This window comes from Callospermophilus lateralis, unplaced genomic scaffold, assembly GCF_048772815.1.
Source record: "Callospermophilus lateralis isolate mCalLat2 unplaced genomic scaffold, mCalLat2.hap1 Scaffold_107, whole genome shotgun sequence".
Taxonomy (NCBI): Eukaryota; Metazoa; Chordata; class Mammalia; order Rodentia; family Sciuridae; genus Callospermophilus; species Callospermophilus lateralis.
In genome coordinates, this window is record NW_027510917.1 from 3,788,760 (window position 1) to 3,860,848 (window position 72,089).

At 36.5% G+C, this 72,089-nt stretch overlaps 1 protein-coding gene and 1 non-coding gene across 2 annotated transcripts; one reads left to right on the forward strand and one right to left on the reverse strand.

Annotated features, from left to right (window-relative positions):
- Positions 1 to 7,058: 7,058 nt before the first annotated feature.
- Positions 7,059 to 47,268, reverse strand: LOC143390000 (transport and Golgi organization protein 1 homolog). Its single transcript, XM_077108000.1, has 29 exons — positions 47,136 to 47,268; positions 44,192 to 44,325; positions 41,232 to 41,318; positions 36,567 to 39,378; positions 34,785 to 34,988; positions 32,304 to 32,452; positions 26,302 to 26,433; positions 24,054 to 24,075; positions 23,055 to 23,143; positions 22,740 to 22,817; positions 22,543 to 22,653; positions 21,247 to 21,318; positions 20,945 to 21,049; positions 20,180 to 20,302; positions 19,973 to 20,081; positions 18,887 to 18,942; positions 18,708 to 18,798; positions 18,398 to 18,536; positions 13,592 to 13,693; positions 12,675 to 12,735; positions 12,525 to 12,560; positions 12,382 to 12,449; positions 12,170 to 12,270; positions 11,849 to 11,986; positions 11,012 to 11,080; positions 10,832 to 10,908; positions 10,635 to 10,706; positions 9,069 to 9,231; positions 7,059 to 8,059 (listed from the first exon to the last, which is right to left on the reverse strand). The coding sequence occupies exons 1-29, from the start codon at positions 47,266 to 47,268 to the stop codon at positions 7,746 to 7,748; spliced, it is 5,847 nt and encodes a 1,948-aa protein (XP_076964115.1). The 3' UTR covers positions 7,059 to 7,745.
- Positions 29,155 to 29,261, forward strand: LOC143390036 (U6 spliceosomal RNA). The gene has a single exon (XR_013090201.1). It is a non-coding gene; the product is annotated as a U6 spliceosomal RNA (small nuclear RNA).
- Positions 47,269 to 72,089: the final 24,821 nt, after the last annotated feature.

Below are 72,089 nucleotides of genomic sequence, written 5' to 3' on the forward strand. Positions count from 1 at the left end.
AGAAGTACATATGGAATATAAATATTATGTGAGCATATTATACTATTATGTATAATTGGGCTTCCTCAAGTGATGTTTTTAACAAACTTTTATTATACATACTATACACTATTATTATAGAAATTATTATTTCTGCTTAAAGGTGATTGTATGGTTGGGAAATGCAGATATATTATGTGTAAAATTAAATATTTTTCTAAAAAAGTATAAATCAGATGTTCATGAATTTTGGAAATAAAAATACATAATGCCTAGCTAGTTCTTAAGAGGTAGGCTATATCTTCTGTTTGTCAAAGTATTTACTCTGAATTATTGGTGGAGCTAACTTTTATTGAGGTTTCTCTGTTGCCAGGTACTTTATTACCAAGGTTGCCATCAGAACCGGGAATGACATTACTCACTATCAGGATTGAGAAAATTGGTCTGAAAGACGCTGGACAGTGCATTGATCCCTATATTACAGTTAGTGTAAAGGGTAAATAACTGGCAAATTGCATTATGCTTTTTCTTATATGGGACAAAGTTTTTGACAGGGGATGGTGTTTTATATGTGACAACTTACTTTAATGCATTCTATAATGAGGCAAAATCCTAGAAGAGATCATAACAGAACACAGTTCTGAAAGACTTACAAAATATATTTCCTACTTGCTTTTGAGTTTGTATAGATTTTTGCTCTTCAGATTCCAGCTAATGTGCAGACTAAACATACACATTGTCCTTAACAGCAGCTACAGCCTTCAGGATGTAGATTAACAATAGCACTTCTCACCTTCCATGGGTGTGTAGTTTTCTACACAAAGCCTCATGTCCTGTTTTCCCATCTCTCCTGCTTCAGCCCCTCTTCTTCCTGTGCTACTGAGGTATCTACATAGGTGAGTCCTACAGAGGCAGATGAAAATCAGGGGACAGGGAAGTAGGGTGCATCCATAACATCCATGCCCTGAAAGCAATCCCGTGGGATGATGATATGATTAAGGAATAAATTATACCATTTTACAGAAATAACTATAATTAGTACAAATGGCTTATTTTAATCTGTAGTTTTGCACCAAAGGAACAGATCGGTGCTGAAATTAAATGGAGGAACTTTTATCAATTGCAGAAATAAAGTCAGATCCATGGGTTAATTAGTGCAAATTAAAAGAAAAATGTGACCACAAAGAAAAAGATTTATTTAAAGAACATAATCCACAGCACTAATACTGGTACACTTTTAAATTCCGATGTTACCACTTATCAAATATATAGTATACTGGAAAATATTTACATTGTTTGATAGACCATTTGTAAAACTGCATACTCATTCAGAAAGTATACTTAAAACACAAAAATATTTAATGATGTTGTAAATGTTAAGTTACCTTTGCATATGTTAAACTGAAATATTTTTATGTAAATATTTTTTAACTATTAAATGTACTAAATTGTTTTTGAGCTTTTTGAGACACATAAATGAATAACACATAAACACTGAGAAGTTATTAAATGAGTCCATGTTGAGTTTCATTAAACTGAGATTTTAAAACACAGAAAATTAAAACTATATATAACGTACCATCTGGTTGTTGTAAATTCAGGGTATGTTGTAAACAGTATAACCAGAATTTAGATAATATATATGAAAAATTATTCATTAACAAAAGGGTTTTTGTTGGCTGTTCTCATCCATTTTTGGTTCTTAACAGGGAAATTATGATAAGGTTAGGTTTAAAGGCTTTTCTAAATAAGCCATATACTTGATCAAAGTTAGAAATTGGTGGCAGAGCTCCATTGTGGCAAATTATATTCCCTAAGGAAAACATGTTTGTTCTTTTTACCACTTCATTATGAAGATCAAGTTTTGTCCACTTGGCCATGTAAAGGCTTCCTTGTCCCCTTCATGAGGACTCCTATCCAGTCTATATTCATTTCTCTCCACATACCCCATGAACTTCAACAACTCTCACATACTTGCTCACACCAAATAGGAATTTCTTAGCCTGAGAATCTCCTCTCAGCTCTTTCCATGCCTCTTTAGGAACTGTAACCTTTGCAGTTTCTAGATTTTCCGTCTGTATATGTGAATGCTCATAAGCAGAAACTTATTTGTTTCTCCAGATCTGAATGGCATAGATTTAACTCCTGTGCAAGATACTCCTGTGGCTTCAAGAAGATAAGATAAATATGGTCATTTTAATGTAGACATTGAGCTCCAGAAGCATATTAAAAAATTAACCAAAGGTTTGTAATTATCAGTTACTGACTTCTTAAGGACTTCTTAAGGAAAGTACTTATCTGGGTTTGTGTTGATAGTGTACTTAAAACAAGATCTTATTTCACATAGTTATGAATATTGACTTAAAGTCAAATCAACAATTTTTTTTTTTAAAATATGAGAATTAGCAGTTGCATTATCTAGTTGTGTAATAATGTGGTTAAATATTATTTGACAGGGAAGTATTTCTCATAATACAGAGTTAAGGAAAGCAGGTTCTCTAATAATTACCTTAAGTCCTTTTAGGAACCTAATGATTACTTTCTAACAGTTAAGAAATTATTTTTTTTCTTTCAATAAGATGCATTGGGTAAAAAGATACTATAACTGGCAGTTAGTTTGTAAGAATATGGAAAGGACAATCTGGGCATGGTGGTTTCAGGAGGGAGAGAAATAAAATATCAAAGGAACTCTTTTAAATTTCTATTGTAATATAGGTGCTTATTGAAACCATTTCTATAGGTACTGCTGATACTTAAGTAACTTCTGTTTTTCTTGTGGTATTTAATATTTTATATTCTTTGGTAGTTTATGATTCTACCTGTGTACATAACTTACATTCTTGCTATACAATTTTGTTGTACTTTGTAGAATTAAATGATATGGAGAAATGTCACTCAGACATGGTAGAAGAGCTTGGAGTGACAGCCACAGTGAGTTATCAACAGTTGTGTCATCTGACTGTTTGACACATGTTACTTTGTAAAATCATAGGCTTCTGGTGACACATAAGAAATGTGTAGTCTCTGGCTTATGTGGTTTGTTTTAATTCCTTAGGTGCAGCTATCTTCTTTGAATTCAAATACTACAAGCCTAAAAAAAGGTTTACCAGCACCAAGTGTTTTGCTTTCATGGAGATGGATGAGATTAAACCTGGGCCAATTGTAATAGAACTGTAAGTGACATACATATAGGATTCATACTGTACTAATGGTTACTAGTTCATGTTTCTTCTTAGTCCCTCTTATCTAGAATGTAACATTGGAGTAAATCAATCATCAAAGTATTTTAAACAATCATCTTTCTATTGTGGTTACAGATACAAGAAACCCACTGACTTTAAAAGAAAGAAATTGCAGTTATTGACCAAGAAACCACTTTATCTTCATCTACATCAAACTTTGCACAAGGAATGATTCTGACATGAGTAATGTGGAATTTCTGTGAATTATACCACTCAGTAGAAACCATCATAGCTCTGGGTAGCATATTCATCCTTCAGGAGGCAGGAAGTGAGCCGTACCTATAGGCCAGTGAGTCCACTGCAAAGCTGTACCACAGAACTAAAGTCCTGCACCTCATTGTTATGACTCCTTTGGATACAAGGTTTATTGTAGATTTTGAAACATGTTTTTACTTTTCTATTAATTCTGCAATTAATAGTCTTTTTCCTAATTTACCACTGTTCCTACCCTGCTTCCTGGAACAATACTGATGTAGTAGGTATGCTCATCTTCAAACTTTAAAATACAGCAATAAGAATGTGCTAGAGTTTACACATTTGCTCACTTTTGCTCCAATATGGTCTTTTGATTTGAATTAACTTCAAACTTTTGAATTGAATTGGGTAGGATAGTTCCAGATTGCTTTGAAAGGAAATTGGATCAGTTATGGTCTGTCTTATAGGCTGTTCCTTAGAGCTGGACTAAATTCACCCTTATCTGATAGTTCTACTTAGAAATAGTGTGCCTTGACCAGATCAATATCTTATAGGGGAGTGCCCCCCAGATTGTAGCTGTGATTTTTTTCCAGATGACCAGATTGTTTTTCTGAAAGTAAGCATATTTTTAGTCATGTTGATTAGTTGTTCTACATCACATTGCTATTGTTTCTAGGGTTAACATTAATGATTCTAGGGTTAACATTAAAACCATCTCTCTCAGAATAATTACAAATTTTTGGGTGGGTTTAAATCATGTCATCTAAATATAATTGAGTCAGATGCTAATGAGATACTGCAGGAACAACTGCTGTTTTTCTGACAACTGATAGTGAAACCTTAAAACCTGCATACCTTGTCTTTATAAAGTGATGGGTATGCAAAATCTGGAAAGATATTCTATTTTTTTTAAATATAGGTAGATACAACTGCCATTTATTTCCTATTTAGATATATTGACATTCATATGAAAATATGCAGATCATTAGCCTATTGTAATTTCACCATTTACATTACTTTTAACTTAATGATGAGACATAAATAAATCTTTCATAGTACACAAGGTGGATATTTGATACACAGAACATAAAAGTTTTGTGAGGAGCTTTTTTGTGGGTTACATGTAGAACCCATGTATTTTAATATTCACTATTTTAAATGAACAATGCATGAAGGGAATGCAATACTTGGCCTATTTTTAAACTAGTGTAAACCCTAATCATACCATCTGTTTGCTTTTTAAAACGAATAACAGTTATTTTAGCCCTTGCACTTCAAGAGATCTAGTCTTTAATTTTTCAGTTGTCTGTTAGGTCAATTTTGTTTACTAGATGAATGTTAATAAAACTATATGAGGCTGAAAAAATTCTCAACCAAATTTAGTCTTTTCTTTCATCTGGATTGGGTTAATTTCACAAGTGCAAAAATAGTTCAGTTTACAGTAGTTCTAGGAAATGAAGAATTTGCCTTAATAAAATGTTCACTCAACTGAAACTCTGAGTAGTCAAAATTTCCAGACTGTAAACTTCTCAAGAGAAGGGCCTCATCTTCTCCATGTCATGCTTTCCAAGGTGCTTGGCAGCAATCTGTACCCTGTGGAGTACTCAGTACCTTTTTGTTTGATGTTACTGATGTTGAAGTTGCTCCCTTAAAATCTACTATTAAAATGTAGCAAAACTGATACATTGTTCTTTCTGTTTTTTCATAGACTATAAAACATGTATATCAAAGTGATAATTAAAAAAAAAACACCTTTTTTTGTAGATGGACACAGTACCTTTATATTTATATGTGGTGCTGAGGATCAAACCCAGTGCCTCACAGGCAACCCCAGCCCCTCAAAGTGATAATTTATATGAAGAAACATTTAGCATCCTTCACATAAGAATGCTTTTTTTAACCTCTATTTATTTATGTGATGCTGAGGATTAAACCCAGGGCCTTGCCTGTGCTAGGCAAGTACTCTACCACTGAGCCACAACCCCAGCTGCCACTAAAGAATGGGGTTATATGAAAAAAAAAAAAAGAGGATGCTTTGTAGGAATGTCTTTCATCAGCATTAAACAAACTTAAATTGAACATTGTCATTAGCTTAGCTTTAATTCAGACCTGAATGATCAAACCTCCCCCGCCAAAAAAGGTGGTTTTATCTTGAAGCAATTAACACAAAACAATCTGTATCTCACAAATTAGTTGTTTAAATTTACTTTCTAGTGTGGAAGGGGATGAGTCACTGGACAATAATTACAAATATAGCAGTAATACTTTCAGGTTGAAACACTACTGCTTCACAAATGAAATGATTTTAGTAACTAAACTCAAACACAATTTGCTGGAGAGGACTTCTAAAACTTTTGAGATACAAAAGTATAATTGAATCAAGGGACAGTATTCTCTCACAACTGGTATATGGGCAGCTACCTTGGGCTTTGCTACAGAAGTGGTACAATCAGATGGATGTAAGGAGAGGCAACTATGGGTGGGTTCAGAACTGCTCAGATAAACTACGTAGAATGCATTATAGCTTACTAATAGAATAAGTACAAAAAAGGCTTTAGAGGGAAAACTACTGTTGCTTTGAATAAAAAAATAAATCTGGCTTTCCTTGAAAATCTATCTTCCTAGCTGACATCACCTTTATTTAAATGCTATTTTAAAATTAGAAGTTATAGTAACTTCAGCATTGCCTTGTGTCCTGTAGAGGTTGAAAGATACATTCAAAATTGGTGTTTGTGACTTAAATTTTATTTTACATGGTTAAAAATGGCATAAGCTATTATATGGTTTTCCTCTTACACACAGCTGCTGCTTCTGATATTAAATGGAGGCTATGTAGATTGAATTCTTCCTAATGGACTCATTCTTTTTGATTCTGAGTCATCTTCAGAAGTTTAGAGATTTTGTTTCACACTGAAGCTTTTTCCCCTATTTTGAGAATACTTAGGGGACATAAAAAGAACAATGATATATTCTAGGTTTCAACAATCCTATTACTTTCTAGTAAAGAATAGAAGAATATGGTCTAGCAGTAAACAGAAGTACCAGGCTTTTATAATTTTATTTAAATCTTAAACCTCTTAAAATGTACTGTTAAAATTGCTGTAATTAAAATTACAGCTCTGGAGAGCTAGTTGTTAGGAACATTGTTTTAAAGACAGTAGTTACAGATTCAGGACTTGCTTTAATTGATTTTTAAATAAAATATATTTGAGTATCTGTTAAAAAAAAAGAATTTAATTCAGCCCATAGTTGCTGATTAAAGACATTATAAGCCTTAGAGTTTCATTCATTCTCTCTCAGAGGATTATACTTTTCTAATTTTTTTATCATATTCCTTGAAAATCAGTGGCAAGGTATGGGAAAGAGAAGAGTGTGTGTGTACATTTTTTTTAAAGAAATTTCCTTATTAATTTTTTTTAAATTAATTTTTATTGTTGGTTAATTTCCTTACTTTTTATAGACACAACATACCACCCTATATTTTACTGTTATAATGCAATAATGGCAAAAGCAGTAGAACTTCAGGCCAAACAACTCTTGGTACTAATGTAAACTCATTTTCAGAAAACCATTCTCACATGAACAGTGGTTAGAAAAAAGTACATGAATGTGCTACAAAAATAGAGCCACAAGACTTCTCACAAGTAAAAGAAATTCCTCTGTATAAGTCCACAGTTGACCAAGGTCCAGCCTCCTTAACAGTGAGCAACAGGAAATATGCTGCCAAGTCACCATCTTCAGTTCTGAGAGTGAGTTTACATGCTTCCCCAATGGCACAAAGTCTCATGACGATCCAATGAATCAACAGACACTTGGGAAATATTAATAAACAATTTTTTATGAACTATTACAACAAAGAACTTCAGCAAGAAGGAAAATGAAGTTTATGATCTTTGAGTAAACATTTTTAGCGTAACAGTCTCTGTGACCAGATATTTAAAGAGAAAAATCAAGGTTATAAAACACCATTTCTCTGTTATCAACTGGAATACACTAAAAATAGGATAATGGAAATACATGTTCTTAAAGCATTTCCACAGGAAATGTCCATAATTATGACATTCTAAATCATTTAGCAATTGTATATGCTACATTAACTAAAACAAAGGTATTCCTTATTGCACGTTTTAAAGTTGGAAGGATACTCTAGTTTAAGTGGGGGATATTTAGGGGGAAAATATTTTGGCTCCAAATGTATACTGCACCAAGGCAGCTTCATTCTAAAAACATAAGGCATTTAAAATAAACTTTTATATATTCAAGCCAATAATCCTTCAACACAATGAATAGTTCATAGTCCACTTTCTGACTAAGTGTCAGAGGTTAATTTTATGGGCCCTGTTTTAAGGCCTGTGAACAGCCCTCACTACTCTGAGAATCGGGTGTAGGTGGAGGTTCATCTTTAAAGCCTGAAGACATTAAGTCTTTTGCAGCAGGTGGTGGCCCATAGTCTTGGGGACCATGAGTTGGAGGTGGTAATGGGGCACCAGGAATGAAGTACTCTCTTGGGCCAAATGAGCCTAAAGGTCTAAATGGTGCAGGTCCTGGAAAAAAATCACGAGGGTCAAAAGGCAAATCCCATTGTCCAGGTGGAACACCTGGTGCATATTCTCTGAAGCCTATTGGTGGACGCATACAAGGACCTGGAAAATAAAAAGGAAGTGATGTAAATACCCAGAAATTTCTGAACTTGGGTGATTTCAAGTATGTTAATATAGTCTTTAATTTCTCCCAAGCCTAGAACATCAACTGGTGAACATCCTGACTTGCCAGATGAGGCAAACTGAAATAGAACAAGTTTAGGTTATAGCCTGGCCAACCAGCCATGAAGCAACATATTAAGGATTTAAACATGGCTCTACCTAGCTCCAGGCTTATCTTTTTTCTTTCCCTACTATATAATTGCAGAATTATTTCTATCTCAAAAGAGCTCCATTTATATTTGGAAGTACTATATTACCATGACAAGATGATAGATTATGAAATAAGAACTTTACTACATCAAAGAAATTTTGATAAAAGGAAATCCCACTATTTATTATTGTATCCATTAAAAATTCATGAAGTATTTCAGCATGGACTTTACACATGCCATCAGAATCAAGGTGCATGCCCCCTGGAAAAGGCCTTCCACAGCCACCTAATTAAATCAGCAACATTTATTAGGTCACTGTTAAATCCTCCTCTTTAACACTTCCCTCTGACTTTTCTCAAGGTAAGGAGGGTTTGACTTTTCCTTTTATATATTCTATAACCTACTTCTTATGCTTCCATTATGGGTGATTACAAACTTTATGTTATAGGATTTTCATATCTGTGACAAAATTTTAAGTTATGGCATGTGTCTCATCCACCTTTCCATCTATTGCAGTGCATATCAACATATTTTCAACAAACATCTGCAGAAGTAATATTTGTGGCTTTTCGCTATATAGCCCCTTATCCTTGTCTATGAGATAGCTATTGCCTATCTCAGTATAAGATTATGTAGTGTCCCATATATCCCAGAAAACTGGAGGAAAAGTTAAAATGTACTCAGTTGTATCCTTTCATTGTTAAGACCTGAGATAGCAACCAACTGTTTTAGCAAGCAATAGAAATGAAAGATGAATGTGATTTATAAGTCAATCACTACTGTTCAGATCATCATACCAAATGGTGGAGGAATTGGCCGAGGCCCAAAAGGCCTACCGAGCTGAAATGGCGGTCCATACCAAAAGGGAGGTGGTGGAGGCCGTCCCATTGGGGGTTCCATAGGGGGGCCCATGAAGGGTACCCCTGAGAAAGGAGGGGGCCCTTTCATAGCCATATTAACCTGCAATTTAAGATTTGAAAGCAGTTAAAAGTTTTAAAATTCCTATGTATTAAGACAAAGTACCAACACCGATAAAAGCTAAAACCCAAAACAGGCACCTGTCCAGAGAATACCATCAGTGCAACAAAACTCTACCCACCCCTCCTGTGTATTCCCACTGACAGCTTACAGAAGTTAGAAGGATTCCACAAGAGGGAGCAGTTTGTTAGTGATTATATCTGCACAGGAAAGGGAAAGGCAAGAGGACTGGCAGAGGTTATTAACAGAGGTGATTTCTGACCAGTATGTCATGCTGTATTCACTACAACCTATTTCAAAGGGAGTCCCCCCCTCCCCATCACTTCCCTTTCATCACAGTAGCTCATTACTTCCATATTAAGAATGAACAGAATAAAATGAAAAATACATTCTGTACCCATGTAATAATAGCTACTATTCAGAGTATCTTCAGTAAGTCTTTCATAATTATTCAACCTCTGAGATCTTTAAGTAGACTGTCTTGTTTTAAATAAGAGGGAACAAAAGCAAATGGATTATCATAATTTGTTGAAGGCCACACTGCATATTAAAGGGTCTCAATCCCAGGTTTGCCTCCAAGCCATGCTTTTCCCACCTCTACTCCTCTATAACAACGGGTCTTTGCTCTCTTTTAAATCTTCTACTACAAAGGGGTTTGGGGGTCTTATCTAAGCTGCCCTTAGATTGCTCCAGAGATGTATATTCCTGGAATATGTATACACTGGAACTTGAGAAGTATTTTCCAACACAATGCTATATACACAAATTAGGAAGACAAGGCTTTAATATTTACTTTCATTTACTGTACACCATTTGAGATATTGATTTATCATTTCCTATGAGTAGTGAGTTTGAAACTAAACAATTAAAAATTTATTTTATTATAGAGCTGCAGAAGACCTACCAGATATAATAGCAACACAGTTACAAGAAAATGCACTTATGTGAACAAATGAGACCATTGCTTGGGACTGGCTCAAGAGGTCATTTCAGATTATCATTGTTGCACTGATACAGTATTTCACTTTCAGAAAATCTGATACCAATCTAATTCAAATCACTCAAAATAGGGTTTGCACAAATGGAGGAATTCTTAAATAGCATTCTTCCAAACAAAAATAAAAATGATGAATTATATAATTTATAATGAATTTACTTTGCCTTAGAACATTCAAAACAAAACACCATATAAAGTTAGAGTGATAACTTTTCACATTCTGTAGTTCATTATAGTTGTACACACTTAAGCCACATTTCCAAGGAGAAAAGTAAGCTCAATATTGCATGCAGTTTAAAGCAAACAAGATCAGTGTCATGCTCTGAATATCCTTCCCAGAAATGCACAGAATAAAACCCAATTCAGTTCTCAACCTCTAAGTACTTACTCCAACTGGATGCTCAGTTAAAGAAGTAATGGTAGAAACTGAGGGGGTCTCAGGTTCTTGGGGAACAGTTTGCTTTTTAAAAAACAAATGGGATGGTACAAATAGAACACAAAGAAGGATAAAGCAAAGAGCAAGTACTGTAGGAAAGCAACATGTTCCTGCACCACCACGTGATTCACAGTAACTACAGAACTTACCTTGCCCTCATCCGTCACCTTAGCTGGAGAAGAACTTTTGGAGCTGCTGTTCATGTGAGCTGGACCACATCCTGGGTCTGTTAGAGATCAAAGAATGGATTCAGACTTATTCTAACATGAAGAGAATAAAAATCCTGCATCCACAATTACAGATTCTTTGAAATTACTTGGTCTCTTTACCAGAGGCAACGGGTTTCCCAGATGCCTCAGAAGACCATTGAGTACGAGGTAAAGGTCCATCCATTGACCCTTGGGAAAAAAGATCAGAGCCCTTATATGTATTTTTCAGAAGAAATAAACCACTGGTGGACAGGTCAGGGTTCAACAATAACTAGAAAGCAACATTAAAATGGGTTGCTCAGGGGCTGGGGTTGTAGCTCAGTTGCAGAGTGTTTGCCTAGCATGTGTGAGGCACTGGGTTTGATTCTCAGCACCACACCATCTACAATTAAAAATATTTTAAAAAAATGGGTTGCCCAATACATAAATCACAATTTATGAAGAGACTTAAGTAAAATAAAGAACTGCCTTGGGTTGATAGAACAGCAAATTAATACGTACTGGTCCTAAACTTTAAGCTACAGACTTGAAGTATGTGTAAGTTGGCTTTTCTTTAGTCTGTATAACCTGACTTCCAATCTTACCAAGACTACAGTCCTATTTAGAATTGGAAATAAGACTAAGTATTTCATATTGGAAATATGTATGCTACATAAAGTTTAAGGCTACTTTTATAATATGTGGAAAAGGAACACCATAGAGATTTAATTTAAAGATAAAGGTTTACACTTCACAGTGTAAAATTTAAAAGAAAAAACAATACAGGGACCTCCAGGGGAAAAAAAATGTTTTCTATTCTAGAACAGATTTTACAGAAAACATTCACTAAGATAAAGTAAGAAATTATCTTCTATATATTGTACAGGCCCAAATTCTATGTTTTCATTAGAATATTCAAAAGGGAAAAAAATCAAAACCTTGAAGCAGTTTACTATAAAGCAACATGTGAATGCTCACCAAATCCATTTCTAGGCATATCTCTTTGATTAAGAGTAGCAGAAGGAGGTCTCCCAGCTGGCTCTGCTGTCAGTGAAGGGGAACAGTCTCCACCACTCACGGGGGATGGACCAAAAGAGCCATTATGGCTCAGTGGACCTAAAGACAACAATGCCGTGTTACTACTTTAAGGCAGCCTTCTCCCTGACACCAACCCCCACACCTCCCGCTTTAGCAAATCATTCAGATTATTTCATAACCATTACACACAGAAATAAAAAGTAATTTACATACATTCTGCACCAAGAAATAAAATAGCTCCTTTTACAAAGTGCCCCCTACCTCTCCGAGGAGGATTTTGTAAATTTGGTCTCTCCGGCATTGGTTTTACAATCACAGGTTCATCTTGCCGCATTGCCATCTTTTGGGTCATTTCCAGTAGTCTTGAATATTGAGAAAGAATGGGCTGAATTATGAAACAGCAATCATAGATAATATCTAGCATAACCTTAAAACACTATAAAACATACAGTAAGATACCAAAAATCACATACTTCTGTCTCAAATTAGCAGCTTCCCTTTTCTCTTCAGCTATAGCTCTTTCTGCAGAACGAGCTTTGAGCTATTAAAGAGAAAATATTCAAATTCAGTTGCGGTAGGCTATGCAAAAATAAAGAAAAGGGGAAAAAAATCTTACCCAATTATCATGAGCTTTCTTCTCATGCATAGCAATCTGAAAAAGGCAACACATTAAAAAAATGTTTTTAGGGATTCATTATTATAGCCTATAATTGTCTGTATTAGATATCAAAGAATTCTGCAACTACAGGACAGTATTAATTACTACCTGGTTTTTAAATGAGCGCTCGGTTTTCTGTAATTCTTCTTCCATCTCTTCAATTCTCCGCCTAAGAATTACAACAATTGAATAAAATTTGAAACATTCTGACCATTTTCTCTTTATTCCATCAGCTATACTTTTAAAGACTTTTATCATACATAAGAAAAACATTTCTAAAGTTATATGAATCCAGTGTGTTCAAAACTAATACTACAGACCAGGTGCAATGCCACATGCCAGTAATCCCAATGATTGGGAAGCTGAGGCTGGAGGATCACAAGTTCGAGGTCAGTCTCAGCAATTAAGTGGGAACCTATGCAACTGAGACGCTGTCTCAAAGTGAAAAAAAGGTCTAAGGATGTAGCTTAGTAGTAAAGCACCAAAAATAAATAAATAAATAAATAAATAAAATAAAAACCTAATACTAATAACTTCTTTATCATTTAATTGCTAGAGATTCTGAATTGATAAATTATAATTTCCTTAACTGTTCATCAGTGTGTTCTCAAGTAATTCTGCTAGAAATATCTTCCTCCTTAAAACTTTTTCTTTTTTTCAAATTATATCCATAGAAGATTTCCAAGGTCTATCAAATGCCACACTTTTGTGGGTCTTGATATAACACACAGCAAACTGATTTCTTAAAGAATTACTACAACATACAAAACCCCCAGAACTGTTTGCATTGACCAAGTTCCCTATGGTCTTGCCCATTGGGTACAAGTAAATTTTTGTTAACATTTTTCATTTGTTAAGTTGAAATTTATTTTTTCTCCTGTGTGAATTGAATGTGTTCATATCCTCTCGTTATTTATACTTCCATGCTATTTTCTTCTATCTACATAATGTAAAAAAAAAAATTAAAAAGAAAGCTAACACTAATTCATGAGACATTAACACCCTCCTTTAGAAACTGAACTCACTTGTAATTTTTAACTTCCTGTACAGCGGAAACCACCTTTTCATCTGCAGCTGACAGCTGCTGCTCTTTTTCTAGTCTCTCACATTCTTCTTGACTCTGTTTCCTAAAAGAAAACCAGTTATCAAATCAAAAGTTTCTCTTTGTGAATATCACTTCCCACAATTCTATAAAATGCTTAGGCACATAAAATAGGAATTCAAACCTGCAATTTCATAAATCAAACTCTGGCAAATCACTTACATTTTCTAACTTATCCTCTTAATTCTCTACTTACCAGTAAATAAAATAAATGTGAAAACAACATGTGCCCCAAGGGCAAGTCTCCTGTGTGTAAGATAATAAAAACTCACTTTACTTCAATGTGGAAGATCAGGACTGATCAACCTAACATAATTAAACATATTAGGATAAAGCAGGGGATAATTCTTTTCTCGTTTCTGCCATGGGTAGGACACTAAGTATATCTTTGTCATGGAGGAACTCTTTTCTCAATCCAAGACTGGTACCATATAGTCAGTCAAAGAAAAAATCTTCTAGAATATATCTTTTAGCTATGCAATTAACCACAGAACATTTTTCACAATTTAGATATTTATTTCAAAAGAATTGTAAATTAAGCAAAAAGACAAATCTGAGTTTTGATAATGTCTATCAACCAGAAAAAGAAGCCAAAGTGACCCACTATCAGAGTATTATCTACTGACAAGTTTTAACTCTGATCATGAAACTCAAGATGTTCATCTACTGACACAAAGGTAGCCACATTTAATGATTTAAAAAATACTATTTTCTGCTATCTTTGTACTACTTTAGCCATATTTCCAATTCAAAAGATAATTAACTTGAAACTTAATTTTCCATAAATCAGAAGAACTATAGTAAAAAAGGATTACTGGTACCAAATAGAAAAAGGGGATAATATATTCTTATATAGCTTCTCATTTAATTCTTCAGCAAGTATTTTATGAGTGGCTATAATATACTAGTTACCTTGTAAGATGCTAAAGAATAAAAGAGCTCACTGTTTCAGGTATAAATGATGCCTAAAGGAATATAATAATTTTCCCCACTGGCTTAAGAAAGAATATGGAGAAAACTGAATCTTGAAGGACAGAGAGAATTTTGTTTCCAATTATCAAAGAGTTAGTCTGAGAGCACTAAGAACAATCAAAACATCTAAGAATATAAAATTGTGTTTGAAGGGATCCAAGCTAAAAAGTCAGTGAAGATATATGTATGTGGCCAAGATCCATTAGAAAAAGGAATCTCAGAATTACAAGTAAGGCTGGCACTTTAAGATACTTTTCTCCTATTGAAGATAACACAAAGATATGAGTCTGAACCAAGCCTTCATTAAATTCCTGGGCTTAGAGAAAAAATGAGGCTACCAATAAAGGGACCCTTAATAAAAGCCCTAGCCTTTGAGTTTAGATTAGAAAGTACTGCACACTTAAGTGATGAACAGGCAAAAAAATCCAAAAGGAACAATACTGAAAAACATTGAAAAGACAAGTCATTTTTTAATTATCTTAATTGCTGACTAAGTTTAAAGTGACAATCTTACTCAAGTAACCTCAACACTTTTCTATAAGAAGATAACTTCGTCTTAGTCCTCAAATTTCATCTATAATTAACACAACAATGTTGGCCAATCAAAACTGACCAGGCACTCCATAAGACAAAATTCTGTGAGAAAAAATCCCACAGAAAAGAAAACCAGCTAATGGGGTTATCCGCACATGTTTTAAAATCACTGTGCTTTATATAGTCAAAAAAGTAAAGTCAAGATTATGAATTTCAGGGCTGGGAATATAGTTTAGTTGGTAGAGTGCTGCCTTGCATGCACAAGGCTCTGGGGTTCAAACCCCAGCACCACAAAAGAGGAAAAAAAAGATTATGAATTTTGTCAAAGGATTAGAAACTATAAAACAAAGAAATAGTTGGGTGTGGTGACCTACCTACAGTCGAAGATACTCAGGAGGCAGAGGCAGAATTATGAGATTAAAGACAGCTTGGAAAGCAGTAAGACCCTAGTCCCTTATGAGAAAGAGCAAGGAGTCTGGGGAGGTAGCTCAATAGTAGAGCACATGGCTCAAGGTCCTGGGTTTGAGCTGTAGTACTGAAATAGGACTGGGGTTGTGGCTCAGTGGTGAAGCACAGGCCCCACATGTGTGGGGCACTGGGATCAGTCCTCAACACCACATAAAATAAATAAAATATTGTGTCGGGCTGGGGATGTGGCTCAAGCGGTAGCGTGCTTGCCTGGCATGCGTGCGGCCCCGGGTTCAATCCTCAGCACCCCATGCAAACAAAGATGTTGTGTCTGCCAAAAACTAAAAAATAAATATTAAAATTCTTTCTCTCTCTCTTAAAAAATCCTATAAACAATAAAATATTGTGTCCATCTACAACTAAAATAATATTTTAAACCCTGAATTTTTTAAAATCCTAAACTCAATGAATGATTTTAACAGCAGATTTGGGAAGTGAAATAAATCCTAGAGCTTTTAACATAGGTCAGAAGAAAATATCCAGAAGAAGTAAATCCAGAATGTAGGAGGCAGGGGAAATCAAATTCTAATATACATTATTAAAATCAGAAGAGAGAATGAGGTAAAATCAACATTTAGAAAAAGACTCGAAAATTCAAGAAGTGTTTAATGGTCCCAAGCAACATAACTGCAAGAGGAAAAGTGGGTGGGGTGGGGAAAACTACACCTAGGCACTTCCCAATACAACTGTTAAAAAAAGAGAAAGGACTACAGAAACTAGAAGAGGGATAAGACCAAAAAACAATGATAATGGACTCCTTAAAAAAAAATTTAAAACAGATGGTAATTAATTGGATATTTTTAAATTGCTAAAACTAAGTAACAGTCAAAATTCAGTAGCCAAAAGAAAGATCCTTTAAAAATGGAAACTGGTTTTAACTCTAATCATGAAGTTCATGTCAACCTAATACAGATTATAAAGGTAGCAATATTTAGTGAATAAAATACTATTCTCTGTTTATCCTTGTATTACCTTTGATACACTAATCAAATCTATCATTAAAGGACAATGTTCAAATAGAATGAAAATAATTTCAAATAAGAAACCAACAGTGTAGAATGCAGAACTACAGAAACTTTAAATATGTGTATAAATTGAATGAATGTCTTGTGGAGTTCACAGTATATGAAGTACTAACATACAATGCCACAACAGTTATCTGATTCAGGAGCTACTTAAAGCCCATAAAAAAAAAATAATAAACCTATTAATCTATGTCAGGTTTTTATTAAATCCAGAATATATACCATGGCCTTTAAATTATGAGAAGATGAATAAAATTATAATTATATAATTATAATTCCATTATAATTTATGATTACATCAAGCTTATACAGGGGATGAGGAAAATAATTAAAAATATTTAAACTATTAAAAAGATACAAGGAAGAAAAAAAGAACAGGTCATCAAATAGAAAGCAAATTCTTCATAAACCACACGCACATATTGACATGGACAGACTTATATTTTAGAAAGTCCACTCAAGCGGCTATAGAGAAAACTACTAAGAATTTGAAATAAGTTATATACAAATATAAAAAATGTAGAATGAAGACAGATGATCTAGGTTAGAAACAGAAAAGATGACACAGGCATGAACTAACATAGTACCTGGGGATCAGTAAAAAGAGTAAAAACCACAGATGATGACTGAATGAATTTTGGAGGAGTTGAGAAAAATAGTGCTACAATTTAACTGCATTACAAAAAAATTAATTGCCATTTAGGTCATTCAGATTACTAGTAGGGACAGAGAAAACAAGTGTTCTTTTAAAAAAAAAAAGTGATAAAATGAGAAATGTTTCTTTGAAACAGGCCAGGAATTTAGAACTGGCCTGAACAAAAATTTGAGATTCTAAAAAGGTCGATTGGAGATCACAGAATTTTAGAAAAGTTAATGGAAAGGTTTCAATATTTAATGCATTAATTAGGCAACAGAAGTCAAAATACCTAAAAATAGTTAGGTCTGTAAGAAGGTCTGTCTTTGCTTTACAAGATATATATATATATATATATATATATATATATATATATATGAGTAAAATCAGGTGCAAACAAATAAATTCTGACACAACCTATTTTTAGAGAATCCAAGTATTTTTGTGGATTAAAAACTTCAAATGAACTTTCAAAAAATAACTAGCTCCACACTAAGAAGATTAATATATAAATATATTCTACAAACAAGTACTTCTGTAATCATAACTCCTAAGGTCCTTGCCACTGTTCAATTTTGTGTGAACATCTGAGATATTCAAGTCCAAAACTTGTATCATCAATAAGTAAATATTATCCCTTTTTGAAGTTTTTATTCTACTAAAACATGTCATTCCAAATCACTCAGTATTTTTAAAGGTCCAGAGTTAGAGATACAAGTTCAAAACATTAGAATTACATAACTGATCACAATGAAAGGTAATTAAAATAAATAGGGAGATCATAGAAAGGGTCTAGAACTTTGAGAGGTATTTCCACATCAGTGACTGTTAATACCATTTTACCACTTCCTGCCTTCATATGAATTTGACAATTGATTACGATGTCCTCACAGCCTTAGTTTATGGTTCCAACTACCTCAGGACTCTTAAGACTGACAATGGAAAGAAAAATGCAACTTATAGGAAACAAACACAAAGGAAAAAAGACAAATCTCTACTTATTACAACTAGAAGAAATTGTAAATAATCTTAAGAATACATAAAATTATCTATTAGTTCACACAGTGATAACAATAACAAACAATGAAAATCTTACTTTTGTAGTGCCATCTCATTTTTCTGGTAGAGTTCATTTAAAATCTCCACTTTCTGCCTTAGAGTTTTGCATTCCTCTTCCAGTCCAACTTTAGAAGACTGTAGTGAATTGCAGTCACCTTCTAATTTCTTTATTTGGTCTGTAAAGGATAAAACAGCTTATCTCTATATGTGTACAAGGACTTAAGAACTTGTTTGAGGGAGTAGTGCCAAGAAAAGTAAGAAGCATGAAAGCAAGAAGCCATTCTTTATCTTTCCAATAAAATTTTAAGTCTTTCCAACATGGCAATTTCTTCTCAAAAAGAACCCACCTTTTAGATTACATTTTGTGGGCATCGAGGCTCTTAGCATAAGTTGTAAAAGTTTTAGATCCTCTTCAACTACTGATATTGTAGTTTGTGTCTAAAAATTGCAGAAAAGAGAGGTATTCTTAAAAGTGAGGCACAGGAAGAATTCACAGGCACTATGGGACTCTTACAAAGAACTATACCCGAGAGACATCCATCATCTGCTTAATTTGATCTTTGATCTTCTCGTTCCGATCACCTAAAAAACAAAAGACTTTTGCTTTTTCTTTCCTTACTTTTAACTCTATATTCTCCTAACTTCCCCAAACTAAATAATGATTGTGTTCAAACACCAGAAGAAAAAAAAATCAATTAAATAACTAAACTGATTAGACTAATGACTTTTAAGAGAATTGCAAGCTTAGATTTAAAAAAAGAGAGAGAGAGGTGAATTTCAGGCTGGGGTTGTGGCTCAGTGGTAGAGTGCTCACCTAGCATGTGTGAGGCACTGAGTTTGATCCTCAGCATAAAAATAAATAAAAGTACTGTCTGTCTTAAAAACAAAACAAAAAAAGGTGAATTTCTAGTTTGCACAACTAAACTGTTATCTATGCTATTCTTGTAAGATAAAAGCTTTTCTTCTCTCTCAGATCTATCTTCACCTGGGCAAGTAAGTGTCTTATTTAGAAAGATTCAATCCTCTATTTTCTCCCTGAATCTACTACCAGGTGTGGTTTGAAATACTTGCTATGTAAGCAATATCCAACTTGGGAGAAAACATCTGGAAATATTTTCCTCATCAGTAAACACTGTTACACTCCCTCTCTCTAGCTTTCTGATAGTCTCTAGACTCTGTTCTCACAGCCTTAGTTTATGGTTCCAACTACCTCTGGACTCTTAAGACTGACTGTGGACCTTAAAACCACAGAGCCATAGAGATGATGAGTATCAAAATCAACTATCATCTGCATAAGAAATAAATTTCTCTTACTGTACAATGTTCAATTCTCTAAGTATTGTACAGGATGTGACTATTGTAGCTGCAGTGTACTTACTAGTTTTCAATGGGATAGAAAAGGTCAGTGTTCTTCACATGCCTATTGCTACATTATACCCCAGCAACCCACCTCTGCCAATGCAACAGACATATCTATAGATCCAGTGATATGTGTCTACAACCCTGAAGCTTAAGAAGAAAATCAGCTAGCTGAAAAGTGGCATCTGTATAAATACTTAATTAAAGACAGGAAAGCAAAAAAAGGATTCAACCTCCCTGAGACTGATCTTACCTGCTACCTCTCCGTTGGTTAATTCATCTGACTCATCTTCTCTATTTTGATCCTCAGATTCAGATTCACATTGTAACCGATTCAACTGTGTGATATAATTAGTCAAAGTCTAGAAAAGAAGCAAAAGGTTGGAAGACTCTCGATTTTAATTCAGAAAATTTCAGGAGAAATCATGAGATGAAACATGTATTTGGAGTATAAACTTACATTAATAGTATCATCTTTGTGATTAAGAAATACAAGTAAATCTTTCTGGGACTTCTCAAATGATTTGATGTGTTCACTGAGCTCAGCGTGTGATGTACACCAGTCTTTGACTTCCTGCTGCAACTGAAAAGTCAAAACACATGAATTCCTGTGGGTTAGGGAGGGGTTTCTGCACTGGATACATCAGGACTACAAGACTTAGACAAAGAAATAGAGAACCATACTCCTCGGTGGCCTGCCTCAATGGAGGGGGTTGAGACCTTGGTTAAGGAAGAGGGCAGAGTGGCCCCAACTCTCACAGCTGCAGTAAGAACATCAGAGTTCTCAGGAAGTTGACCCTGTTTATTGCATTCCCCAGAAAATTGCTGCCAATTCAAATAATTTACCTCCAGCAGGAATGGCTGGGCATATATGACTGTCTCCTAAATTTAGACTCCTTATCATGTAATCTTCCCTTGGCCAGTAAATCAGTAACTACTCAAAAGAGGATCATAAAATACTTAATTTTCTGGTTTAAAAAGTTTCTTTGAGGCTATGCAAGTTAATAACTGATTGACATTTGATAAGAAAAGCAATAATCCAAAAATCCAAAACAGATGGAGAACATATACATGCACTCAATTTAGGGAGCATGTTTAAACTTTGCATATCTAGAAAAGGTCCTACATGAATATTCCTTACCTCAGAAACAGATCCAAGAAAGATACAAGATAATGATATTCACTTCTCTAGTTTACATTATGTATGACATCAAATTTTCTTTACCTGCTCTTTCGTCGTCTTAAGTATGGTATTTTCTTTCTGAAGCTGACAGCATTCCAACTTCACCTTCTCTTCACGAAGCTTAGCTTCATTAAAGACAATTTGAAGCTAATGCAAAACACTAGAGTTAGTGAATTAATTCCAAAGAAAAAACAAAGTTATACTTTCCCAAACCAGACATCATATAGTTCTCATTTTTTGCACATTTTAGCACACTTCAAATTTTTGGTCCGCAACAAAACTAAGATATAGTATTAATATCCCATTATGCCAACTATCCCATTAACAAGAGTTGGCAGCTTTACCTCTGAAAATTCAGAAGTATTCACTGAAATGACATCTTCAAGCTTCTCTATAGATTTCTTATTTTCAATTATCTGCCAGGTGAAAACAGAACACAAAATATGCATTAGGATTTCAGTAGAAATAGTGATATGTGTGTGTGTGTGTGTGTGTGCGTGTGTGCGTGTGTGTACACACATATATATACTAAAAAAGATAAACACAACAAAATATTTGTCAAGCCATCCCATTACATTTCAGTAATGCAGGGGATCCAGCTTTGGACTAAGCAAAAAATCAAGAACTGAAAGAGATGAGGGAAAATGAAGTCATAAATATTTCATGGCATCCACAACCTTACTGTTTATGAGATAACCAGAAAAAGAGGTCAAAGTATAGAAAATCATAATGCAATAATAAAATGTTTTAAAGCATAGAAAATTAATTAATTACTGTTTTAAATAAATCAGTTCAAATTAGTAATTTTTTTTTCTAGTGATAGAGAAAAAAAATTTCCCAAGATCATTTTTAAAATTTTCTTATCTGAAGTAAAAAATGATAAAATTTAAGGGAGAATAGACTAATCTCACATACAGAAGAATTCCCAAAAATTTATAAAGATATTCGCTCCTTAAGGAAGTGGACATAACTCCCCAATCTTTGTTTGCAATGCCTGGGATTGAATCCTGGGCCTCATGCATGCTAGGCAAGTGCTCTACCATGAGTTGCATCCTGAGCTCGTAACTCTTCATACTTTAACTGTGGGCTGTGCATGGTAACTTCCAAAGAATATAATATGAAAAGGATTGGAAAGAATTTTTACAGTGACGAAATCTGATAAATACTACCTCAGCTAGGTGATCAAGCTTACTTGGGGGTAGGATATTTCAGAACATACTCTCTACTATCTTTTGCAACTTTTATGTAATTACAGAAACTTATAGAAATTGAAAATGAAATATGTAAGTAAAATTTTTTTAAGTACAGAAAATTGATTAATTCATTACTCTTTCAAGTAAAAAGTAAACAAATACTGTTCAATTGGACAATAATTTTTTAGTTGATCTGCATGTTTCCAAGGGCAGAGCAAAGCAATATGAAAATTATCCAAGGTTGAGAATAAAAATATTTCCTAGGCCCATAAAAATAATTTGTTGTATCAGTACTTAAAAGTTCCACAAAATGGGCACAGATGTGGGTTCAACTTCCTTGACTCCTAATCTTACTTTAGTTAACAGCTAGACTAAGTTCAACTTAACCAATTTTACAAAATATTTCAAAAGCCAAATTAAAGCAACACTTAGCAGCAAAACTCTTACCAAGTCGTGATTCTTAGCATTCTCTTCTCTTTCAGATTCTAACATAACATGAAGACTTTTAGCTCTCTCATCCAGAAATTCTTTAGCTTTTTCAAGAAGCTTTATTTTATCCTGGGAAAAAAGGTGTCAAGATTACTCACTCATTACATTTACTTTTGAGTTTAGAATGTAATTCCCCCCAAAGAAGGGATTTTTACCTTATATTTAGTTGCTTCATCAGAAAGAATCATATTTTGTTTCATGGTTTCTTGGATCTGTTTCTCTGATTCCTTTATCTATGTAAATAAAGCATTCAGAATTAAGATACACAAATTATAGTGCTACTATACAAGTTACTTCCAGACAAGTGACCCTTTCCAGAAGAAAGCAGTACTTAATACATATGACTGCTTAGAATTTGGATGATTTGTAGGAAATGAAATAAAAACTTTAAAATATGATTTTTAAATTAAAACAGGTAGAAATGATTCAAGCTAGAACCAAGGGAGAAAGAAACAAAAAAATAATTATACCTTCTGTTCATACTTTGAAAATTTCTGTATCAGTTCTTCATCTTTTTTCATAAAATTGATTATCTTTTGGGCAATTTGCTGTTCAGTGACTAAAAGGGGGAAATACACAAGATTATTACAATCACTAAATGAAATCCAATTACTCAATCTACTAAAAGCAAAGACATGTTATATGGTACTATGAGGAAATACTTCTTAGCATAACTATTATGCTTTTAAAAAGCAATCTATGCTTATTAGCAATAAGAGTATAAAATTATTAAAATTTAAGAAAAATATAAGAACAATGATATTTTGCTGGGCGCGGTGGTGCACACCTGTAATCCCAGTGGCTCAGGAGGCTGAGCTAGAAGGATCCCAAGTTCAAAGCCAGCCTCAGCAAGAGCGAGACACTAAGCAACTAAGTGAGACATGGTCCCTAAATATAGGGGGTTTGGGATGTGGCTCAGTAGAGTGCCCCAGAGTTCAATCCCAGGTACCCTTCCCATCCAAAATGATATTTCAATTTAAGCTTATTTCACAGATGGGAAATACAGTAAAGTGTTGTAGCTCGATATTCCTCCCTTCTCAAAACACTTTCTTTTCAGAAAATGGAATCATTTAATTCTTTGCAAAGAAAAACAGAAATGAAAGCATACTGATTCACATTACCATTCTTTAAATTATCCACTCAATTACTTAATGCATGATTAAATCATTAGCATAGAAATACTCTTCAAATGTAATACATCTGCATTACATCAATATTCAAAGTTAATCTGCCCCAAATTAAAACTTAAATTAAATCTCCCTATCCACAATTTGTTCCTCCTCTTTATCTCCTATCTCAGAGTTGGAACCATCATCATCTACTCAGTTATCCATGCTAGCAACCTAGGAATAGTAAAATTTTCAGGAGGTAAAAAAAGTAATAGACATTAAAAGTCACTGTATCTACTTCTAACATACATAAAACACACATCAAACACCAATACAAGTTTAAGAAACCTAAAAATTTACCTTGATATACTCTATCTTTTACCTAGAAGAGAGAAAAAAGATTAAATTTGATGTCAAACATCTGCTCAATAGAAACAGCATTCCTAAAACAACAGTCAGAATCATAACCAAGTGAGAATTTAATAACATTCTGGTTCAGAATAATAAATTTATAGGATTAAAAATAAGTAAAGGTTAACAAGCATTTTAAATTTAATTGGTAGTTATATTTCATAAATAGGCTCTGACATAAAAACACTAAGATATGTACCTTATTTCACAGTAAAGATGTGTGTGTGTATGTGTGTGTGTGTATGTGTGTGTGTACTCAAAATCATTTACTTGAGAATTCTAAATAACCAGGATAAAGTCTAGAAACAATGACTATTCAAAAGGAATCTGAGGAAACGATATTAAGGCATAATCTTTGTACTAAGATATGCCACTTTCACTCACCAGAAAACATCTTAGAATTCCAATTTAAATTTGGCTATTGGTTGAATTTAGAAACTAATAGGCTACATCATCTTATTTCTACAAACCACTAAATATATAGCAAGAAATCTGAAAGGGAAGACTGCTAGAAGAAAATGCACAAGCAACAAGAGAAATGACAATTAACATATTCTGGAAAGGACAAAAACAATCATTTCCTAAAGACAGCAATAAACTGCCTGATAATAAAACCTAAGCAGAAATTTTTTAAAAGACATCACTAAATTTCTTTGTAACTTAGCATATACTTGTCCTTTCAAATGTTATAAATGGTGATGGAATACTCAGATGTGTCCATGGATCATCCATGGGATCTTCGTAATAGGAAATTGCATTCAGAAAACTCCAACACAGAAAGAAATGGCATTTCTTTAATGTCATAGCCTTGCTAACCTTTTACTCAAAATGACAACAGAAGAAAATGGGAAGTAGCATAAAAGCGGTCATCTAAGGAAGAGACTAAAGCTCCAAAGTCAAATGCTGAAACTGAGGAGCAACAGCTAGGAACCAGATCCCACATAACCTAGTGAAAGAGAAACAGGTATTGTTTCTTTCTTGAAATGAAAGAAATAAGAGAGAAATATAAAGTGTTTTCATGTTTTTCCCTTCTCTTTATCCTTCTATTTCCTTTTTCCTTTTAGCTGAGAAAAAGTTCAATGAGATTGAACTGTGAAAATTCCTCACAGGAATCCAGGCAAACAATTCTTCTATTTAAGAAGGGAATGCTTTTTAAGAGATTTTACACTCAATTGTACAAGGAGAGGAAACTTATCTTAACAATGACATGTCTGATATAATTAAGAAATTAGAAAAAGAACACTCAGATTTGAAAAGATTTGTATTCAATGCTTTTGGCCTCTTTAACTGTTAGGCTTTTCATATGCAAAGTTCATTTACCTAAAATAATTTTCTTCCAATTATGTTAAATAACTATGAAACAGAATGACCTACAGTACAAACATATGTATGTATAAGCTTATATATATACGCTTATACATATGTGTACACACATACACAGAGATAGACTAATTCTGCTCAGAAAAAAAAGACTTAATGAACAAAACATTTAATGGATTTTTGGACAACACATAATCTATACTTCCAAATAAAAAGGTATTTTCTGAACATAAGATCAAATCATAAAATCTGGGAAAAATATATATAAAAGACTGGAAAAATTATCTTATCTCCTTTTTCTCATATTACTGTATTTCTTTGTAGCATTTCCCCCTGTTTATATGTGTTTATATTAACATACAGTTCATCAACATTTAAATCTTAGTTTCTGCTTTTTTTCCACTTCACATTTAATTGTGAGCATTTTCTGTACCTCAAAGCTTTGAAATAGATAAATCTGCCTACTATTCCATTAAGCGAACATACAGTATCCCCTAAATGAATTATGTTGTGCTAAGTCTTCAATCTAATACACTGTTCCACTGAAAAACATTACCAAAATCTTCAAAGCATAGTTATTTCTTTAATATAGATTACTAGACATATATGCTACATAAAAGGATATTTATCTAACCTATCCCATCTTTTATTCCACTTTTAAGACTTCGGATACGTATGAAACTACTGGTCAGGATGGCTGTAAGAATTACCAGTTCTACCAACTGCACCCACACTAAATTATTTTATAAGGTTAGTTTGACTTAAACCACTAATTTGTGTTTTAGCAACTGAAAAGGAAAAAAAGTGTGGGGGCAGTGACTATATAAAATAATCCTTGTGCTTATGTGCTAAGGTATAAGTAAGTTAATTTACTCACAACAAGAACAGTTCTCCAAAAGAAAATGACAAAGGATACCAATCCAAAGAAAACAGTGAAAACTACAGGCTCCCATGGTAGTCCATAAAAATCAGGCCCAGGTTGATACTCATCAGGCAATGTAGTAAACAGCTGAAACAGACAAATTAGAAAAAATGGGAAACCTTAAATTTATAACAAAACAGTCACAAAGAATCATGGCAATTCTAAACCAACCTCCTCGTCAGAAATCCACCTCCTCAATATTTTCCAATAGTTTCTTCAAGAGAAAGGATACTGACAGTCTCATATTTTTTGTTCACTTGCAGTGTTTTCAAGTATAATGAATCTAAATACTTTTTTAAAAAATTTATTTATGTATCTTTAGTTTCAGGTGGACACATTATTTTGTTTTTATATGGTGCTAAGGATCGAACCCCTAACCCTAACCATCTAACCCTAACCCTAACCCTAACCCTGTGCCTCATGCATGCTAGGCAAGAGCTCTACCACTGAACCACAACCCCAGCCTGAATCTAAATACTTTAAATTGAGCATACTTTAAATTTTCCAGTTTGTAACAGGCCCTATATCATCACATTGTCTAACACCTGGCTAGAATCCCTCTGGATCATTCTTTTCTCTTAGATAACCTGGTTTTTATAATTTAAAAAAATCATTTAAGACAAAAACTTAAATATATGAAAGAACTAATTAATTTTATGGCAACAAATAAAAACAATGAAACAATAAAAAGATTTCAAGCCCCTTTGGGTATCATTTGATAAGCTAGAAGAATACCTTACTATTCTGAAAAGTGTTTAAATAAAGAAAAGGAATCAAATATTTATCTCCTGCCTTAACTATACAAACCAAATATCTGTGTAAAGAATAATCAATCATAGCCAGGCGCCATGGCACACACTTGTAATCCCAGTAGCTAGGGAGGCTGAGGAGTAAGGATAGCAAGTTCAAAGTCAGCCTCAGCAAAAGGGAATTGCTAAGCAACTCAGTGAAACACTGTATATAAATAAAATACAAAATAGGGCTGGGGATATGGCTCACTAGCCAAATGCCCCTGAGTTTAATTCCCAATACCCCCCCCCAAAAAAAAAGAATAATCAAATTTTTATTTGTGTAGGCATCCCATCCTTTAAATGAAGAAAGAAAAATCCAGCAACTCAGACCATTGCTATTTTGCAACCTATAATATATTAGCAAATCTCACCAATGTCACTGTTGACTAGTAGTCAACATCAAAGGAGAGGATATGCATATGTCAATGCAATATTTCCTATTAAGTTTTCATAAGAAAAAGAATTGAACCTAAACCTGACTATGAATTTCCAAGAAATATAAAGCAACAGAGAGAAGCTGAGGTTGTTAGCTCAGCACTTGCCTAGAATGCATGGAGCCCGAGGTTCAATCCCAGCACCACCAAAAAAAAAAAAAAAAAAAGGCAATAGAGAAAACAGGTTAAATTGTTGTACCAGGGGGATGTCATTTATTTACCAAAACTGCAATATATCCTAGAAGTCCCACAAACATATTTTTTTCAATTATTGCAAAAAGTTACAAGAAAAGGAGAAATCAATTAACTTATATGAGACTTGTTCTCCCACTGAAAGCAACCAGAAAGTTGGAATATATATATATATATTTTTGGTACCAGGGATTGAACTCAGGAGCACTTGATCACTGAGCCACATCCCCAGTCTCAGCCCCATTTTGTATTTTATTTAGAGACAGGGTCTCACTGAGTTACTTAGAACCTCACTTTTGCTAAGGCTGGCTTTGAACTCATGATTCTCTCTCAGCTTCCCGAGCCACTAGGATATTAAGGCATGTGCCACCATGCACAGTCAAAATATATTTTTAAAGAGCTATTTTTCAGATAGAAAGCCACAAGGGACATGCAACTGTCACCCCTAAGAGAAGGAGAACAAATAGGTGAGCATTCTACCTTGAGGCACCCTCTAGACCTCAGTTTGGGAAGGGGAACCCAAATGTGGCCTAACAGTCTCACTGAGGAGAAAGAGACCAGAGTTCCAGGAGATTAAGCAGCCAAAAACATGTAGAGAAAACTACCAGAAAGATGGGAGCCACAAAGAAAAAGAGTTCCAGAAATCTGCATGGAGGTGGTCTTCAGTTTGGGGCTACATTCTAAGCAGTACCTGCGAGGGTCAAGAACAACTATAAGCTAACCAATCCCACAGTTGGCACTGAGCTGGGAGAAGTCTGGATTCCAGCTAACCAGAGAGAGTTGACATACAAAAACAGTATGGTCAACAAGCTCATGAAGAAGTATTTGATCCAGGCATGATAGCACATGTCTGTAATCCCAGCAGCTCAGAAGGTTGAGGTAGGAGGATCCCAAGTTTGAGGCTGGCAACTTATCAAGAGCCTAAGCAAGTTAGTAAGACCCTATCTCAAAAAAATAGTTCACTCAATATCATTATAGTTATCAGGAAATAAACTCACAAAGACATACCCACTAGAATGGCCCAAGTGCTAGTGAAGATGAAGTCAAGTGGAAGTCTCCTAAATTGCTGGTGGAAGTATAAAATGATTATGGTCATTTATTAGCATGGCTTGACAGTATCACATAAGATAAAAACATACATTAAACATAGGAGGCAATTGCACTCCTAGATATGAGTCCACTTATAGGGGCATATATATGAAATAGTACTGTAGGAAAAATGAATCTATAGTTTAAAAAAAAAAAAAGTTATCAGTGGTTGCCTGGAACAGGTGGTGAAGGAACTCACTGGGAAGGATCCCAAGGAAACCCCTTTTCTAGTGAAAAAACTGTTCTATATCTTGATTATGGTAGTTTTTACATGGGTATCTACATTTGTTAAAACTCAGAGTGTGATTGCTTTGGCAGCACATATACTAAAATTGGGACAATACAGAAAAAATTAGCATGGTCCCAGAGCAAGGATGACACCCACATTTGTGATGCATTCCATAGTTTTGTGGAAACAACCCTTCAACAGATGAATGGATAAAGAAACTGTGGTACATATACAAAATGAAATGTTACTTATAGCATTAAAAGAGACAAAACTTATGGCATCTGCGGTGAATGGGAATATCAGGCTAAGAGAAGTAAGCCAATCCCCAAAACCAAAAGCTGTATGTTCTCTCTGAAAGTGGATGCTGACCCAAAATGGGGGTGAGGTGGGTGGCAAGGGGCATGGAAAGAATGGAGGAACTGTGATTGGGCAAAGGGGAGGTAGGACAGGCGAGAGGGCATAGGGATAGGAAAGATGGTGGAATGAGATGAACCTCATTACCCGAGGTACATGTAGGACTACTACACATGTTGTGTACAACTAGGAAAAGTTTTGTTCCATTTATGTACAATGAATCAAAATGCATTCTGCTATCATGTATAACCAATTAGAACAAATTAAAAAAAAAACTCACTGATATTGGCTATCAAGGAATTACTGTTAAGTTGGGTGATGGCCCATGGGTTCATTATACTATTCTCTATGCTTTTCTTTAAAGCTTTTCTAATTAAATTTATTTTTTAATTAGTACATAGAAATAAACATTATAATTATTGAAGTAGGTAACATGACATTTTGACGCATGTATACACTATGTAACGTTTAAATCAGGTTAAATATATCTACCTCCTCAAACATCATTTATGGTAAAACTTTCACAATATTTTCTTCTAGTATTCTGAAATGTACAGTATGTTATGATTACCTATAGTCACCTACTATTCTCTCTGCTCTTATTTGAAAGTTTCCATGATAAAAATACTAAAAATAATTTTTAAATTAAGATATAACTTCAAATATTTAAAGGATTTCTATGTAGAAAAGAATTCAATTTTATAGAGGAAATCATGTGGAGGAAAATTTGGAGTCAATACAAGGATGAACTAGACAACAGAAGAACATATAGCCTTGTAAGAGAGTGACTCCTGCTAGGAAATACTGGTGTACAGGCCTCATAACGACTCGTCAGGGCCACAGTAAAGAAAATTACACCAATGAGTGAGAAACTAGACTAAGAGCCTTCCAAGGTTTCTTCTAACACTAAGATTCTACTAAGATTCCATTGATCAATGAATCTGATTGGTGCACATCTCCCAAACACATCAGAGCCTATTACTCTCCAGTCCTATCAGATATCATACTACTTGTTTAAGATTTTACATTGACTTGTTCATAATTTTTGCATATATTTGTTAAGTCCTTTTCTTAAGGCTTTCAAAAATCACAATCATGCCTTACACCTGTTAGACTCTTTTAGTCCTCACACAATGTCCTGTACATACTGGGCCATCAAAATGCCTTTTTGAAGGCTCCTTTCAAATCAGTCTCATAACATTGTGCCTCTTCTTTGCCACTCACGTCAATGTCTTACCTATCACCGCAAAATCACTGACCATACCTGCACCACATTCGTGTACCCCGACCTAGACCTAGAGGAGGGCTCTGTGCATATGTAAAAATATGAATAAAGAAATCCTTCCCATATCATGAGGCTGTAAACTTTCCAAGTGATGTTGATTCATTCTGATAATCAAATTATGACTGTAGAAGACTGGGCTTTAATCACTGGAAATATCATTATTGTTACTGCCTGGCTTGTACATACTCCTTACCCAGGTGGCTGCCACCACCATGAACAAACATGGAGCCAACTGAAAAATGATTCATTTCTCCCCATCACATCTTTTCCACCCTGGTGGTCTCTCCTCCCCAGGTATTCATTGTCTTTATACCACCTCTGACTGCCTACATGAGAATTAGGGTGTGCGTGGGGGTAAAACCCTACAAAATGCCAGACACCTCACCAGACACTTTACCTTGTCAAATCATTTAATTCTTATGATTGGAGTAAGCATTATCTACATTTTTCAGATGGGGAATCTGATATTCAAAAGTTTAGTTATTTGCCCAAACTTCTAAATGATAACCTTGGGATTTGAAACCAGATCTACCTGGCTTCAAAGTCTATACATTTTACAAGGAAAACAACAACATCACTTTTCTTACACAAGTCTTAAAATAACACAACTTAGAGGAAACAACTTCAGTTGAGAAGGATTACTGTCACAATGGCCCTAGGACCATCTTATCCTCCAAGCTCTAAAAGCTTTCTCATTCCTATAATTAAACTCTAAAAGTCCAACATCAACAAATACCATGAGGGGGAGGTAAGTCCTAAAATGCTTAGATAAGCTTCTAGACAGATTAAATGTCTTGTTTGGATCATGATTTTCTTTAGAAAGGTCAGTCTTAAGTGACTCTTTCTAAGAAACATATCTAACCTAATTCCTTTCATTCTTAAAACTTTCTAAGGATCCCCACTATTAATGGTCTAATGCTACTTTGGCTCATGACTTCCTTTAAGATTTGCTGGCCTCTCCAACAGACCATCCCCCTCCAACTTCACACGTTATACAACACCAAATATTTACATTCTCCTGGCCTCCCCAAATATACTTTTCTTCATGTTTCCATTTCTCTGAACACATTTCTTCTGACTGCCAGCTTCCCCCAACATCCTCCACCCCAGCCTGTCTAATCAACAACAAACCACATGCCACACTCCTGTTTGCCCTTTGCCTGTGCTTCAAACACATCTCAACTACTTTCTGACCTTATTGATCACCCTTCCAACCATAATAAATGCATTTATGGACAATAATGTTCTACCATCAAATAAATACCTCTCTTTCTGCCATTATCTTACTGTGTTTCAAGTGAATGCTATTATCTCCCTGCCAGAATGAAAGGTTCTGAGGGGAAGAACCAAGTTTTTACAGGTGTTCAAATGTCCAGCCTTGGTAGACAGCAAATCTTCCTCATATGCTAAACTAAGTAGCCATTAAGCCACACCCCTATGGCTTTTGTTTTAGGAGCTATCTACTCAAAGGGTCAGGAGTCATTTTCATAAAGACATTTTAAGTTCTTCACTTCATGACCAGAAGCCACTTAAAAACTAATAAATAATCAACATTCTAATTGAAGAAACTATGTCAAACTTACCATCTTAGTGAAATAAAGCAAGTATGAATATAACAAGGAAAGCATGTTGTCCAAAAGGGTGGCATCTGCTGGCTCTTCCACCTTTATGTCCTTTAGTTGTTTTTCTGTATCAGCATCATCAACAGGAGTACCTTCTGTTATAAGTAGCTCTAAAATTGAAAGGGGAAATGGCTATTTTATTTTATGCTATAGAATAAGAATTGTCTCTCTTCCGTTTCAATATTCATCAGTGTTTCACTAAATATATGAATCACAGTGCCTGGAATATGTGGCTCTCCTAAAGACAATTAACACAGAGAAGAAAACTTCAAAATCCTAATTAGAGCTGTCAGACCCTTCAATTATAAAATGAACAATCTCCAGTCTACTCTCCACTACTTCCATGGCCATAAAACTGCTATCAGAACAATATTTATTAAAGGAAAATTTTTAAAACCAGAGATATATAGACAGGGTCACATTCAACAAACATGGATTTAGTGCTGGTGAAACTTTGTGTTAAAAATTTTAGGAAAGCTGAAAGAGAGGGAGTCTTGGTTTGCAGATTTACAGGTGGAATGAGCCAAGGCTTAACACAGCATCTGGCACCTGGCAGAGATACTCAACAACTATTTATTGAGTGGACAGATGACAGCTATTTAAAAAGAACACAGTAATACCAAGAGAGACTAAAGGTAATTGGGTACAGACCTGCACTGAGGCTCTGTGAATGAGGTAGAATTCCAGTTAGACCTGAGAGCTTGTAGGGGTGGAATTTCAGTATGAGTTACATGAGCCTGGGGTACGTTTGATTAAACAGCTAGGGGTCCAACATGCAGTTATTAAGAAGTTGGACCAGTTGGGCTGGGGATGTGGCTCAAGCGGTAGTGCGCTCGTCTGGCCGTGCGGCCAGGGTTCGATCTTCAGCACCACATAAAAAAAAAAAAAAAAAAAAGATTTTGTGTCCGCAGATAACTAAAAAATAAATATTAAAACTAACTCTCTCTCTCTCTCTCTCCCTCTCTCTAAAAAAAAAGGTCTTTCTCAACCCTGAGATTCCATTCACTACTATTTTTTTAAGCTTTTGCCTAATTTTTAATTTTTTTTTAGTTTTTGATGGGCCTTTATTTTATTTATTTGTATGCAGTGCTGAGAATCAAACCCAGTGCCTCACATGTTAGACAAGCACTCTACCACTGAGCTACAACCCCAGACCCTCCATTCACTATTGGTCTATGAATTTGACTGCTGGTGAAGTCTGCCCATTGGCTCAGCATCTCAGCACCTGAGACACATTAAATGACATTTGGGAAGATTTTACATATAAAGGTGATTGACATCATTTTGTGGTGGAACCTAAAAGGCCAGGGAAATAATTCATGCTTAATTTTGTAAGCCAAGTTTTCCCTAATCTTGAAAGTTTTGGAGCATGAAAATAACAAATCTTAATGGTGCGTGATTCATTTTCAGAACCTTATGGAGTTAAACACAGTTCAGAAGTCAGTAGTGTTCATATATGAATGCAATGTCTTCTGGAAAATGGGAGAACTGATATGTTATTCCTTCTCAAATTAACTGAATCCCCCCTGCTATGAGTTCTCCTACACTCTGTGTGTGCAGATGGGGGCGGGGTCAGGATCAGTGCTGCTAAGCCCTGCACTGGTGCAGGATAATGCTATAGCTATGCTTACAGACCAGAACCTTTAAAAACACAAAATACAGTAATTATGGCTTCATAGCACCATACTGGATGGATAAAATAAAACAATTAGTCATCATCTAATTTACTGATAAAATTAGAGTGAGCAACACAAAAGTAGAATGCTATTGATGCCATTATTGGGGATTTTTTTGAAAAATTGTTTCTCATCTCCCACTGGATACTGTGCACTATGATGAAGTATTCATAAGTGTCAGTCTAAAATGGATTGCAGTTCTGTACTGCTTCCTGTAAGTATATAGTATAAAGATCTGGACGATTGACTGCAATTGAAAAAGTTTAATTACCATGTCCAGGAAGCAAGTCAAAACAGGACTTGAGGTATATTACATTCCATTTAGAAGAAAAGGGAAAAAACACAGAATTTAAGAGACTATGAACAGTGATTCTCAAGCTAACTTGTACCAGGCCAGACTTTCCTGGAAGGCCTGCTAAACACAGATTGTGGGTCCCACCCCCAGAGTTTCTGGTGCTGTTGGTCTGGTTGAAAATTACAGTTTTAGAGCATTAGGCCTTTGAAGAATAATATTTTAGTTGTAAATGGTTTACACAAGCTAGTCATAGCTAAACATTTGCTTTTAGGTGAGTTACAGTCTCTGGCCTATTTTTGATTTCTAGTCATCTTTATTCTTGATTTTCTCTCACTTAAGAGATTTTTTTTTGAACTCACATGTACCTATATTACTCTCTGCTCTATTTTGTACCTTTGGCAAACAAATATCCTTGAAAGCCTTCATTATGATAATGCCTCTACTTTGTAGAGAAAAATTGGCAAGCTTTACCTGGGTCTACTTTCTCAGTATTTGGGATCTGAGACACTTCTAAGACACCCATGTCCTCAGTCACAGGTTGACTCAAGAGGCTGGGCTCTTCAGGATGGTTCATATTTAAATGATGACTCAGGAGGCGAGGCTCTTCATGAAGATTTCTATTAAGATGATTTGTGTTCTCTTTAGGAAAATCATCTTCATGGGGTGGCTGCATCTCTACAGGGGAGAAGAATGCATTGAGCCAGCTGGATGACAGTATCTACCCCCACTTAAGCCCAATGATCAGCACTCCCCCTCAGCACACAGCTCCAGATACCTCAACACTGCCCTCCTTGTCCTGGCATGCGCCCATGAGAACAACTGGGCAAGGATACGGGAGGGTTAATTGTTTTCATCCCATTTAAAGGATGACTGAACTATACAGTCAAATTTATAAAGAAGCCTTTAATCCAAAGTATTTCATAAACAAATACATTTATGATAGAGGCTTCAATAACTTAACTTCCCTTGGCAAACCAACATATACCCACATGAATAAATGTGCAGAAGAGAATTCTGGTCCAGAACAAAAATGTGAAGTGTCTATTCTGCTCAGAAATAACAGGAACTCTTTCATCTACAAGTGTGCTGGTCTCACCGAGCCAGTATAGAGAAGGGAATTCCGTAAGTCTAGCTTGCTAATGTGACTTTCAAATATGTTCCAAGTAACCTAGGAGCCAAATGGTGAACCTATCTCCTTCCTGAGCTCAGGACATAGACCAATAGGATCCAGAGCAAAGATTATCTCTTTACAGCTTCATATTTACCCTGAACATTCACTTGTACTTTGCATTCTTATCCAAAATATATCTGCTTTGATTAAATGTACAACTGTTTTCTTCCCCAAATTATCAGGTAAAATTAGCATTCTTGGGATGTAAATTTTCCAATGGCTTTATGTCCTTCTGGAATTCTTATCATATACTCTCAGTTGAAATATTTCATTTTGAAAAACAATGAATAGAGATGATCAAATATGAAACCAGGAAACAGAAAGCTTTTATCAGGATATTGGCTCATTGTCAGTTTGACGAATATTTAATTGAAAGGCTTCTATGTGTCAAGCACTACATTATAAGGCTTGTCATTCTGGTTCCATCCTAGATTAATATGAATGCAAGGACCTTAGAACCCAGAGGAGTAAAACCAGAATAAGTGACCTCTCCCCCAAGAGACTGGAAAGAGCATGGTATCCACAAAAGATAAATGCTGGGGAGGGGAATTCAGGCAAGCTATCCATTAAAAGTTATTCTAGGGCTAGGCTTGAGTGACAGAGCACTTGCCTAGTGCAGGTGAGGCACTGGTTAGATCCTCAGCACCACATAATAAGAGATTAAATTCTAAAAAAAAAAAGTTATGTTAGTCACTCCACACCCACATGATCTAGTAGAGATATTTTATGATTAAGAAATTATGTTTAATAAAGCCCTTTTATAATTTTAACATAAAATCTGTACTGTTAACAGGTCTACTTTTGTGCATTAGTTTCTCATTTATATCTTTCTCTTTAACTTTTTATAAAATTTCTCTTTGAACATGCTAACCAATCCCAACTGTCCTAAAGGAAAAAAGAATAAGCAATGTCCTTTCATGCTCTAGCCCAAAAGAATGCATAAAGGAATATATGGTGCTCCTGAGTCAGCCTTCTTTCTCCTTTAGGCACATGGAAACTGAACAGAATTTTACAATAATACAAAAAAACACCTGGATGGAACAACTCCTTTTCTCCAGCTCAAGCCGCAAGCAGGTATTTACCTTCAGCTTTAGTCCAGATTTCCTGTAGAGGAGGCGCTGTTATCAATGGAGCAGTCTCCTCCACTGTGAAGTGCTTGTACCTCACAAAATAGATCAAGTATTGGATATCATCAAGCACTGCAGCCTCTTCAAATATGTTACTTTCCTTTATTCCTATGTCTCTAATATCATTCACACGATTATCAAGCATTTGCTCTGCTACGCTCAAAATGTGTGACTCAGAGGCACGAAAGACCTTATCTAGAACTTTTTCCACGTTATAGGGCAGGCTCTCCTGCTGTGCCGATTTCAGCTTTAATGACATTTCCTGCAACATGGCTTCCAGTTCTTGGACATCAAAGTACTTCAGGAAGCGTTGCAAGGACTTTTGTTCTGTAAAGAAGCTGCGGATTATGGGCAAGTCTTCCTCCTGATCGCTAAGCTCTGGCTTTAGGGCTATATGTGGACTCTGTGGGAGTATATCATCCTCAAGATCTGCATAAGCAGGACCCTGGCTTTCTGCATCCGTGATATGCCCTATGTCCTCAAGGTCCTCTTTTGAGATTTCTTTTCCAGTAGCCTTTTCTGTAGACCCTGAAGTGTTCAGATGTTCCTTAGGGTTGTCTTTTTCAAGATCATCAGAATTTTTATCCTGAAATACTTCACTTATCCCTGAAGTCTGAGTGTTTTCCTCATCACTTCCATCAAAGAGTCCCTGGGCTTCCTCATCTGCCAGAGGACTTTCCTCCTTTCCCATTTCCATATCACCTCGTTCCTTGTCCATCATGTCTACCCTTTTGGCTGTGGTTTCACTTTTCTTAAAAATCTCCCAAATTATACTCATTTCTTGTTTGTTTTCTTTGGTTCCTAGATCAGGATTGATAGTCTCTAAAATTGCTTTCTCAAGAACGTGCTGGTTAACATTCTGAATCCCAGAATGTTTTTCTTTTGACTGTTTTGCACTTACAGCATTTTCATCCTCCAGTAGCTCTTCAGGGGGATAATAATCCTCCTCTACTGATGCTGGCCTTTCGGTATGGAGACCCGGTACTTCTACCTCGTCAGTTTGCTCTGTTTTTTTAATTTCCTGTGTCCCCTGTGTTGCCTTATGCTGAATCAATTCTTCAGCCAAGGACTGCTCTTTACCCTTGTCCTTGGAAAGCCCTATCTTCTCATTTACATGACTAACTGTAACAATCACATCTCTTTCTTGTTGCCAAGAAAGATTTTTTCTGAGACTGTGGACCTCTTCTTCCGGTTCTCTTAACAAACCAATTCCATCTGGAGAGGAGAATCCAGATTGATTTTCAGTTTTCAGAACTAGTCCCTCTTTAATTTCCTGAGGTTGATGCTCCACTGAGTCTATGTGCAGGGTTGGTGTATTTACTGAACCTGGCTCCTCCATTCCATCTTTGGATGCATCATTTTGATTATCTCCCAGGAATGTTGCAATACCCAAGGATTCTGGTGGTTTACTCTGTTCTTGGGTCATCAGACTCCCTACAACTTTATGTAGAGATTTATTCTCAAAGCTATCTTCCAAAATCTTCTCTCCAGGTGAAGAGAGTTCTTCATTCACTTCTTTTGAGTCTTTTGAGATATGGATAACTGCTTCTTTTAGGTCATTCTCTTTGTTTTCAAAGGCTGATTTTAATGTGTCCTTGCCCTTTTCAACAGCTGGCAATGAGCTGAGCTTATTGCTTTGGGGAGAAGTATATGCAATTATCCCTTCTATCTTCTCATCCTCTAATTCTGAAACATCTTGCATCAGGTGCTTCTTAGGCTCCTGAACATCTGTCTCTTTTCCTTTAATATGAAGTTCGATGTCCACTTTTGGCTCTTCATCATTATCTGTCTTAGAGGTTTCCACAAAAAGACCATATTCTGCACTTTCAGGATAAATATAATCTGTTGCTCCTTGTGGTTTCTTCTGTTTTCTATCTGGAACTAAAGCTTCCTCATCTTCTTTTTCTTCTTCTGAATAAGAATTCCCCAAATCCATCATATCTGTTTTCTCGTCACCACCTGTGTCAATAAATAAAGTATCCTCCAAGGTTGTCAGTATATTTTTGTCATCATCCTTGATGCCTGGGGGCAGAGTTACCTCAACCTTATCTTCTTCATTTGAATTCTGCTCTTCACCTATTGAATATTTCTCCACTCCAAACTCCACTGGGAATTTCATGCCTTCTTCACTTATAAAGGTTAGTAATGGAAGCTCCCCAAAGCTTTCCTCATTCTCCTCTTCTTCCTTATCAAATGCATAATGATCAGCATCCAATTCCTCATCATCAAAATCTTCATCTAATGAAGTCACCAGTCTGGTCGTCTCATAATCAGACACAAGTGCATCAGCAGTATAGCCAAATTTGGTTTTCAAGTCTAATGTCATTTCTTTTTTCAAAAGTGTATAAGCATTAGTCTTCTGTTCATTTGAGACCTGAGAACTGTTGTTGGTTTTGTTGTTTTCACTTTCTGGCACTTTCAATTCATCTTGTAGTATTTCTTCAAAGGGTTCAAATGAAGTTTGTTCACCTTGAGCATTATCTGTTTCACTATCTGCATGAGGATGGTTCTTCTGAGCCAGAAATTGTTCCTCAAGATCCATAGTGTTTTCTGAGAATGCACTTTCAATTTGCTCTGAGTTTGCTAGTACTGGTTTAGGTTCAGGTTCAACATCCTGGGAGACTTCAGGAAATTGTTCCACTTTTTCTATAGCTTTCTCAGAATCTTCATTTGCAGAATCATACAATTCCAAAAATCCTAGAAGTTCTTCTACACTATAATTATCAAAATCATCTCTTCCACCATCAAAACAGACAAAATCTGTCTCCTGTAAGGAAAAGGAAAACATTAGTGTGTCAATAACAAAGTGTCACAAAAGCAAACTCATCCATGCTCCCAAATTCAGGATTGGTTCTAAAGAATCTTTGGGGTCAACCAGATTACCTTCCTCCAACCCCCATTGGCTAACTCCTTCTATGGCTGAGTAAATCTGTCTTTTTCTAGACTACAGTGTTAAAAAGTCTATTCTTTCTTTCTTTCTTTTTTTAACATGGGTCATATTCTTTAAAAAGCATAATGAGTAAAAATGGTGACAATTTGGTCTCCAACAGCCTGACTCTTGGGTCTCTCTCAATTTGCTCTGAGAATAAGTAGGGAAAGGCAAGGTATCACTTGTAGGATCCTCCAGCTCTAAAATCTACACCTATGTTTCAGGAATTTAATTCTTAATCATTTGCTCAGGAGAAGCTGGAAGATCCTGCAGCATTGAGAAAGATGAATCAGTTTTAAAGTATCTTACTGAGATACAAGTACATTTGATGGAATAAAGAATGATATTAAGGAGGCTCCTCACATTATTATTACCACAAGAACAAACTGAAAACAAGATTCGACAAGTTATACACCTTCCTCTTCATCAGGGTTTCACAGTCACTAAGACCTCTCTCAGGACTATCTATATATTTATTTAGTCTTCCTTCTTGCCACTAGTAAGCAAATTGACATATAAAAGGAGCCATAGTATGAATGGAAATTTTTTAAAAAATTTCCATCTCCTAATTAAATGTTCATAATATTCTGTGGGGGTTCTGGGGGTCGGGGAGGCAGTTCAATGTAGTAGGGATGAGTGATTTCCTCTCCCCATCACATGCATTTCTAAGCCATGAGGGATGCATGTAATGGGAAACATAATGAAAAGGCAGAGTTCAAAACAAATGAGTTCTCTGTAATCAGTGAACTGCTGTCACAGCTTAAATCCCAAGAACTAACTCTCTTTACCAACAATGAAGTCCAACAAGCAACAGAAGTGATTTTATGGCCCCTGAGATTATGAAGAAATTTTAGGAACAGCAACAACAAACAGGATGACTTTATCCATTCACCCCATCTAATCTAAGAACTATCCTAGCCTAGCAGCTTGCATATTCTACAGCCAATACAAAGAGCTGCCCAAAGATGTTTCAATGTTGGTGGGCATAAATTACTACACAATTTAAAACTCTAGAAAATAATCAGCTGAAGTGAGAATTCTAGAACACGAAATCCTTTCAGTCACAAAATCAATTTAAGTCAGAGCACAATACAGGAATGCTGTATAAAGGAAGCAGTTGGGGCCTTAAAAGATCTGAGACTGAACATCACCTGAAACGCTCAGGTCCCCTTTTCCAAATCTATAACATGACTACGATAACATATATGACTAAGAATAAGAAAACCTTTGTAAGTACGTATTTCTAGCCTAGTATAAAAGTTAGAGTTTATTAATTTAACCTAAATATACTTAAAATGTCTAATAACTATCCAATGAGTAGTTTTCAAGTTGGAATACCTCCTTTTGCCTGTAAAATGAAATTATTTACCTCTTAAATTTAATAGCCAAGTACAAATATATTACATTATTTATTTTTCACATATAAAACAGAAGAGAAAAGCCCTATAGTTGAGTAAACAGCCTTCTATAAGAATATCTGTTTCAATATATTAGAAAACTCTCAGATTATAATATAATCACCCTTGAATGCCTTTCAAACTTTTTTTATAGGTAGTCTGATTTCAAATGAAAATCTGATACACAAATGTTATAAACACATTATAAAACTTTCAGAAGCAGTTAACTGAATATAATGGGTGGATTTATAAGCCAGTTTACAATTGAGAACAAAAAAGAAATCCATAACTTACAACTGTTGAAATTTGTAGCTCTTCTTTAGTATATTCACGAACTACCTTGATGAAATCTTTCGGAAAATATCGAAAAATATGGCCAACCTATAGTGCAAAGGAGACAAATATAAAATAAATTCTGTACAAGGAATATAAATAAGAGATTCTCAGAAGTGGCAGGAAATATACACATAATAGATAGGTATATGGTATAACCAAGAAAGAAAGTTGCTATAACAATTACACTGAGATTATTATTCCAAATAAAAAGTAAGTACAGAAGTGTTAAAACAACATTTCCAACCACTGAAGTTTTCTTTTTTACATTTAGCTTAATTCTCAACACAGAGCATATAAAGTTAAGACTTCTGAAGTAAATAAAAGATCTGCATAGGAGATTATTGTATATTATATGGTTAAAACTATATAAATCAAAGCTGGTTATAAATGCAATTCCAAATAACCTCTAGCAAGAATTTACCTGTACATTTTGTAGCATTGCTCATAAACCAATATTTATGTCTTTCTTAACCAATACACAACAGTCATGAAAATTAATAAGTAAAAACAATACAAAATCGCTAAAATGTATTACCACTATAGCAAATGTATTGATAGTATATGCTTTCCTAGCTTTTTCCAAATCTACTTTTACAAGTACTTGGGGAGAAAATAAAATTACAATATAATGCACACTAAACCACATATCAAGCTTCAGTTTCACCCAAAATAAATCCTCTGCAGAAAAGAACCCCATTTATTTTCAGCACCAACAGCTAAATTATATGAAGTTACATAAAGTGTACAAAAGGTATATAAAGTTCCCCTTGAGAAAGACACTCTTATTACTAACTACTGACTAAAAGGAACAGAAGATTCTTGCCAATAATTAAAGGAAACTGATAGGCAAATCAAACGCCCAAAAAAGAAAATTAAAAAAGGCATCTTATCACTAACTCTAAAATATCCCCATTCATGAATGTTCTTGTTATATCTAGAAACCATCTGAGAGCCAGTATTAGTGGTAGAATACTGCCATGAAGATTAGATAAGACGGAGCAATTAAAAGCTTCATCACTGGCAGATAAAGTCTTGAGACTCTAGAAAATCAACAACATTGCAGAATGAAAACTAAAAACCCAAAAGGAGAATCATTTTGAAAACTAAAGAGTTTTTAATTTCCTAAGTATAACATTCATGACATGAGAGGCGAGTCTGAGGGGAAATACACTTTTCCCTTCTGATGAAAATTCTATTAAGGTTAAATTTGGAAAAGGAAAAAAACTAGAGATGTATGGAGAAAGGAAACACATTTATCTCTTCTTAATCTGTGTCAATTGAGACCATAGATTATATAAAGCTCCATAATTACACACTGGGTGGTATCCCATTTCTTGTGACATGAAAAAAAAATGATGCAGAATCAAGGAGGCTCATGACTGGAAATAATTTTTATACCTAATTTTGCTTCCATACATCATCCCTGCCAAGGTGCTGCTGATTTGATTTGTGGGTGGGGAGCAAAGAACTGCCACAAGAGAACAAATTCTGCATAAGCTACTATCAGAACAAATGTACTTAAGTGCCACTGCCCTGAAAGGAAATATTCAAAAGGAAGATGGATTAGACAGGGGTCCTTTCCTAACGGAGTTTTTCACTTTATAGGGAGCTAAGATAAAACACAACCTGACTGAAGGCAAAGAAGACAAATGAATGCCACAGGAGTAATGCAAACAAAGTGCCACCCAAACACTCATCAGTCGGCAAAGATCCTTTCTGGTCAGGTGCTGAAAGCAGGGCTCCTCAGGAAGGCAGGATGAGTGCTGCCACCCAGAATGGCAAGAGTCCTAGGGATGAACATAGTTAACAGGCTACAATGTGACAGGAGAAAATGTAAATCAAGCCCATTTATCCAAAAGTTCAAAGAAGGGGAGAAAGACGACTACTGTATGAAAAATGCCACTTAGGTACATGGAAAAACAGTTCCAAGTTTAAAGATTACAAATCCTATTTGGTATACTTGAAAGAAACAATAGATGGTTCTTTATATGGAGCACTGCAACTGGGACTCTGTCTAAATATAAAGTTTGTACCTAAAGGCACCAAGTTTCAAGATCATTCCCTAAGAATCAGAAATGGCAACAAAATGAAACTAGTTTTCCCATAGGGATTACTCTTATTTTCTGCTGTGTGGTATTTTATTTAGGGTGAGAACTTTCAGGGATGCAACCCAGAATGTCTCTAAACTGGAACATTCCTACAGTCATCAAAGACCCTTGCTACTATTTTAAGTAAACAATCCACATATCACATTTAAATGAAAAGGACAATACTCATAAGTCTCTCAATGAGGTCACTCCTAGTGAATCTCCCCATTTAAAATATCAAAGCATGATATAAACAATGTCATGTCTTTCATCAGAAGATCCATACAACTGGCTAGAAGTAGAACCCCTGGGGGAACCTTCAGGCATAGATTATAGGAAAAGCAGGAAATGGATGACCCAGAAGTTGCAAAAAAGAAAAAAAAGCACATAATGAACATAATATTCTGCTTTTTTAGAGTAAAAACAGCACAAATGATTAGGTAAAATACACAAAAAAATCAACTTTAAATATGCATGCCTGAGTTACTATCTCAGACTTAATTTACAGGATTAACTCTAATGTCCTTGAATCCTTCCCTTTTGAAGCAGCAAAGCTAAAAATTGTCAGGTTTTCACCATGACAACCTTTATGATGTGTAGAGCCTTCTGGAACTTGATGTGAGGGGTAGCAACCACAACCAGTTCAGTTCTGTTTCAGAAAGTCTACTGACTTTCTATGCTGTGCCAGGCCTAAGGCATGTTAGGAGCACAGGGCCTGGCAGAGAGGTTAGGTTAACTCTACAAAGACCCCAAGAAATCAGTCATTTAAATCTACACTGCTGAAAAACCCATCAAGTGTAAGAATATAACACCTGTCAAACTTTTACTTACACTTCTGGCCCAAAGTTCTGGTGATACCTCTGCCAGTTTATAGTAGACATATACAGGGTCACCTTTTTTAAAATTCACAAAACGACAATCTGGGCCTCTGAAATCTTCAAGACCTTCACCTCGGTACATTAACACTGTATATGAACATTGAAAAAAGAAAAACAAACATTAGAATTTGATTTTTCACAATCCACATTGACCCATCAGGAAATATGAATCCCACTATGAACAAAAATCAAGTTTTTCCAGTACTCTCTGGAATCACTTTTAATTCACCTGCTCAAAGTATCTAAAATTCTTTGAGATTTTATTGCTATAAAATACAATATTCCCTGCAATTAGACAAGGGAAAAGGAAGCTTCTCTATTTTTCTCTGTGCTGAGAAATAAAAAGCAATGTGGCTACCACCAATCATGGCTGGTTTCAGTGAAACTCTTGGTTCTTGCAGGCCTCAATTTTTTTCTGTTTCATAATCATAAAAAGCTTCATTTTGCAAATATGTAAATCCAAGTGTAGACACGGACAGGCTTAAGTATGGCTTCATGCAGAGGTAATAGGGAGGGAAGAGGGAAGAATATCCAGGAACCCCCAAGGGGTTAATTAACTTGAACTAACCGCTAAAAGACATTACCTTTAAGTGGCTGCAAGTGCTACCATGCAGCCATAAACACTGTCAATTTCATTTGCAGCAGAGTTGCTGTCTCTGTGTTCAGGATCTGGGTAAATTACCAGGAAATGTATTTTCTCTGAGCAAATATTGTTGACTATATCCAACATAAAGATTGTTTCAAAACATCCTCATTCGTATTTTTTTTTAATAAACAAAATCAAAAGTGGGTATCCTATCTGACAAGGAACAAGTTTAACCATGAGAAAAGGTCAGGCAATACCTTCATGCTTAAAATGCAGGACTAGAATCACAATTGATCTAGAAACTGATAGAAGCAACATTTCTCTTTTGGTTGACCAAATACACAGTTTCTGACTTAAGATGAAATGGACAATAGATGTATGTAAAAAGCACAAAGAAGAAATGGAAATAACACTTTTTCTAAAGGCCAATTAGCAGTAAAATACACAAGAATGTGTGTTTTATAAAAATATATGTCTGAGGAACAAACACAGATTTGGAGAGGGTAACTTGTTATTTTGAAGCTAAAATAGGACTATTTTCAAAACTGTCAGCATCCTAATTCATATATAATTAAGAGGCCAAGTTGAAGGTGAGAGACACTTTAAGGTGGGGAATGCTCATCACAAGTGGAAATGGCAATGTTTCTCTTGTTCCCCCTTAGGTCATAGAGGATTTACAAATCAGTAATATATTAGGTGACAACATAATGCATACTATGGAGCACCTATTTAGTTATTTTTTTTTGGAGCACTTATTTGGAAGGCACACAAGGACACCTGACATACACACCTCACTACTTCCTACAACACAACACAGACCCACCTGTTGTGTTTGGTCACATCTGTTTGGACACAGGCCATTTCTCAAGTTATGTTACCCCACTGAACCTTACCAACACCATGTCTTAGTACCGAGGAAGCATCAGTGATGAGATTGTCCAGGTAGCCCATGTAGGATAGCGCTTGATAGCCAAGAATAGCAAACATTCTACCATGCTGGAAGCCTGATTTTGTTCACCCAAAACTGAAAGGAAATATCATGGCAGCTGCTTTGCTTTTCTGAGTATTTATTTACTCCAGCCTTAGGGTTACCTCTAGGAACTGCTTAACATATATTGGAGACATCTTTTTTCTTTATTGGAGTGGAACAAACAATTCAAATTATAAAATTTGTTTTTGGTAACACCAATTTAGGCATAAAGAGCTCAATGGTAAACTTCTTGGCCTTTTTAGCATGAATATTTTAAAATATGTACTGCTTACAATTTATGGACAACACGGTCATCAAGTTACAAGGTTACTAGAAACCAAGCGGGAGGCCATAAGAAGTATTCTGGGCCAGTAAGTATATAGAGGAAAGAGGTTCCAACAACACTAGCGACTGAGTCTAAAACTGAATTGGCTTATAAAATCTTGGAGTATTTATTATTGTTATTGCAACAAACCTCTTCATCTGAATCTGAATGGCTACATCCTCCCCACCACCCACCTCCAATCCAGGACTGGGAAGCAATTCTGTCCACTTCCTGCGCAGAGAAGAGGCTGCAGTTCCCAGGTGGCCAGTGCAGATCCTTGGCCTCTTTCAAAAGCAAAAGATTACTGGCCCACCTGCTACCCCACCTCAAATATGAAGGGAGGCTTCTATGCACAGAAATGACAGGATTGAAGCAGAGTCAGGGCCAAGACCTCGGAACACAATGCGTGCCTGGACTCAGTGCTCTTCCCAAGCCTAAACTCTAGTCCCTGTTAAAAGGCAAAACCAGCCCAATCCCCAGTGCAGCAAAAGGACAAAGGGGCCAGTGAGCCTTTCCCAAGGAGCCCCACCATCAACCTGCCTCTGGGATTAGGGCCACCGAGCCCTGGAGAGCATCTGCCCTGATATTGCACCGGCCCAGGTCCCTGTGGCGGGGGCAGAAAAGCGCTCTGCTACAGTGTGGGGAGCCCCAGGCGCGTGGCGCGCAACCCCGTCACTCACTGAGATCCTAGGCGAATCCTGGAAGGGAATAAACTGAGAGCTGTCCCTGGGGAATCCTGTTTCCCAACCCCACCTCAGTCAGTAGAGAAAAATAAAACGCTGGCAACAAGTGGGAGTCGAAGCCCCCGCAACCCGAGCGGGCTGGCCGGGGTGCCGGCAGAGTCGGAGGGGACACACTCAGGGTCCCGAGGCTCTTGTCACTCCTGCGCCCCACCCATCGTCCTGCGACCCCCTAGTCCAGCCTGCGGGGCTGGGGACTGGGGGGGATCGGAGCCCCATGCAGCCCCGAAGAGCCACCGCAGAGACCCTGGGCCGCCCGCCCGCCTGCGCACTCACTGCTGCATTCGTCGTCTGCACAGAATTTGTGCTTCCAGAAGCGCTGGCCGGTGCTCGGGTCCGGTTGGCCCAACACTCGCCAGGTCGGACAGAGCACGAACAGCCAGAAGAGCAGCCCCGGTGCTGCAGCCATGTTGTGGTCACATCGGGGAGCCTGTGACGCTGTGGAGTAGGCTGCTGCGGGTGTCGGGGCTCAGGGGGCGGGTGGGTAGCGAGGCGCGGAGGGGCGGTGCCTGGGAAGGCCTCAGCCTTTCCTGGTTGACACGTCAGCAGGGATATATGGGGGTCGATGCACTGGCTCTACTGGGGAACACACGGAGCCAGAGCTCCCCGTCCTTCTCTAGCGGAGACCTTCTCCTCAACTGAAGACCTTCTCCTCTAGTCGCTGCCGTGGCAACTAGGACTCTCTTTCTTGTCCAATCACCTGCCTTTGCTTCTGTGCCCTCAGAAGCCACCTTCTGCGTGATTCCATTTGTCACCCACCCATCCCCCGCCACTCCACCAACTGGTCCTTTCTGGCTTTCCTCAACGGTCTCATTTCTGGTCCATCCTGAACTAGCCTACTCCACTTCACCATCACTCCCATCCCCCATTCCAGGTCTGGTACCTCCTTTTCTGAACTACCAAATCCCACCCATGACTTGTGAGAGCTAGTCTATGGTTCCAAGCTCCCTCCCCTTCAAACTCCTAGAGGTTCCTTGAAGCCCCACCGCAAGATCCCTCTGATTAGGAAAGGGGAAAGTGGGAAAGAGAATGGAACTGTGAGTGAGGGTGTAAACTGGAGACTATGGCCTGCTTTTTTTAAGGCGGGGACAAATGAGGGCAGAGAAATGGACAGTAGTCTTCGGGCTAAGATCTTGAGATTCTTATCTTTATCCATAAGGGAAGAAATCATTTAATTCAACAGCATATTTTTAACTTTCATTTTGTGCTACCATTCTTGCCAGATGCTGGACAAAGCCCTAGCATGGTGTGGGAGTGGATGAAAATCAAAAGACAAGATATCTGGTCCTGGTCCGAAAAAGTCCACAACTTAGTGGGAACCAACTGTCAAAACCGAGTGTCAGAGAAGAAAGCTATTAGCTAACATTTCTTGAACACTTTCTTTATCTCCAGTTGTTATTCTGAAGGTTTTATACATATCAATTCATTTAATCTTCATAACAATAGTACCTTACAGTAGTAGTAGGTCCTATTCCAATACTTATTTTAGAGTAAATTGAGGCAGTCACACATCCAGTGAGTAATGGAGCTAAGTTTCAAACCCAAGGAGTAGACTCCTTTTCATCACAACCCATCAACTAACAAGCAAATGTTGTACTTTCTGACAAGAGGAGCAAAATTTGATTTAAATCATAATATAGCTGAATTACTGATATGTACAGTTAAGGGGGGGAAAGGCACAAACTAGCCAGCCCAAGGAAGAGTGTCTGCAATGCTCCCATCCTTGGTGGAGCCATTCTCATTTGTCTGTGACCAAGGGCTTGTTACTATAGTCTCTGCTAAAGTTATTCATCAACCTGCAACAATGAACCCATCAGTTGTTTCCCCAAATTAACTGAATCTTTAAAACTTAGAGAAAAGAATGTAGTCCACCATGTTCATAATGTTAAATAAAGAAAACAATGGAAAAAAGGTGTGCACAAACATTTGTCTACAGGGACCACGAGAAGTCCCCGTTGGTCCAGTGTACTTCTGTGCTTTCTGGAGAACCAGTGGATCATAGAGAGGAACTGAGTCATTCTTCATTTCTTTTCTACCATGTATTTATTATGTTATAAAATGTATCTAGTAGGCATCTCTAACAACATGTTGAAAACTGAACTCATTTTTCTCTCAAAATCTGCTCGTTTCAGTCTTCCCTATCTCAGAAATAAGAATGACAATTTAATTCCCATTATCCAGCTGCTCAAAGCCCAAAACTTACAAACCATCTTTGATCTCTTTTCTCTCACATTCCAACTCCAGTCCATTAGACAATATTATGTCTTTATTTTTATAATTTTATTGAGATATAGTTGACCTACAATAAATTGCAAATGTTTAAGGTGTACAATTTGATAAGTTTTGACATGAATATACCCATGAGACTATCACTAAAATCAAAAGAGTCTTTCATCCTTCTTTGTAATCCCTCCCCTCTCCTTTTATGGCTGTCTCCAAACATCTCCTGTCATTATAGATTGTTTTGCATTTTCTAGAATTTGATATAAATTATACAGCATTTTATTTATTTATTTTTCTGACTTCCTTCTTTCCAAGTAAGCATTTGAAACAGGCCCAGAATCTGACCACTCCTCTGCATCTGCTAAGCCAATATACAGGCCAAACCCACATCATAAGTTACCTGAATGATTTCCATAGCCTTCTTCTGTCCTTGCTTCTGCCCTCATTTTCCCCCAATATCTATTGTCCTGATGGCAACTACAGTGATATTTTTAAATATAAATTTGATTGTCTCTCTCTCTTCAAAATCTTCCTGTAGCTTCCCATTTCCAAATAAAAGGCAATGAGTTTAGCCAGGCCTGGTCGTACTCATCTGTAATCCCAGAAGCTCAGGAGGCTGTCAGGAGGATCCTGAGTTCAAAGCCAGCCTCAGAAATGTAGTGATTCCCTAAGCAACTCAGTGAGACCCTATCTCTAAATAAAATATTTTAAAAAGGACTGTGGGTGTTGCTCAGTGTTTAAGTGCCTCTGGGGGTTCAATCTCTGGTATCAGGAAAAAAAAAAAGGAAAAAAAAAGCCATGACTTTATTATGGACTGCCCTGCCTTATTATGGACTGCTCTTAATCAATGTGACTCCCCTCATCCTTTTCTCCCCATTTCCTAACATTCTTCTCTTGCTCTGTTAGTTCCATTTAAATACACCAAGCCCACCCGTGCTTCAGAGCATTTACACTTGCAACTTTGCCTCAACCTTAACTCCCCAAATCATCTGACTAGCTAACTACCCCCTCACTTTATCATGTCTTTGTAACAGTGGCATTTCATGTGATAAAGGCCTTCCCTGGCCACCCTACACAAAATAGAGCCTCTTGCCATGACTATAAAGCCCATCACCCTTCTTTCTCTTCAGACTTGCCTTACCACTTTAGACTTCTCTTACTACTTGCCTTACATTTGTTTATCTACTTGACTGCTCCAACCCAACCTCAAACACAATTTCCAACACGAGCAGGAAATTAGTTGTTTTGTTCACTACTGTTACATCAGTGACTAGGGAAATGCCTAGAATGTATGAGAGAGTTAACAAATGATTTTTTGGATAAACTCATGGTTCCAATGATATTATAAATATACTACACTATTAACCTAAACACATATATTAACTATTAAGCCCCCATATATAAATAGTACTGAGAGGACATAAGCTATGGGAACACGGCATTTAAGGTCCACCTCTCAGCAGCATGCATCCTCAACTCCAGGAATGTACCCCTGAATGTTTGTGTTGAATAAAAACATAGTTGTTGTGGAGAGTAGTTGTTTGGTTACATGATACTGGAATATTTAAGCAGATCTTTAAAAACTAGTTTTAATTTTTTCTTATTTTTCTTATTATAGAATATGGTATATTGTAGAATTTTTCTTATTATAAAATAGAGATTAATGATAATTCATTGGTGAAAAAATCAGAATAGCAAAATGATCTAATTGCATATTATCTTCTTGATATTTACTTTGACTCATCATCAGATATAATTTTATATGCATAGTTAGTGCTTCCAGTTACTGAATAACAAGCTGCTTAGTTTGTAGAGTTTTCAATATTTTGATTTATCAGTATCATTTTTTAAACTTATTGCTTTAAAGACATATTAACTAGTCTGGTGGATAATGAGAAGAAAATTTCTCAACTGGCCACAATAAGGTAGTGGTAGTTCTTTCTACCAGGATACATACAATTAGTGGATGAATCAGCATTCACTTTTACTCATAGCATTTAAATATGTGGCATTGATGTTTAATATAAGGTTATGTTAAAAACCTTCAGAAAAGTAACAGGATAGAATGTGGTGGTGATTCTTGGCATGGAGATAAATAATCTCAAGTGCATTATTCTTTAATACCTCAAAGGGAATTCTTAGGGGGTAAGGGTTGAGTAATTGTTAAAGGTAAATGTATCCAGTTTGGGTGGAGGGGACATAAAATTGTAAGTATAAAGGGTTCCTAATGTCAGAGTACAATCTAAATGAGACAAGAAAAACATATCTGAAACAATTAATTGGCAGCATAATAACATATACCATTGGAAACTTGTGAAGGCACTTGCCTAGGAGCATTCAGAAGGCCTAACACTGCCGTTACCAGGAAGAACCTCATCTATTGTAAATGATGTGCCAGAGAATAGTGTTAAACATTATGGAGGACTAAATCTCTCCAAGAGGGGCAACAGATTTACCCTCGCATATGAAACATTGGAAAAAAGTGGACAAAATACAAACAACAACAGTTCTCAGATATTAGATAATAAGCAGCATAAGAGTGACCTCTAAGATAAAGTTAAGCATGAGAGATGAGTGCTAGGATTATCCCAATTTACTCCCTGGAAAGAATTTTTCAGGCCACATTCAGAGAAGGGAAACTCAAATAGAAAATCTCCTGAGTTGAAGAGATGGATTTTAAAGTCTGAAGAGACCGATGCAGCTAGAAGTCACAGATCAGAGTAAAGGAGAGAGTAGAGAACTGCAGAAGGAGAGAGAGTGTGTACATGTACTAGCTCTCTAGACATCTATGGAGAGTTCCCCTGAAGTCTGTGGCTAAGCAACAATGGGCACACATGTAAGGCCAGAGAAAGAATCTTCAGAAAGGAACAGGATGGAAGGTGGTGGTGATTGTTGGCATGGAGATCAATTTTTGTAATCACCAGCTGGAATGGAAAATCTATAATAAAAGGGCATCAAGTAACACAGTCAGTATAAGGCAAAAATTAGCCCAAAATTGAAGGTAATTCCTGTCTAGCAGAATCTTAAAAAGATAAAAATGTTTCCAAGATAGTTCAGAAAAAAGCTGTACACAGCTCAAGAATATTTAAAAGAATACAAAATATGTTTCCAAGATAGTTCAGCAAAAAGCTGTACACAGCTCAAGAATATTTAAAAGAATACAAAATATCCAATACTCAACAAGGTAAATTCACAATGTTTGGAATCCAATAAAAATGTATGAGGCATGCAAAGAACAGGAAAATATAACCCATTTTGAAAATAAAATTAATAGAAATGATCATTAATTACACTCTGATAGAGTTATTATACAATGACATTAATACAGTTGTATACCATATGTTCAAGATGCTATGGAAAAGCATAAGCATGTAAAGGAGAAAAAAAGAAGATATAAAAGTGATCTAATTCAAACTCAGATAAAACAATGGCTAAGGTGAAAATTACACTGAATGATATTAACAGCAAATTCTACATTGAAGAAGTCAATATCAGCAAACTGAATATGCAGTGATAAAGACTCCCCAAAATGAAACACAGCTTCAACCAGTCCAATATATGTGTTATGGTAGTTCCTAAAAGAGGTGAGAAAAACACATTTGAAGAAACAATAAATAAAAATGTTCCATATCTGATGAACAAATATCCAAGGGTGCTCTACTGCTGAGCTACATCCCCAGCCCTTTTTTTATTTTATTTATTCATTTATTATTATTATTATTATTATTACTATTATTATTTTTTGCTATCAGAGATGGAACTCTTGGGAACTCAACCACTGAGCCACATCCCCAGCCCTCTTTTGTATTTTATTTAGGGATAGGTCCCACTGAGTTACTCAGGGCCTCGTTAAGTTGCTAAGGTTGGCTTTGAACTCCCAATTCTCCTGTTTCACCATTCTGAGCCGCTGGGATTACAGGTGTGTGCCACCATGCCCAGTTTAGTTTTTATTTTGAAACAGAGTCTGGCTCAGTTCCCCAAGTTTACCTCAAACTTGCGATCCTCCAGCCTCAGCCTCCTAAACATCTGGGATTACAGACTCTGCCACCACCTCCCAGCAGATTCAGTTATATTTAAAGGTAGAAAGTTATAAACCAGGTGAATCCTAGTAAAGGTCTTAGTAAAAAATTAATAAAAATAAGAGCACTATGCTTGGTCACAATATGGTAAGTCAGAAAATGACAACAAATATCTATTTTCTTTCAGGTTGACCAGAACAATATCATTTCTCAATGGATTTCAAAGGGTCTCCTTCCTTCTTTCCTTGCCCTCCTTCCCTCCCTCCCTCCCTCCCTTCCTTCCTTTCTGAGTTTTGGCGTGCGTGTGTGTGTGTGTGTGTGTGTGTGTACATCATCTTCTGTGCCAGTGTAAGAGGTTTAGGCAATGGATCAACCTTTACACCTGTGCCTAAGGACCCCAATCTTGGATCTATCTCCAAGGGTGGAGGTGATTCTAGATCCTCATTATAATCTCAAGAGTGGGAACTCCTAAAAAATAAACAGGTCTTTCTTGGTAACACCAGTTTCCTCTTTGGTAAGAGTTAGTGTAGTGGGAGGGTGGCAAGGGCCCTACCCTGCCACAAAATAAATGCTAAAATGTATTTTGGTACAAATTGTAAACACTAAAGAGTTAAAAGTAAGAGATGAGTCTTGGGATTTGAGTTAGACCTGGATAAGTACATAGGATTCAGATTCTAAAAAGAGAATAAAAGGCAAGTGAATTAAACAGCATAAGAAAGACTCAGGAGAAAGAAATATGTTCAAAGGACAGTAAAGACACCTCATTTTGCTAAGAGGAAAGGATTCTATAAAGGATGACATATTTGTGTGCTTAGGTCAGATTATGAAATTCCTTGAAAATCAAGCATAAGGATTTAGACTTAATAGAATAAAAATGCAGAAAATATTAGACTTTAAGTAAAGGGATCATATAACTTAAGTGGAATTTAAACAAGTATCCTGTCCTTAAATCCAGGGAAGATGGAGTTTTAGGCTGGGGATGACCAGAAGGGCTGAGGCATTCCCCACAATTAAAAAGTCATGTCAAAGTGTACTGTACTAATGGGAGTGAGTCATATACAAGGCAAGGTCTTCTGCCAGCATCTACTGTTTGTCTAGCCCTGACAAATATTATTCCACTTTCAACTGTACAAAGAAAGAAACTCAAACATCTGAAATTGCCACTAATATATGGCATGTATATGAGTTCCTGTTTCTGGTTCTGCCTAATTTACCTTGGCATTCTTTTCATGGAGGTCAAATATTTGGTGTGTTGAAATAAATGCAGAACAGATAATGGGGACATGTGGCCTATACATCTCAATTTCCACAGTGCACTGTTTGGCTTTTTTTAAATATTTATTTTTTAGTTTTCAGCAGACACAACATCTTTGTTTGTATGTGGTGCCGAGGATCGAACCCGGGCCGCACGCATGCCAGGGGAGCACGCTACCACTTGAGCCACATCCCCAGCCCTGCACTGTTTGGCTTGATCCATTTAGTTTTCAGAAATATAAATTACTTCCTTACCAGAACAATAGCAGAAGTAAGGAATATAGCCAAAAGGATTGTAGTAAGAGTCAGAAGTCTAATTCTGTGACTATAGGCAAATCATTAACTTTTCTGAGTCTCAGATATTTCATCTATACAAATATGGGTCAAAGTTAAAATTGTATAGTTCATTTTTTAAGAAGAAAATGAGATAATATATGAAAGATTGCCCATTTATGTGCTTTAAATAATTAAACAGCAAAATCCTGGCTGTTACTGCCAATATAGACAATTGACGAAGCAACAAAAGTCTTGGCAATAAATGCTTTCATCACTAAGGAGCCATTTTTAGATAGTGCCTACTCTGGAAACTGTTCTCTTCTCACTGAAACAAAGTAAGGCTGATAACATCCTCCCAAAGTGTGCTTGGAAGATCACAAGCACCTCTTGGAGGAGACAGGGAGAGTGGAGGAGAAAATATGTTCTTTGGGATAACATATAGTCTACCAGAGCATACATTGAAGCAAAGCAAGCCCTCCTGAATCTTCAGCATTTTAACTGATGCATGCAGTATAAAATTATAAACAGGATCATAAACACTATTATGAAGACTATACTCAGTGGGGGACACTGATCAAACATATATGGGAAAGTAAGTTCTCTGCGATTAGTATGAAAGCTCAGTCTTACCCAAATCCACATGAAATTTGAAATGGTTTGGAATACATAAGAGGATCAGTGAATGACATCAAACCCAAATGATGAAATAGAGAATCTGAACATGATCTTTCTCTTATTTCTCACTGATCCCTTAGAACCACCAATAGAAATATAATATTAACTCTACATGTAAATTAAATTTTCTAGAAGTCATATTTTAAAAAGTAAGACAGATGAGCTTCATTTAATAATACATTTTACATAATTCAATATATTCAAAATGTCATCCTTTTAACTTGTAATCAAAATAAAAATATAACTGTTATTTTACACTCTTCATAATAAGTCTTTGATATCTGACTTATGGCACATCTCAGTTCAAACTGGCACATTTAAAGACAGTCGCAGCATAAGAAAGTAGAGATTGTAAATTAACACTAGGCCATATCACACATTTGCACTTATTTTAAAGAAAAGCCAAGTTTAAACGTATGTTTTAGGTTTTAAAATATTTTTGGCCAACCTCTCTTGATACTTACGCAGAAGTGAGAAAAGATGATTGAAGGTATCTCAACATCCCTCTTTTTTTTTTCACTCAGAGGTTAAGATTTCTGTTGCAATAGCTAGGGATTGCATTGTCATTTCAGATGAATCTCAAGTCTGTAATCAAAAAGTGTAAATCATCATTAGGTTCCTACACTTGTCATTCTTTTATTATTTTTCATTTTTATCTTAAATATATTTACTTCTTGACAAACATAAAGAAATAAAGAATTATATTTAAATGGATAATAAAACAATTTGACTGCATAAAATCCCTTTTCATTTTAGGTAGACGTACTGGTACAAACAAGTCACCTGGGTGGTCTATTTTCCTTTGGTAACAGGGATTGAACTCAAGGGCTCTAGACCACTGAGCCACATCTCCAGCCCTATTTTGTATTTTATTTAGAGATAGGGTCTCACTGAATTGTTTAGGGCCTTACTTTTGCTGAGGCTGGCTTTGAACTCAGGATCCTCCTGCCTCAGCCTCCAGAGCCACTGGGATTACAGGCATGCAGTACTGCACCCGGCACCTGCTCTGTTTTCTTACTTAACTGCAACTGTGTTTTCCTTGCAGTTAAGGAAGAGACCTTGGTAGATTACTTCTTTGCACCAGGGTTTCTTGACAGAACTCTACTGGTACTTTGGTTTGGACTCTTCCTTCTAGCTGAAGGTTATATACTATCTATGGGCCTGGCCAAAAAATGTTAGTAGTTTCCTCAGTCATGGTGAAACAACAACAAAATGCCCCCAGGCATTTCTAAACTTCTCTTGATAAGATAGTGTCACTCTCCCAGTTTGAGAGTCACTGCCTGAAACTTAAGTTAAACTCTGATCATTTAACAAAGCACCTTTAGTTGTAAGTATCCTATATTTTGTAGTTTGCAAGTATTCTGTATTTTGTAATTTCTCTTATCAGCTAAAAAGAAAGGATTATAAAATGAACATTTAAGACCGGGCTTCATCATGCACACTGTAATCCCAGTGGCTCTGGAGGCTGAGGCAGGAGGATCTTGAGTTCAAAGTCACCCTCAGCAATTTAGCAAGGCCTTTAGTAATTATGGATTCCCTATCTCAAAATTAAAAAAAAAATGTAAAAAAGGGCTGGGGATGTGGATCAGTGGTTAAGCACCTAGATTCAATCCCCTGTGCCCATCCTCCACAAATCAACATTTTAAAAACCAGAAGCACTAAAACATCAAAGAAACCCAAAGGCCCTTGTAAACACAACTGACTTTGCTTCAAAGGTTTTTTTGCTTTTTGTTTTTCACTTCAAGTTAACACTACCTTTAAAAAAATTCACATTTTTGAATTTATTTTTTCTGACATCTAAGAGGGATCTTACATTTTTCTACTTCCCTTTCCAAGACTATTCCCTCTTTTGCACTGTGTAATCTTAAATTTAAATCTGAATTAGTTGCATTGATTTTCCTTTGTGTTAACAGTCAAATTATGATACAATTTGAATTATTGAAATGCATATGGAGGGGTTTATTTTCTTATTTTTAGTGAAAACTCATGTTTTTAAAATTAGCACCTAGGGGACTATAGGTGGAGACTTAATATGTAGAGTCATCAGCATGATAATTGTAATTAAATAAACACAAATCAGTTCATGATAGCTGATTTCATTTACCATTATAATCAACTTTCTCATATATAAAACAGCACAATTAGTCCTAAATTGACATTCACTATTTGTATATTAGAGTTTCAAGGAAAACACTGAAGAGTTAGTGACTATCATAATGATTGAGATGTGTTTTGACATCAGTAATTATTATTATTTTTAATATGGGGGTCTTGCTATGTTGCCTAACCTGATCTCCAACTCCTGGACTCAAGCAATCCTCCTGGCTTGGCCTTCTGAGTAGTTAGGACTACAAGTCACCAAACCAGCCCAGTAATTATTGTTTAGTAGATCTCTTTTTGGACACTAAAATCACTACTAATATGATTGTATATGTTTGAAATTGGTTTTATGAGCAACATACAGATTTGATGCAATTCCCATCAAAATACCCACGAATTGGTGTGAACATACTTTGTATACAACCAGAGATATGAAAAACTGTGCTCTATATATGTAATATAAATTGTAATGCATTCTGTTGTCATATATATATTTAAAATAATAATAATAATGATAATAAATGTCATTTTTCCAGAACTAGAAAAAACAGTCCTGAAATCCATTTGGAAGAGCTCCATCCCCCACTGTTTTCATCTCCCATAGCACCACACTGAGGCCCAAGCCAGTAATCATAGTGTGTCTTTGGGCAACAAAAACCATGGCAATATATAATATGCTAAACTCTTTCCAAAGTAGTACCAATTTATATTCCACTGGTAATCTGATGAGGGTTTTCTTTTGTCAGTATTTCCTTAACATGTGTTAATTTCAGAATTTTTTTTATATATGCTAGTTTATTGGGTATAGTGGTCTCGTATTTTTTTAAGAAAATAATAGCTTTATTGAAAATTGAGAATATAGTTTATATGCCACATAAATATACCCACTTAAAGCATATAGTTTTTAATACATTCATAGAGTTGCCCAGTAATCATCACCACCATTAAATCTGGAACCTTTTCATCACCCCAGAAAGAAACCCTGAACTCTCCATTTCTTCATAAGCTTCTAGGCAACCACTAATCTACTCTCTGTCTTTAGAGATTTATGTATTCTAGGAATCTCATGCAAGTGGAACCATCTATACAATATGTGATCACTTAGCATAATGATTTTAAGGTTGCAAGTAACTGTATTTCATTCCTTTTTGTTGTTGAATAACATGCCATTGTACAGAGATACCACATTTAACCATTCCATGTTTATCAATTGATCGACATTTGGGTGGTTTCTACTTTTTGAATAATATTGCTGTGAATATTTATGTTCAGTTTTATTTTTCTTGAATATGTTCCTAAGAGTGAGATTTCTGGATTATATAACTATGTTTAACCTTTGGAAGGAGCACTAGATTGTTTTCCAAAATAGCTGCACTGTTTTACTTATTTATTTTTTTGCATTTTATTAATATTTAAAATTAGATTTATTTTAATGTAAGCCTCCTTAACTTACAAATGTAAATTATTATTTAAAAATATTACACATTTATTGGGCTGGGGATGTGGCTCAAGCGGTAGCGCGCCCGCCTGGTGTGCGTGCAGCTGGGTTTGATCCTCAGCACCACATACAGACAAAGATGTTGTGTCCGCCAAATACTAAAAAATAAATATTAAAAAATTCTCTCTCTCTCTCCCTCTTTCTCACTCTCTCTCACTCTTTCTTTGAAAAAAAAATATTACACATTTACATGTGTAGTGTTTGCTCCCCACCAGTCTTGAGAGTTCTAAGTCAAATCATGTACAGAATGACATGGAAACTGCATGAAAAGCTGAGACACCAGCGCTCACCGAACTTTAATAATGCACATTACAAGTCACACTTTGGAAAGCAAGCCCTAGAGCTCAGGCAACATCATTCCATAGAAATGGCAGTTCAAAGGCACAGCACGTCTGAGCATAGCGTGGAGCATTAGATCCAGAGCCAATATTATCTGCAACCCTCCCTTCTCGGAGTCCTTGTTTCCTACCTCTACCTCCAAAAGGAAATGTCAGGGACTGAAAAAGGGCTATTTGGTCATTACTGTGTCCATTCTAGGCAGCTCAGAAGTCATCCCTACAGTCAGGTTCCAGGACTTTGCAGAATCCAGTTCTAATCGTCTCAAACACGGCTTCCTTCACTCGGAGAGACTATTCCACGGTTAGCCTTTCAGTCCGGGCCCCAGAAGTAATGTTGCCCCAGCGGCAGGGACATCCCAGCACCCCGGGGAGAGGGAGGGAAGCGAGCGGGCAGCAAACACCCTACAGCACGTATGTCGCCCTTTCCAACCACACTCCACCGCCAGCCGGCCCTCCCCCGGCAGGGGCGGTGACACTGGAAGAGAAACCGCGGCGGCCCAGCCCCAGGAACGCCCCTGCGGCAGGGTTTCGGCTGCGCAGGGCCTCGCCCACCGCCCGGGAGGGCTCATGGAGCCCGGGTTCTGGTGGCCTGGGCGGCCGCACCTAAATCGCGGGGTCCGAGGGCCGCGATGCGGAGAACAAAAGCGCGCTCCCAGCGCCGCTGCAGTGTGCATATTGCCGCCGACCCCACGGCTCCACCGCGCGTCGCGTCGCAGCCGCTGGGGCGCACGGCCAGGCGTGGCAGAGACAATCCCTTCGGCTATGGGCGGGACGCCAGCTGCAGCCGGAGCCCTGGGGCAGGCGAGGCGATCCTGCCCCCCCCACACCAGGACCCCATGTCGGCGCCAGGCGGACCCGCGAGGGGGAGGGGAGGGCGGCAGGGGCGGCGCGACCCACCTGTCGATCAGGAGCTTGTGGTCCCCCATCCAGGCGATGAGCTGCTGTCCCTGCTCCTGGGCCAGGGCCCGCTTGTCGTCCCGGAACGACTTGCAGGCATAGCTGAACACCAGCAGCCGGCTCCACCTGGGCCGGCCTCCTCCTTCGCGCTGCCTTTCCTCTCGGGCTTGGCGCGGCCCCACCCTCGCTTACATGACAGCCTCCCCGGTGTCTGGGCCGGTCCTTTGCTGCTCCCGCGACGTCCCCTATGGCTCGCCTGGCTTACCCCCTCAAAGGCGCTGCATCCTGGCCGCAACCTTAACACCGCCGCCATGGCGGGCCACAAAATGGAGGAAGGTCAGCTTCCGGCAGGAGGGCCACACTTCCTGCAGGGTAGTGGCAGATTCGCCAGGGCCAGGAGCGTTTCAGCCGCTGGAAAATCCGTAGGCCTTCCTTTTCGATTTCCCACGTGCTGCCACCTTGGGAGCAGCCGTGCTCAGGGGACCCACATTGTTTTCGTGTTCTCCCCGGAGGTGCTCGGCAACATGACGAAAGCGCGGCGGGGCACCGCGCGCCTGCGGCCGGTGGGGCCTTGATGGCGTCTGAGGGGGGGGGGGCGGGGGGCTCCCAAGATGCCGCGCGTGACCGCGGTGCCACTGGATTTTGGGTCGCTTAGGGGTCTGGGTCCCAGGCCCCCGCCTCAGAAGGTGCCCGAGGCTCGTGAGTGCCCCAGACCTCGGGGCTGCGTGCTGGGCGGCGCGTCTCCATTTGGCCCGCAGCCTCCGCACGTGGAGCTCTGACCCAGCTCTTTTGGGTCAGAGGGTCAGGAGCTGGAGGGCCAGGGGTCCTGCGGATAGACAGCCCATTTACGCCAGGACCGGAGGCAAACATTACCCTTTGTGTGCCTGGAGCCCCCCGCGCTGGCCGGGGACGTCTTCCTGCCAGGAACGTGACAGCGAGGCTGGGCCCTCGCAGGGGTGGGCGGGTCCTGCGGTTTCCCGTGTCGCCCCTTGGCTCCCGTAGGTGGTGCTTGGAGGTAGCACCCTGGGGAGTGCAAGGGTACTGTTGCCGCCTGTGCTCGGGGGCTGCTCGGCCTGCCGGCCCCTCCCTGGTGGGAGGCCTTGCCAGGTGCGGCCCTGGGGCTGGAGGAGCACCACCCACGCTCCGTGCAGCCTCAGGTGCTGGGCACCAACCGAAAACATGCCGACCAGCAGTACCCCTTTCTTGAAAATTTGCTGCACTATTTTAAATTACCACCATTATCAATGGAAGGATACTGAAGTCCATGGTATCTGTGGTTTTGATTTGCATTTCTATAGGGACTAATTATGTTGAGCTCTTTTCATGTGCCTGTGAGCCATTTGTATGCCTTTGGAGAAATTTATATTTATATCTTTTGCATATACTTTGATTAAACCATTAATTTTTAGTTATTGGGTCATGAGTTCTTTATATAGTCTAGACAGAAGTCTCTTAATAGATAGACTTAATAGAAATCTCTTAATAGGAGATATTTTCTCCTATTCTGTAGGTTGCCTTTTTACTTTCTTGCTGATGTCCTTTGATGAAGTCCAATTATGTGTTTTTGCTTTTGTTGCTTGTGGTTTTGTTGGCATATCCAAGAAACCATTGCCCACTTCAAGGACACAAGAGATTTTCACTTACAAGAGTTTTATAATTTTAACTCTAGCATTTAGGTCTTTAATCTATTTTGAGTTAATTCTTGTGTGTGATATGAGTTAGGAAACAATCTAACTAAATTATTATGCATGTGAATGTTCAGTTGTGCCAACATAGTTGTTGAAAACAAGTATTTTCTTACTGAATTGTCTCGGTACCCTTCTTGAAAATCAGATACCATAAACATGAAGGTGTTGTTCCTGTACACTCAGTTTTCTGTCATTAATCTATGTATTTTCGTCCTTACACCTATATCATACTGTCTTGCTTACTGTAGCTTTGTAATGAATTTGTAAAGTCATGGTATGAATCTTCCAACTTTGTTCTTTTTAAAAATTTTTTATTCTATTTTCAGTCCCTGGGATTTTCATATAAATTATAGTTAGCTTGTCCATTTATACAAAAAGATTACCTGCGCTTTTGATAGAAATTATAGGACTCTGTAGACTAGTTTAACAATAGTAGTCTTCCAACCTATGTATCTGAGGTGTCTTTATATTTATTTGGGTCTTTTGAAATTTGTTTCAACAATATTACTTTTCAGATGGAAATTTTCATCTCTTTTTTAAAACTTACACCTTTTATTTTTAGTTTTTGATGCTTTTACAAATGGCATTGTTTTCCTAATTTTATTGTTTGCTTCTTCATTGTAAATTCATTTATTGTATTTATCTTGTACCTGGCAACATTGATGAATTCATTTATTAATTCTAATAAATTTTTAATGGAATTTTAGAATTTTCTAGACAGAAAATATAGTTTTCCTTTTCAGTCTAGATGTCTTTTCTATAATTTGCTGTAAGCCCTAGCTAAAACCTCCAGTATAATGGATAGAAATAGTGAGAGGGGACATTCTTATCTTGTTCTTGATTTTAGGGAAAAAAGCATCAATCTTTCACTATTAAATTTCATGTTTACTGTGGGTTTTTCATAGATACTGTTTAATCAGATTGTGGAAAGTTCCTAGATTGTCGATGGTCACAAGATGATCATGTGGTTTTTGTTCTTTGGTCTACTGATTTGGTTTAGAGCAGTAGATCTTTATTTACATTAATAGATTTTCAGTTGTTAAGCCAACCTTGCATTCCTAGAATAGATCCCACTTGAGCATGATGTATTATTCTTTTAACAATAGCTCAGTTTACTATTGTCTTAACAGAAGTTCTCAATACTAAATGACTTTTCTCTCTTTTTTTTTTGTGATGCTGGGGATTGAACTCTGGGCCTTCACCAAATGACTTTAAAATTTTTTTTTTATATTTGGGCAGATGAAAATGATTATGCATACAGTTCAGCAACCCAAAGTATGCTCAGTGACAGCTGGAAGACATCTGTAAATATTTGTGGATTGATTAAAACTCCTGGAGTTTGGGACCCTTTTGTGAAGAGTTTTGTAGAGGTAAGTAGACTTTTCATAAAATTGTATTGGTTTTATTTTTGTCTTAAGCCTATGCAGAGATTGCATGCCTAATTATCTTTATTGATCAGGAGGAAATTTAATGGAAAAAATTGTAAATCTAACTAAATAAATAGAAAAAGAATATGGCATATTTCTTTCTTGGTCTAAATAATTTGGGTTTTTTGTGGGGAGGAGGTGGTGGCAGGTACCAGGGATTGAACTCAGGGACACTCAACCACTGAGCCACATCCCCAGTTCTTTTTTGTATTTAGAGACAGGGTCTCACTGAATTGCTATCACCTCGCTTTTGCTGAGGCTGGCTTTGAACTCTGTCCTGCCTCAGCCTCCCAAGCTGCTGGGATTGCTGGTGTGCATCACTGGACCTGGCATTTTGTTTATTAATAAGCTGTTGATGTTACTTTTTTTTCATTACTGGATAAACTGTCTGGGCCTTCACCAAATGACTGATCACCAAATGGTGATCAAGATGAAGCCTGAAAGATAGCCAAATATCTACAAAGTAAATAACAATATAATTGTAAGTGTCTGTTCTGTATTATTCTTGTTGAGCTTAAAAGCTGAAAGATCTTTTATGATTTGGTGGGATATAAAAAGAAGTGAACAAAAAAATCTGAAACTAGGTCACAATATATGAGATTCTTAGAATAATGGCTTTTAGAAAGTTTATGAAGATTCTCTATCATCTCACAGTCATTGTAAAAAGGCCATTTGTGGGCAGTGGTTATAGCTCCGTGGTTGAGTGCTTGCTCAGCATGTGTGAGGTACTGGGTTCGATCCTCAGCACCACATTTTTAAAAAATAGTAAATATATAAAATAATGGTATTGTGTAAAATATTTTTTTAAAAAATATATTTTTTAAAAAAAGTCATTTGTCAGAGGGCTTTGATACTGAACAATTGGAATAAATTTTCAAAATAAATCATTCTTTGAAAGTTTGAGTACTTAAAGTGCTGAACATGAAAAGATGGAAACAAAATGGAAGAAGCTATAATTGTTATGCACTCTTTTGTGACTGAAGTTATAAATGGGGCACTGAGGTTAGTAAGCATCATATTTTAGTCATTATTATTTTTGCTGTGAAGCTGGGTGAGGTGGGATTACACTCCTGTAATTCCAGCAGCTGGGGAGGCTGAGGTAGGAGGATCACAAGTTCAAAGCAGCCTCAGCAAAAGCGAGGTGTGAAGCAGAGACAGGTGAGACCCTGTCTCTAAATAAAATACAAAATAGGGATGGAGATGTGTCTCAGTGGTCGAGTTCCCCTGAGTTCGATCCCTGTTCCCCCACCCCCAAATTATATATATTCTTGCTTTGAGGACATGAATTTCTTATAGGAATAGTTCTTATGTTGAAATTACTATATATATATATATATTTAGTAACAAAATAGCATAAGGAAAAATGAACTTTATAGTCCTCTATTTTAAGGTGGTTTTTTTTTCATTGATGATGTAACATATATGCTAGTGGAAGCATGTTCCTTCTGTGGTACTATTTGTCAATTTTGTACTCAGCAATGAAGTTGTGTATTATCTTTTGTATCTTATAAAATTCAACTAAGATATTATAACTTATTTTATATAGATGTTGGAATTCTATGGTGATCAAGATGAAGTCCGAAAGATACTTACTAATTATGCTTATGATGAAAAGTTCCCATCAAATCCGAATGCCCATATATACTTATACAATTTTCTAAAGAAGGAAAAAGCACCAAGAGCGAAACTGTTAAGTGTGCTTAAGGTACAGATTTTTTATTTCACTATTTGAACAGTTTTGGAGGTTTATGTTCAAACATTTCGGGGTTATCGTTTTCTAACTTTTTATATTATAGCACTCATAGAAAATGACATTGTATGAATAGTATGCTGAGGTATACAGAGAAAGTTGCTCCCTCTGTAGGCTCTAGGAAGACACTCTACTACTGAGGAGAGAGGATCTGTGTTTTAGAAACCCTTTGCCACTCTGGTTGGAGAATTCTGCATTTTTTTTTTAATCAACGATTGAAATTTAACTTATATATAGTAAGTGTACTTATTGCAAGCATATGCTTGGATATGTTTTAACATATATCCATGTCACTTTCATAATAATATGATATAAAGCATTGCTGTCACTCCCAAAAGTTCTTTATTTTACAACCCATTACCCACATATTCCTGCCTTCAGGCAGTCACTGGTCTGCTTTTTGAAATCATGGATTAATTTCATCTTTTCTGGATTTTCATATGAATGTAATCTTAGTTTTATACTTTTTTTTTGTTTGTGGGGGGTGTCTGGCTTCTCTTACTCAGCATGTTGTTGAGTTTTTGCCATGATGTTGTTTTAGCAATTTATTAATGCTGAGTAATACTTCCTTTTTATACATTAAATTTTTGATGAACATTTGGCTTTTTGACTGTTATGAATAATGTTGCTAAGAACATTCGTGTATTTCTGTGAGTGCACATATAATTTTGTTTTTCTTGGGTAGCTGTGTAATTGCTGAGTAAGGAAAATAAATATTTAACTTCTTAAGGAACCATCAGCTGTTTTTTGAAGTGATTGATTGTACCATTAACATTCCCACCATCTATGTTTCAGAGTTCAGCTTCTCTACATCCTGTCCAACATTCGATATTGTTTGATATTCTATATTTTTGGGGGGTTGTAGTCATTTTAGTTATGTCTGTTTTACATTTCTACCAGCAATGCATGAGGTTTTCGGTTTTTCTACATTGTTGCCAACTCTTAACTTTTTTTCATTTTGATAGTAGCTATTCTAGTAGTATTGTGTTCCAGTAGTATGGTGTCTCATAATAATGGTTTGTGATGCTAGGACATCTTTTTATGGCCATTTATCATCTTTGTAGAGATGTCTATTCCAAGTATTCAAGTCCTTTGCCCTTTTTTGAATTGGATTGTTTGGTTTTGGAGTATTGAATTGTAGAAATTTGTGTGTCAAGATTAAGCACAGGGCCTCAGATATACTACGGGTGCTGTAAACTGCACCCCCATCTCCTATAGTAGTCCTTTATATATTTAGTGGTCAGTTTTTAATCTGCTGTTTTAGAGGAGAAAGAAGAAAGGTTCTTTTCAGCCTATACAGATGACTAACAGAAATTCTTATCTGTTAGTCTTCCTTTAAAAGTCGATTAGGAAATCAATAGGGTGAACATTTATTCTTAAGACAAGATAGACTTAGGGAGAAATGCTGTTTTCCTTTTCAGAAGTACAGTATTGGGATCTAAGAGCTCAAATTGTTGGGTTTAATAGCAGATTGGGTATGACAAAAGAGAGGGTTGGTGTAATGTGTAGAAAAAGCAGCCTAAAGGACAGAGCAAAAAGGGTGGAGAGTGTAAAAAAGATTGTATTGGGGGCTGGGTTTGTGGCTCTGTGGTAGAGCGCTTGCCTAGCATATATGAGGAACTGGGTTCAATCCTCAGCACCACATAAGTATAAAATAAAGACATTGTGCCAACCTAAAACTAAAAATACTAAAAAAAATTAAAAAAAGATTGTATTGGGGACTTGGTGAAAACGTCTGATACCTTTAATTGGAGTTTTGGAGGAGGCAGACAATGGGACAAAAACAAATAATAATAAAAATATATATGTATTTGAACAGTTAATGGCTAAGAATTTTCTAAAGTTGATGGAGAAATTTTTTTAAATATATTTATTTATTTTGTTATATATGACAGCAGAATGCATTTTAATTCATATTACACATATAAAGCAGGATTTTCATGTCTCTGGTTGTACACAAAGTAGAGTCACACCATTTGTGTCTTCATACATGTACTTAGGGTAATGATGTCCATCTTATTCCTCTGCCTTTCTTACCCCCATACTCCCTCCCTTCCCTTCCCCTCCCCTTGCCCTATCTAAAGTCCCTCCATTCCTCCCATGCTCCCCCCACCTCTCCCTATTGTGGATCAACATCCTCATATCAAAGAAAACATTTGGCATTTGTTTTTTTGACATTGGCTTACTTCACTTAGCATGATGTTCTCCAACTCCATCCATTTACCTGAAAATGCCATGATTTTATTCTCTCTTAATGCTGAGTGATATTCCATTGTGTGTGTGTGTATATATATACCACATTTTCTTTATCCATTCATCTACTGAAGGGCATTTAGCTTGGTTCCACAATGTAGCTAATTGTGAATTGTGCTACTATAAACATTGATGTGACTGTGTCTCTATAGTATACTGTAATCAGAGTCTTGAAAAAGGCAGGGTATAAACCAGAGTGGGATATAGCTGGGTCAAATGGTGGTTCCATGCCCAGTTTTCCTAGGAATCTTTCTGATGGAGAAATTTTATAATTCTGATGGTCTTTTATTTGACCTGGGTACTGGTCACCTGGATGTGTTAAATTTTGTGGTGATTTATTCAATGTCATAGGACTTATACATTTCTAGCACATATATTTCAATTAAAAAGTTAAAACTAAGTGACTTGAGCAAGTATACAATGTGATTTTGGTAGGAACCAAGTTTTAATAATATTCTCTGATACTGGTATGTTGATCTTTATTACTGAACCTGGTTGATTGATTTTTTTACAAATTATTAAGAGAAGTTAACAAACTATTTTTTGTTTTGTTGGGAATTATTTCATTTTAAGTTCAAAGTACTTTGGAAAGTAGACAGTGAATTTGTTTAGTATTATGTGTATTGAAATGAGAAATAATTTAAAATTTTGGGGTTTTGTATATTCATAAAAATAGTCCTTGTTTTCAGAGAGGAAAACCTTTAAATTTGTTCCTGTTGTGTAGAAGAATTGTTAAATTGTGGGCTGGGTTGTGGCTCAAGTGATAGAGTACTTGCCTAGCATGTGTGAGGCACTGGGTTCAATCCTCAGCACCACATAAAAAAAGATATTGTATCCACCTAAAACAAAAAATAAATACTTTAAAAAAATTGTTAAATTGTTTACCCAAATAACTTTAGGGTACTGTGTTCCTAAATCCAGTCTCCAAAATTGTTGCCCCTTTTTGAATTTTTGTTTTATGTATTATATAAAGGCATTTCACAATATCTTATATGTAATGTGTATATAAAACTTTGTAATCTGTGATCTCTTCTGATTGGTATTTTCTGTGTGATTTCTCCCCCCCCCCGCCCCCAGTCCTTGCTTCTGAAAATAAATTATTTTAAGTGTGGTAAATATCGTAGCTATGTATAAGATGCAAATTAAGAATTCTCCCCATCTGTTTCCTCTGATAATCTTGTCTATCATGTTAGCAGGATTTTTATTTTAAAAAATTCTTTTGAGAGATTACTTACTACTAAGACAAGTACCCACGGAACCTGAAATCCTATAGGAAGAGATTGGAAAATTCCAGAAAGTTATATATACTTTTTATTTTTTATGTGTAACAAGGTACTAGAAAAAGAGATAAATCCACACACATTTTAACTAGTTTAAGAGGAGAAATTAAAAAGAATCATTTAGAAAAATGATTTTTATCTGGACAGTCCAAACAACTGAAAATAAGCTTGAAAAAGTATTGTGTTATAAAGCTCATTAAAATGTTTTAGTTAAACGAAGAGGTTTAGCAATCAATTTCAGAGTTTCCTTCCAGTCCAAGCCTGTTGTTTCAGATGCCTAAAACTGATAGCTATAATAAAGTTGAAGAGCAGCATTTGGACAAAGAAGCAAGGAAAAAAGTCAAATTGGGAACTATTTCCAAGAAATAGTTTCTGCTGAGGTTACTGGCAAATGAAAACGACTGCAAGTAAATTGAATAGAAGTCTACTAAGTTCTGTAATTGTATTGCAGGGAAAAAAAACTAAAAAACAATGAAAAAAAATTTGAATTTGACTGAAAATGCATTGACTGAGATTTTGCAAGAGAAAATAATGGATGGTGGAGAACCACTCAGAAGGCATAGGCTCTGGATGAACAATGGATAAGGAAATTTCTCCCCCAAAGCAGATGTCCATGAGTGCATTGAAGAGGTCTCAAGGGAGGGAGGCACAGGGGAGTGAAAGTAATTAGATTATGTTATGTGCATGTATGTGTATATCACAATGGAACACACTATTTTGTGAAATTAATAAGCAATAATCAATTTTTTAAAGAAAGAAAAGGCTTTTTGCAATGGTGGACCAGTAGAAGTCTATTATTTTTTTGAGTAATTCACAGTTATATGTTCCTGCCTTTTGTGGTGTAGATGTGGTGTCCTGGAAAAGCTCAGTGTGAGACAATGCAAGAAGTTTTGGAGGAGAAATGACCGAGTTAATAACTTAATTAGTGAATTAATCCTTGATGGGATGAACTGGGTGGTAACTGGAGGCTGGTGGGTTGTGGTTGGAGGAAGTGGTTCATTGGGGGCATGGCTATGGGGTATCTATTTTGTATCTGTAGAGTGGAGCCTCTCTCTCTGCTTTCTGATCATTCTGTGAGCTGCTTTCCTCTGCCTCACTCTCCCCTAGGAATGCAGCTGGCCTTCTATGGACTTCTGAAACAGTGAGCTCTCAAACTTTTCTTCCTCTACAATTGTTCTGGTTTTGTTCTTAAGTTATACTAGAAAAAAGCTGACTAAAACACTACTTTTTCTTTTTTTCTTGGTGGTGCTGGGGATGGAACCCAGGACCCTCTAGCATGCTAGGCAAGCACTCTATCAATTGAGCTATATCCCCAGGACCTACTTTTTCTTTTCAAAGGAGAGATTTTAATGCAGAGATCCTGACTCTTCTTCACCACTGTAGTTTGGATATGGAGCAAGAGACAGAAAACTAGTCTTTTTAATTTACAAAATAGATCATAAAAGGAGTACTATTTTGACCAAATGTGTAGGACTACAATGAGATTTTGGAATTTGAGCTAGATAAGGTAATTGTACTTAATCCCTTAAGGAGAACAGGTATGTCCTAACGTGTGAGAGAAAGGTATAGAGAGGCATAACTTTGTAAACTGTGCCAGTTATTTTCTACATTTTGTGCTCTCCTTTTACATAATAGAGATCTCACTGGTAAGAACCATTTTTATATACCCATATAAAAAATAGAAATTATAAATTTTTGTAATGCTTGCTAGTCTGATGGATTATTATTATTATTATTTTACAATATGCTATAGTGAATTTGTGAACATGACAGGATATATTTACTGGCCATTTGTCATTATTTCTGTAAATTGCCTGATTGCATAGAAGATACCATTTATGTTACACTTTCTATTCTTTTTTTGTCTAATACCTCCTGAAACCTTAGACATTTGTTCTGTCCCTACTACCACTGGGGTGATGAACTCTCTATGGGATATTATTGCTTTATATGGGAACAATGTGACAGTTAATCACCTCATACCTCTCCCGTGTGCCTTTCAGCTTTCTTTTATGAGATCTGTTGGGATTATACATGACTAGTACTCTGCGAAATTTAATGGCCATGTGCCAAAATTTTCACACAGGTGAAACAGAGCCATAAATAATACCAGGAGTGAGTGACCCTAGATGACGGAGCCACAGAATGGGATTTTGGAGCTAAATTACTTATTATTTTGAAGGCATTTGGAACTTTATTGCACATGACAAGTGGAGTGACTATGATCTTTACGATACAGTGGACTCACAAGTACTGTTGAAGCAATGAAAAGTAGAAAGACTGTAGTTCTTTGATAAAATCTGCCTATCATTTATCTATGTATCTGTTTCTTTATTTTCTTTCTTTCTATTGGAGTACTTTGTTGAAAATAAGGTATCCTATCTAATTAAGAAGGTTTCAGAGCAGCAAAAGAAAATAGAAAGTGCAACTTTAAAAAGTCTTTTATGAAAAATCAGACATTGACAAAATAAGAGACGCTGAGGCCTGGGATGGTAATATTTGAATGAATGAGCCTGAGACTATTGAATATATAAATCTCCCTGAGGCTTATAGTTGAGCAGAATTGTCTTAATGCAAAAGTCAGACACTGATAAAATAAGTGATGCTGAGGCCAGAGATGGTCATATTTGAATGAATGAGCCTGAGACTACTGAATATGCAAATCTCCCTGAGGCTTGTTGGTAAGCAGAAGTGTCTTCCTCCAACTTGCCAGAAGGAAATGCTTTTTCTTGCCTTTAGGCCATGTAATGGTCTCTCTTGAAAACAGATGATTTGTAAAATGAGTCATATTCCTTGTGTTAGTCAGATTTTTATCTCTGTGAGAAAATATCTGGAAAAAGCAACCTCAAGGAAGAAAAATGTCTTTTAGGTCATGGTTTCAGACATTTCTGTCAATTGTTGGCCAGTGCCATTGTTTCTGGGCCTGTGGTAGATACAGTGTGTAATTCTTCTTTTTCATTCTTTTTTCTTTTAGCAAAATAATAAGATTTTTTTTAATGTTTGTCTATATACATAAAAACCTTTGCACTTGTTTGTGAAGTCTTTTCTTATTTGCTAATTTATATAATTTTTATTTGAGTATTTACATATTAATGCTTCCTTTGGGTTTTATTTTTAAGTAGTTTTTCTAATTGAGTTAATTCATATTAAGTCTATTTTTTTGTATCCAAGTACATATTTTTTTCCCAGCATAGATTTTGATATGTAACAGTTTCCTTTTCATAGAATGGAATAATCTGTTATTTATTATTTTCAACTTTGCACTGAAGTTTTTATGAGTGATTATCTCCAGGCTATTCTTAATTTTGGTGTTAGCTAATTACTGTTGTACATAGATTGTTAGATAATATATTATATAACTGGAACATAAGAGATAATGTACTATATAATGTCACTCATAACCTCTTGGAGTTTCTTCAGTAGTATTTCAAGTATAAAATTTGGTGTTTTATGAATAATTACAAAGAAGCTTATTTCTTGTGTGTCTGGGAAGTGAGAAGACAGGTAGAAAGTCTAAGATTTATCCATTTTTTAACATTATTAATAAAAGTG

What these genes read in the sequence shown, in the direction of transcription:
- LOC143390000 (XM_077108000.1), bottom strand. Translation starts at nt 47,268, where the DNA reads ATGGCTGCAGCACCGGGGCTGCTCTTCTGGCTGTTCGTGCTCTGTCCG. An exon ending in AATGAGATGGCACTACAAAA is followed by an intron (nt 13,694 to 18,397) that starts GTAAGATTTTCA and finishes GTTTTCTTTTAG; the next exon opens with GAAACAGAGTCAAGAAGAAT. An exon ending in AGCGCTCATTTAAAAACCAG is followed by an intron (nt 12,561 to 12,674) that starts GTAGTAATTAAT and finishes TGCCTTTTTCAG; the next exon opens with ATTGCTATGCATGAGAAGAA.